This window comes from Equus quagga, chromosome 2 (genome assembly GCF_021613505.1).
Source record: "Equus quagga isolate Etosha38 chromosome 2, UCLA_HA_Equagga_1.0, whole genome shotgun sequence".
Classification (NCBI taxonomy): Eukaryota; Metazoa; Chordata; class Mammalia; order Perissodactyla; family Equidae; genus Equus; species Equus quagga.
Window position 1 is genome coordinate 105,488,136 of NC_060268.1, and position 72,089 is coordinate 105,560,224.

At 37.7% G+C, this 72,089-nt stretch overlaps 4 protein-coding genes across 4 annotated transcripts; 3 read left to right on the plus strand and 1 right to left on the minus strand.

The window, feature by feature from the left end:
• Positions 1-11,836: 11,836 nt before the first annotated feature.
• On the plus strand, positions 11,837-12,787 carry LOC124233637 (olfactory receptor 2AP1-like). The gene has a single exon (XM_046650781.1). The coding sequence runs from the start codon at positions 11,837-11,839 to the stop codon at positions 12,785-12,787; it is 951 nt and encodes a 316-aa protein (XP_046506737.1).
• A 20,671-nt stretch (positions 12,788-33,458) lies between these two features.
• Positions 33,459-34,415, plus strand: LOC124233674 (olfactory receptor 2AP1-like). Its single transcript, XM_046650801.1, has one exon. It carries the CDS (start codon positions 33,459-33,461, stop codon positions 34,413-34,415), a length of 957 nt encoding a protein of 318 aa, XP_046506757.1.
• Positions 34,416-42,573: 8,158 nt separating this feature from the next.
• Positions 42,574-43,509, plus strand: LOC124233685 (olfactory receptor 6C74-like). Its single transcript, XM_046650812.1, has one exon. It carries the CDS (start codon positions 42,577-42,579, stop codon positions 43,507-43,509), a length of 933 nt encoding a protein of 310 aa, XP_046506768.1. The 5' UTR covers positions 42,574-42,576.
• Positions 43,510-66,798: 23,289 nt separating this feature from the next.
• LOC124233720 (olfactory receptor 6C74-like) lies at positions 66,799-67,761 on the minus strand. The gene has a single exon (XM_046650852.1). The coding sequence runs from the start codon at positions 67,759-67,761 to the stop codon at positions 66,799-66,801; it is 963 nt and encodes a 320-aa protein (XP_046506808.1).
• Between the last annotated feature and the right edge of the window lie 4,328 nt (positions 67,762-72,089).

Consider the following 72,089-nt stretch of genomic DNA (forward strand, 5'->3'; position numbering starts at 1 on the left):
CCAAAACCCATCTATATGGTACCTACAAGAGACTCTCATCGATGTCGAGGAGACTAATAGACTGAAAGTGAAGGGATGGAAAAAGATGTTCCACACAAATGAAAACCAAAAGAAAGCAGGGGTAGCTATATTTATATCAGAAAAAATAGACTTTAAGCCAAAGACTCTAACAAAGAAGGCCATTATGTCATGATAAAGTAGTCTTCTATCAAAAGGATATAACATTTAAAAAAATCTATACACCCAAATAGGAATACCTAAATATATAAAGCAAATATTAGCAGATCTGAAAAGAGAAATAGACAACAATACAATAAGAGTGGGGGGATTCAATATACCATTTTCAACAATGAATAGATCATCCAGACAGAAAATCAATGAGGACTTAAACTACACATTTTACCAGATGGACCTAACAGACATATACCATACATTCCATCCAATGGGGGAAGAATACCCATTCTTCTTCAGCACACATGTAACATTCTTCAGGACAGATCATATGCTAGGTTGTAAACGAAGTCTTAATTATTTAAGAAGATTGAAGTCATATCAAGCATACTTTCTGACCACAACAGTATGCACTAGAAATCAATTACAAGAAGAAAAGTGGAAAATTGACAAATATGTGTATATTATAGGATACAGCAAGAGCAGACGTAGAGGGAAGTTTATAGTGATAAATGCTTATATTTAAAAAAGGAAAGATTTCAAATAGCCTAATTTTACACCTCAAAGAACTAGAAAACAAAGAATAAATTAAGACCAAAATTAGTAGAAGAAGGAAATAACAAAGATCAGAGAGGAAATAAATGAAATAGAAGTTAAAAAGACATTAGGACAGATCAATGAAAATGAGAGCCAGCTTTTTTGAAAGATAAATAGACAACATTTAGCTAGACTTACAAGAAAAAGAGAGGACTCAAATAAACTTATAAATGAAGGAGGTGACATTACAACTGTACTGTACAAATACAAAGGATCATAAGAGACTGCTATGAACAATTATATATGAAGGAATTGGACCACGTGGAAGAAATGGATAAATTCCCAGAAATGTACATCTTACCATGACTGAATCACGAATAAATAGAAAATCTGAACATACTAATTACTACTAGTAAGGAGATTGAATCAGTGTTCAAAAGCCTCCTAACAAAGAAAATCTCAGGATCAGATGGCTTCACGGGTGAATTCTAGCAAACATTTAAAGAAGAAATAATACTAATTCTTCTCAAACTCTTCCAAAAAATTAAAGAGAAGAGAATGCTACCAAACTCATGTTACAAGGCCAGAATTACCCTGATATGAAAACTAGACAAGGATACTACCAGAAGAGACAATTACAGGCCAATATCCTTGATGAACATAGATGTAAAAATACTCAACAAACTATTAGCAAACAGGATACAACAGCATCTTAAAGGGATCATACACCATGATCAAGTGAGACTTACCCTGGGGATGCAAGGATGTTTCAATATATGCAAATCAAACAATGTGATACACCACATTAACCAAATGAAAGATAAAAATTATTTGATCATATCCATATATGCAGAAAAAGCATTTGACAAAATTCACCATCCTTTCATTATAAAAATGGTCAACAAAGTGAGTGTAGAGGGAACATATGTCAACATAATAAAGACCAAATATGACAAGTGCACAGCTAACATTATACTCAGTGGTGAAAAGATGAAAGCTTTTCTTCTAAGATCAAGGACAAGACAAGGGTACCCACTCTCACCACTCCTAGTTGACATAGTATTGGAAGTCCTAGCGAAAGCCATTAGGCAAGAAAAAGAAATAAAATGTATCCAAATCAGAAAGAAAGAAGTAAAATGGTCTCTATTTGGAGATGACATGAAATTATACATAGAAGACGCTAAGGACTCCACCAAAAAACCGTTAGAACTAATAAATTTAATAAAATTGCAGGATACAAAATCGATATACAGATAAAAAATGATGGAAAAATGACCATCACCAACAGTTTTATGCAATGAGTATTGGAAGGCATATATTTGACTTATTTTCTTCCCTTACTCATTTTTTTTTTTTAAAGATTAACACCTAGGCTAACAACTGTTGCCAATCTTCCTTTTTTTGTTTAAGGATTGGCACCTGGGCTAACAACTGTTGCCAATTTTTTTTTTTCTCTGCTTTATTTCCCAACCCCCCACCCCCCCCAGTACGTAGTTGTATATCTTAGTTGCAGGTCATTCTAGTTGTGGGATGTGGGATGCAACCTCAACGTGGCCTGATGAGCGGTGCCATGTCCATGCCCAGGATCTGAACCCTGAGCAGCCACAGCGGAGCCCGCGAACTTAACCACTCGGCCATGGAGCTGGCCCCTCCCTTACTCATTTTGAAAATGTATCCCTGACCACTGCAAGCAAAGAGGAATGCTTGCATTTGCAGTTTATCAGGAAAGGAAATACTTCATTAATCATATTTATTTATGTTGATGGCAGTAGAGTCCAGTCTCTCTCTTACTGATGATCTCTTGGAGCTTTTACATGGTGGATACTCTTTGGCCTCTCAAATGTAAATGAATAAATAATGCTCCAAGAACTGGTGATCTCTTTCTTCTCTGTCTTTGTGTGTGTGTGTGTGTATCTATGGGGATATCATTTTACCATGGAAGTTATATTTCCTTTACCCATGGAGGATGAATATGTCCTGAAATAATCCATTAAATGAAATCAAATAAGGCCAGTTTGTAATGGTGTCTTCATAGCAACAGAGATTGGATTGGTGGTTACCACAGGGGAAGGGGTGGGGAGGGCAAAAGGGAGGATTAGGCACACATGTGTGATGATGGACTATAATTAGGTTTTGGGTGGTGAACATGATGTAATCTACACAGAATTCAAAATATGTTATGATGTACATCTGAAAGCTATATAATGTTATAATCCAACGTTACTGCAATAAAAAAGAAAAAGATGTGATGACGCCTTGTTCTGGTATTTGGATATGTGTTCTCTAATGAGAAAAGCACAGAATTTGAGTTGATTGTTACCACTATGTAAATAGAATTTGGTTTTCTATATGACTGAGGTCCTCATTCAATCTCTCACCCATGCAGTCCCATCATATATCCCTAAATTGGCCTGTGATCAGTTTGGACACTCATTCTGTATACCCATAGAAAGCAAAATGGAAATTTCCTGACTTTGTTGAGTTAAAGATGTAACAATGCCCAATTAAGCATTCAGCTAAGACTCACTAAGCATTCACATCATTGCCTGAATTCACCTGGAAGGATGTAACAAGAACCACAGCTAACTTGAAGAGCTGTATCAGGCATCCCTCTTCCGTGGGAGTTGACCTTGCAGTAGTCTACAAAGTCAATCTGGAGCTCTTATCTTTAGCTCCCCAGGTGACTTCTCAAGTGGATCCACATCTTGACACACACCTTCGCTTGAAAGTCCCAAGTCCCACAGAGGTCAATATTGCTTGAATAATGTTTTCTCAAAATTCATATTCATTTTGGAATCTCAAATGTGACCTTATTTGGAAATAGGGTTGTTGCAGATGTAATTCATTAAGATGAGATCATATCAGAGTAGGATGGGCCCTTAATCCAATACAACTGATATCCTTATAAGATGGTGACAAGACACACTGATATTGAGGCACACTGATTAGAAGGCCATATGAGGACAGAGGCAGCATTGGGGGGATGCTTCTATAAGCCAAGGATTGCCAGCACCTAGCACAAGCTATACAAGGCGAGGAAGAATCCTCCCCTAGAGCCTTCAGAGAGAGCATAGCTCTGATTTCATCTTGATTGCAAATTTCTAGCATCCAGAAGTATGAGAAAACAAATTTCTGTTGTTTTAAGCCATCTAATTTGTGGTAATTTGATATGTCAGCCCTAGAAAACTAATATAGATGACATCTAAGGTAAGGGAAGCCACAAATTAGGGTTTCTTATCAGTTGTTAATAGTTTTTCATATCTAGAAGTGGTCAACCACTCAGGGGTCACAATTGGCTTTCCACTTTTATCAGTTTTCCAGGGGAACAGAGCTAGAAAGTAAAAGAAGTTCAACTCATCATGCATAAAAGGAAAGGATTTTGATGACATTTTACCCACAAACATGGAAAAAATTGCTAATTTAAACACAAACTGTTCTCATCCTCTTTTGCATTTAGGGGAGTTAAAGGCCCGTAATTATCATGGTTTTTGGTAACTTTTTTCCTATGATAATGCTGCATACTAATTCCCAAATTCAGTAGCTTATGAGTACAGATATGACTTTTTCTCACTCACAGTTGGATGGATTGGCTGGGATCTGCTGGAATTGAATGGCTGTAGCTCTGGCTGAAGATTAGCTTCAGGTCTGTTCCACGTGTCTTCTCACTTAGGGGTCTGTGGCAAACTGGGGCATAACTTTCTCATGGCCAATTGCTGTAGAGTGAGAAACTAAGCCAAAGAACGCACATCCCTTTAAGGCTTCTGCTTGTATCATGTTTCCTGACATTCCATTGACAAAGCCCAACTGCAGTGGGGTGGGGATACCTATCAGCTTATTCTGGTGACAAGCACTACAATGGCACACGTCAAAGGGCATGGATATGTAATTATTACGTGGAAGGAGTAAACAACTGGGAAGAAAATCCCAGTCTGCCACGATAACCCTCTTTGGGTTCTGAAAGGTGAATGCTACCTCCTATTGACTCTGCCTTTGCCCCCAATGAATCTACAAAGAATAAGTGAAAAGAGAGAATTCTTTTTCTAAGAAAATGAGAGGAATTTGGTGGTTTGCTGGTGGACGGAAGAGGGAATCTTGAGGCGGGTGAGAAAAGGGCTGTGAAAAAGAAAGATAATCAAAGACAGAAAGAGAAAGAATAGAATATGGTGGAAGTGATGTGGCGTGACATCCAAGTCTAGGTGAAAAAAGGCAACATAGCTTCTGCCTGGTTCCCTCTCTTGCGACATTCACTCTGAGGCTACTCTGAAGCCACCATGGTGAGAGATCACCTAGAGGAACCGCACAGAGACAGAGAGAGATGCTGGAGGAGCCCCAGCTCTTTGAATCTGTTAGCTCAAGCACCAGACATGTGAGTGAGGAAACCTTCGAAAGACTCTAGACCCACATTGTCTTAATGGAACTACATGAGAGACCCTGAGTGGGAACCATCCTGTTGTGCCCAGTCAACTACCAGAACAATGAGAAATAAAATTAATTGTTTCTGTTTTGATACCGTTAAAATTTGGGCTGGTTTGTTAGCAGCCAAAGACGCAAAGTGATATAGAAAAATGATTCCTGGGCTTTTAGGAATATGTGCTAAGGTGAATGAACTTATTTTTATTTCAATATAAAAGAAAGGGTAGGAGGAACATACAGCAAAATATGTTGCAAATACATTAATTATCTGCAATTTTTAAATTAAAATTTTATTTTGTGGTAAAATCTTTATTTGTAGATTCACATGCAATCATAAGAAATAGTTCAGAGACGCCGTATACCCTTTATCTAGTATCCTCCAATAGTAAGAGCGTGAAAACTACAGTACAGTATCATGACCCAGATATTGACGTTGATACGGTCAAGAAATAGAACACTTAGAACCACGGGGATCCCTCATGTTGTCCTTTTATAGTCACTCCCATTTCTTTCTCAACCTACCCCCTCCTTAGCCCCTGTCAGCCACTAATCAGTTCTCCATTTTTACAATTTTATCATTTCAAGAATATTATATAAGTAGAATCAAATAATATGTAAGCTTTTGAGAATGGTTCTTTTTCACTAAGCACAATTCTCTGGGGACGTATGCAAGTTGTGTGTATATCAATAATTCATTCTTTTTCATTATTAAGTAGTATTTCACAGTGTGGATGTACCATAGTTTGTTTAACCATTCACCCATTGAAGGTGATCTGGGTTGTTTCCAGTGTTTAGTTATTACAAATAAAGCTACTGTAAACATTTGTGTGCAACTTTTTGTTGGAACATAGGTTTTCATTTCTCTGGAATAAATGCCCAGGAGAACAATTGCTGGGTTGTATAAGAGTTGCATGTTTAGTTTTTAAAGAAGCTGTCAAATGTTTTCTAGAGTGTCTGTACCATTTTACATCATCTTACATCCCTAGCTGCAATGTGTGAGAGATCCAGTGTGTCCAGATCCTCACCAGCAGTTGGGACTGTTGCTATTTTCTATTTTAGTCATTTTGATAAGTGTGTGGTTGTATCTCACTATGGTCTCAATTTCCATTTCCCTAATAGCTAGTGATGAACATCTTTTCTTGCGCTTACGTGATATACAAATATCCACTTCAGTGAATTTTCTCTTCATTTTTTATTCTTTAGTTTTGAGAGTGTTTAAAAATTTATTCTAGATGCTAATCCTTTGTCAGAGATGTTATTTCCAAACATTGTCTCCAATTCTGTAGCTTTTCTTTTAATGCACTTAAAAAGGTCTTTCATGGAGCAAAACTTAATAATTTTGATGAAGTTTAATGTGTCAGTTTTTCCTTTTGTAGATTTTGCTGTTGGTGTCCTCTAAGGACTCTTTGCCTAGTTCTAAATATTGAAGATTTTCTCATATTATTTATAAAAGTTTTATAGTTTTATGTTGTACATTTAAGTCCATGAATTATTTTGTGTTAATTTTTGTATCAAGTGTAAGACTTAGGTGGCAATTAATTTTTTTTAAAATTAGCATTTTAAAACAGCAGCATTTGTTGAAAAGGCTCTTTCCTCCATTGGGTTACTCTTGCATCTTTGTCAAAAATCACTTGAGCAGATTTGTGTGGGTCTGTTTCTGGGTTCTCTATTCTGTTCCATCGATCTATGTGGCCACATTGACCCATCAATCCACTAATATTGTGCAGTCTTTATTACTGTAGCTATATAATAAGTCTTGAAATGAAATCCTCCCATGTAATTCTTCTTTTTAAAAATTATTTTAGGTATTATGTATCTTATGCCTTTCCATATAAATTTTAGAATAAACCTCTCTATATTTATAAAAGATCTTCATGGAATTTTGATAAGAACTATGTTAAACTTGGACATTTATCTGGGAAGAATTGACACTTTTAGTATGTCGAATTTTCAAATATGTAAATGTGGTATGTCCCTCTATTATTTAGATCATCTTTGATTTTTTTTTTGGAGGAAGATTAGCCCTGAGCTAACATCTGCCACCAATCCTCTTCTTTTTGCTGAGGAAGACTGGCCCTGAGCTAACATCCGTGCCCATCTTCCTCTACTTTATATATAGGCTGCCTGCCACAGCATGGCTTGACAAGCCATGCATAGGTCCACACCGGGATCCAAATCAGCGAACTCTGAGCTGCCAAAGCAGAACATGTGAACTTAACCACTGCGCCACTGGGCCAGCCCCTTCTTTGATTTCTTTCACTAGTATTTTGTAGTTTTCAGTACATAAGTTCTGCACATGTTTTGTTAGATTCACACTGAAACATTTAAATTTTTCTTTGTTGAGGAAGATTAGCCCTGAGCTAACATCTGCCACCAATCCTCCTCTTTTTGCTGAGGAAGACTGGCCCTGAGCTAACATCCGTACCCATCCTCCTCCACCTCATATGTGGGATGCCTGCCACAGCATGGCTTGCCAAGAGGTGCCGTGTTGGCACCTGGGATCCGAACCTGTGAACTCCAGGCTGCCAAAGTGGAATGTGCAAACTTAACCACTGTGCCACCGGGCCAGCCTTTGAAGCATTTAATTTTTATTGAGTGATTTTAAACAGTATTGTACTTTTAGTTTCTATGTCCACATGTTCGTTCCTAGTATATAGAAATGCAGTTGATTTTTTGTATATTGATTTTGTATCCTGCAATCTCACTAAACTCACTTATTCGTCCCAGGAGCTTATAAACTTTTTTGTAAGTTCCTTGGGATTTTCCAGATAATCATGTCATCTGCAGATGGGGACAGTTTTATTTCTTCTTTTGGTCTGTATGTGGTTTCTTTTTTTTTCTTGTCTTATTGCACTGGTTAGACTTCCAGAACTCTATTGAATAAGGGTAGTGAGTGTATATCCTTGCCTTGTTCCTAGTCTCAGGGAAAAGCATTCAATGTTTTACTATTAAGTATAATGTTAGCTGTGGGTTTTTTATAGATGCTTCTTAGCAAGTTGAGTAAATTAGCTTGTATTCTTATTTTTCTGAGAGTTTTAACAGGTGTTGAATTTTGACAAATACTTTTCTGCGTACAATGATATGATCATGTGAATTTTCTTCTTTAGCCTCTTAATGTGATGGATTGCATAGATTGATTTTCAAATATTGAACCAGTTTTGCATGTCTGGAATAGCCTCACTTTTCTTTTTGGTGATTTTGTGCTAAGGATTTTTGCATCTGTATTCATGAGGGACATTCGCCTGTAATTTTCTTTATGTGCTGTCTTTGTCTTGTTTTTGTATCAGGGAAGGCTACGATCTAAGTTATGTCCCCCCAAATTCATATACTGAAGCCCTAACCCTTCACATATATCTATATATTGGATATAGGGCATCTAAGGAGGTGATTAAGGTTAAATGAGATCACAATGGTAGAGCTTTGATTAAATAGAACTGGTGACCATATAAGAAGAGGTAGAGAGCCAGCCCTGATGGCATAGCGGCTAAAGTTCAGTGTGCTCCACTTCAGGGACCTGCTTCACTTCCCAGGTGCGGAACCACACCATTTGTCTGTCAGGAGCCATGCTGTGGTGGCAGCTCACATAGAAGAACTGGAAGAATTTACAACTACACACACAACTATGTAGTGGGGCTTTGGTTGGGGGGAAGGTAGAAAAAGGAGGAAGATTGGCAACAGATGTTAGCTTAGAGGAAATCTTCCCCTACTCACAAAACGTAAGGTGCCTTTATTCTGAACTCTTAAAAGCAAACGTTGCCCTGCATTAAAAAAAAAAAAAAAAGGTAGAGACACCAGAGTTCTCTCTCTCTACCACATGAGGACATAGCAAGAAGATGGCCATTTACCAGCTAGGAAGGGAGCTCTCACCAGAACCTGAGCATAGATGATGTGATCAGTATATATTCTACAGGCACTTGAAAAGAATGTGAATTCTTTGTCCTTGGGTAGCATGTTCTATAACTGTTGGTTAGAGCCTGTTGGTTGATGGTGGTGTGGAGTTCTTCTATATTGTTATTGATTTTCTGTCTGCTTGTTCTATCAATTGTTGAGAGAGTGATGGTGAAGTCTCCAAATATAATTGTTGATTTGTCCTTTTTTTTCCTTTCAGTTCTATGAGTTTTTGCTTTACATATTTTGCAGCTCTGTTATTTGGTGCACATATTTAGCATTGTTTTGTCTTCCTGGTGGATTGATCCTTTCCTCATTGTATAATGTTCCTCTCTGACTTTGGCAATTTTCTTTCATCTATAGTCTACTTTGCCTGATATGACCACTCCTGCCCTCATCTGATAGATATTTGCATGAAAAATATTTTCCCATCCTTTTACTTTCAAATTGCCTATATTGGCGTATTGAAAGTGAGTGTTCATAAACATTGCATAGTTGGATCATAATTTTTAATCTACGTTATCAATATGTGTTTTAATTGGTGTATCTAAACCATTCACATTTAACCTAATAACGTAATTTTTGATGTCTTAGGGCTTAAGCTGGCCATTTTATGTTTTACTTTCTGTTTGTTTTTCATTTCCCTGTTTTTTTTTTTCCCCGTGCATTCATGTGGATTACTTGAACTTTTTTAGAATTCCATTTTGATTTACCTATAATGCTGGTGTTCTTTGGCACTGCTCTGGCAGAAAAGGGAGAACTTCACCTTATTACCACCAGGTGGGGGTCCAAATTCCCCAATTGACTTGTCAACTTCACTTTAGTAATCTAATCCAAATAGAGACTTCATAAACTCTGGTAGGATTATATGTGCTCCACTTTGAAGATTTTCAGGGAGGACAATGCAGACATTTAGGATTCCATATTATTAGATTTGCATACATAAAGATAGAGTAACTATGGTGTTTGTATTATAATTTTCCATTTCCAACAATGCCCACTTGGCAGCCACCAAGGCTCCGAGAGGGACATTGATCTCTAGATGGCCTTATTATATCTTTTAATGAGGCCTGATGTGTTTGGGGTCTGCTTACTGGTCCTAGTGGATCCTGATTGGTGTTAAGAGACAGTCCAATATGAAATATATGATGGGGAAAATTAACTTCACTTTCATCTCTGCTCCCAATGACGTGTGCATTCTCCCCAATGTGGAGAGGTGAGGGAGTTGTAATGCATTCTATCTGCCATGAAATGCATGTCAGAAAAATACTGTGTACAAGGGACCAGTGTGATTGAGGAAGGTATTGTCTCCCACCATTCCTTGTAGCATTTACCCAACAAGAAGGGTTTCCTGCTGGTGGTGGCTCCTGCAGGAGTAGACTGGGAGTCTGGGGACCCTGGGGCCTGCAAGCAGGGTATGAAAGCATTTTGAGATTCCAAGAGAAATCACTCCTAGAGTCCAGTAGAACTTTGTGGGCAGTATGTGCTCTTCTTTCTTTCCCAGGATTTCATCAGGCAAGATTGCCATGGCGCTATCACTTCAATTTATCTCAACTTTGGAAAGCTCTGCATTCTTATGAAGAAGGATGCTTAGTAGCCCCGGTGCATATGTTGAAATTTCTCTGAGACAAATCAGGGTCCTCTCTAATGCCATTGTTTCTTTCTTTTATTTTTTTACATTTCTAATTGCCTAGATGAGCATTTTGGTTTGTTCGAAGAGTGAAAAAGGAGAGGACAGTGTTCTGGTTACTGGGAGCTGCATCTGGGTGAGAACATGGCAATTTTGGGTAATTTTGCTGTTCATTTTATTGTAAACTGAATCAGAGTCTGTTCCTCTTCAAGCTAATCTTGCTTACTAAAAGAGTGGGGGTTTGGCTAAATCAACAGCCAATTCAGAGATGTGAGGTGAACTCTAGTTGACCAGAGTGACAAGGGCTCACATAAGAGAAGTTTGTGGATTTAAAGAGTGAAAGAGGATATTTTATTTAGGTGGACAAAGGGAGGAGAGAATGAATCAGAATATAATTTATGGGGTTAAGGCATGCAACCCCTCTTTCTATCCTCAGGCTGGTGTTCCTTAAATATAGGGACTGAAAGGGTCAAAAGACAGAGATTCCCCCCTAGACGGACCACTTGACACACAGGGGAGGGAAGATTCTCTTCTACTGAGTGGTCTCAAGCTCTGTGGCCAATGGCCTGGCCTGGGTCTCCCACAATCTGATTAGAGTCCATCTGCTACTCTTCTAACCTAACTCACTGTAGAGGGCTGTCGCTAGAGCCACAGGAAGTTCTGCCACAAGTGATTTTATGTCCTCAAATATGGGTGACAAATCTTAAAGATAACACAGAGGAATATTTTTCTTGTGAGATGACAGAATCCATTATCATAAGTTTGGTTTTAAGGCTACAGTTTTCTCTTTGCAATATTCACCTTGTGGATGCATGATAGAAGTGGTATCTTACCAGGAATGGGTTGCATGATCAGATATATAACTAAAAGAAGGACATTTTTTCCTGCTTGGCAATAGACTACATAGGAAAATGACTAACACTGTGAAAATTACATTATCCTTTATGAAAACCTGGAGCCATAGCACAGTTCTTATTTATCCAGGATTTTAGGCCGTATTTAACATAAACATAATCAAAGATAAATATCGCTTATTTTTATTTAATAATGGGCATAAACTACAATAAAATATAATGTTTAAAATAATAAAGTCCAGTCACCATGCCTATACTATTTTATAAGTTTAATAAAATAGAGTTCTCCGTTTTTTTAGTCATGACAGCCTGCAAAATAGCACAAAGAGAGTTGATTGAAGAAATGGAAAAGTCAATGATAGAGGATGCAAGAAACAGGACAGCAGTCCAAGAATTCACCCTGGAGGGCTTTCCATCTGTCCAGCCCCTTGGGAAGGTTCTCTTCCTGGTGCATCTGCTGGCATACCTGGCCTCCATCATGGGAAACACACTCATAATCACCATCACCTGGGCTGACCATCGCCTCCAGACACCCATGTACTTCTTCTTCAGCAGTTTCTCCTTTTGTGAATGCTGTTTCATAACCACTGTTATTCCTAAGTTGCTGGCCATGTATCTGTCAGGGAGGAAATCAATTTCCTTTGCTGCTTGCTTCACACAAGCCTTTGTCTTTCTTTTCGTGGGGGCAACCATTTTCTTCCTCATGGCTGTATTATCCCTGGATCCGTACCTGGCCATTTGCAAACCTCTGTATTACCCAACCGTCATGAACCCAAGGATGTGTTTCCTCCTGGTCACTGCCTGCTTGGCTTTGGGATTCTTCCTCATGGTGGTTCCAGTTATTTTGCTTTCCCAGTCATCCTTCTGTGGCCCCCATGTCATCCCTCACTTCTTCTGTGATTTTGGGCCCTTAACTAAGCTCTCCTGTTCTGATACCAGATCTATTGAAATGTTGGCCTTTGTCTTTGTTTCATTTACCATTTTAACACCCCTTATAATAACCATCATTGCATACAGCAACATAGCAGTCACAATCATGCGTCTTCCATCAGCCAAAGAGCGACAGAAAGCTTTCTTCACCTGTTCATCTCACCTCGTTGTCCTCTCTCTGATGTACAGCAGCTGTGTTCTGATATATATGAAACCAAAGCAAACAACCCAGCTGGACTCCAAAAGAGAGGCTGCACTTGTGGACATAGTGGTGACCCCGATGCTGAACCCTGTGGTCTACACTCTGCGGAACAAGCAGGTTCACCAGGCTCTCAGGGATGCTCTGTCCAGGGTTAGATTGTAGAGATAGAACGCAAACTCTCAGAGGGTGAATGCACCTTCTTCATGTAAGGAATCTCCCTCCTATTTCCAAAATCTACTATATGGACTTACAAATGTGTTTTTAAAGGTTCTGTTTGTTCATTCTTAGAATAGGGCCTAATTTATCTTTCAATCCAATATAGTCCACTATTTGAAAGCTCTAATGTTCTTTCTTATATTGGGATGAATTTTTCTGCCTTGATCTTCTTTTCACTACCTTTAGATCAAAAGCATTCAACACATTTTAATGAAGAGCCTCATATAAATGACTTTGTTTGACGCATGTGGAATCTCAAAGTTGGGAAGATGTGGTTTCAAGTATCTACTTGTGGGAATTGCAAGAGGATGGAGAATGGAATTCACAAGTATTAGGAATATCAAATTGGTTCATGGATAGATGTAACATGGTCACTATATTGAGTTTTGAAGGACACATCAATACATAACTGTCATGGTATTAATAATTAATAAAATTACTTGTAGCGACTCAATATAATTGTTTTCAATATGACTATTCTGTATATAAATAGAATAGGAATGTTTAAATTTAGTTCCCACTATGATGAAAACATATAAATGCCTCAGGTTCAATCTGAAATTTCCCATTGGTTTTCCTGGTTTTCCAGGTTGATTTTAGTACCGAAGACCAGAAGATGAAGCACCACAAGAAAGAAGCATTATAAGTTGTGGAAAAATGAATTAAATAGTTAAGATTGTTTCCCTACTACAAGAAAAATGTAAAGGAATTGGGGGAGGGAAATTTAATCAGAGTTGGAAAGAAGTCTTATTGTGAATGTAAAGTCTCTTCAAATGAAGCTACAAAGTGTCTTCATTTGCGGAATGAGAGGTTTGATGTGCTAACCGTTGGATGTCCTTTGTTAGTACTAATGACACTATTGCTACCTCATGTGACACATGAGGCACACTATAATGGAACTAAATTTAAGCCTGACAGAGAGAAGACGACGGGATGTTTTAATGGAAAAATTACAACTGTAACCTAGTTTTCCAAGATTTTGATAGGAAATGATAGATTTGGAGACAAAGTGCTGTGAGAAAATCCCTGGAGTGGGAGGTTGCTTGGCATGGTCGGTTAATGGCTATTAACATGTTTTGCTCTGACCACGTTATTCTGTGATTGCAGGAATGGTAAATGGCTGTGTTGTGAAGATTTGGGCACATAGTTATGTAAGAATTAGACTCGATTTTACTCAACTAACAGAACACATTTTGTCCACCCTATGTATGTATAACAATTTCCATGTATTTTTTGTGTAGGCTTGTCTCTTTTTCTGACGTTTGGGATACATTCTTTGCTTAAGGTATCACATTGTCAATGATTTTTTCCCCAGAATGACCTGTGAACTGTGTGGTTATTGGCAGCAGGGTCTCCCCATAGGAGTACACAGGGCAGTGGAGGTTGGTGAGAGCAGCTGGGCTCAGGGCATGCAGGCGCACACCTAGGGGGCTTGGGGGAAGGTGAGCCCACTTGTGCAGGTTAGTGACAGGAGCCAGGTCTGAATCTGGGCCCATACACACCTGTTAATATTCAAAATATATAAGAAACTAATGCAAATCAATTACAACAAAACCCCAAATAATCCAAATATAATAATGGGCAAAGAACCTGAATGGACATTTTTCCAAAGAAAACATTCAAATGAATGTTTTAAGAAAGTAGTGAATACAAAATGTTCAACATCATTAATCATCAGGGAAATGCAAATCAAAACCACAATGAGATATGAGTTCACACCTGTTAGAATGGCTCTTATGAAAAAATCAAGAGACAAGAAGTATTGGTGAGGATGTGGAGAAAAGGGAACCTTTGTAGCCTGTTGATGTGAATGTAAAATTGGAGCAGCTGCTATGGAAAATAGCATGGAGGGTCCTCAAAAAATAAAAAATAGAACTACCATATGATCCAACAATCCAACTTCTGGGTGTATATCCAAAGGAATTGAAGTCCAGATATTAAAGAGACATCTGCACTCTCTTGTTCACTGCAACATTGTTCATAATAGGCAAGATATAGGAACAATCTTTGTGTCTATCGATGAATGAATGGATAAAGGAAATGTAGTATATACATCCATGGAATATTATTGAGCATTAAAACACAAGGAAATTCTGAAATATATGACAACATGGATGGACGTGGAGGATGTTGTACCTAGTAAAATAAGCCAGACACAGAAAGACAAGTACTAAATGATCTCACTTTAATGAGGAATCTAAAATATTCAAACACATAGGACCAGAGTTAGAATAGTGGTTACTGGGGGTTGGGAGATGTGTAAATGGGGAGGTGTCAATCAAAGTATGCAAAGTTTCAGTACTGCCAGATGCATAAGTTCTGCAGGTCTGCTGTACAACATTCACCCTATTGCTATACTACTGTATTGTATAGTTAAGATTTTCTAAAAGATAGATCTTACATTATATGCTCTTACCACAAAACTTGATTGTGACGATGGTTTTGTGAGTGTGTACTCATCTCCAATCTCAACAAGTTGTATGCATTAAATCAGTACAGCTTTTTGTGTGTCAGTCATACCTCAATAAAGTGGCTTTAAAAAAGCAAATTTCACTTCTCTGAGTCAAAAACTACATGTCTCAGATGAAAATTTTATTGGATGGGGTGAATAGAATGTTAGACATTGCAGATGAAAGATGAGTAAATTTGAAGATATAGTTATAGAAACCTTTAAAAATAAAAGACACAAAGACAAAAATAATCCACTTAAAACTGAAAGGAGTGTCAGTGTAGTATGGGAGAAATCAAGCAACCAAACATGCATAGAGTTAGATTTTGGATGGAAAAGTGTATGTGTGTAGGGACGACGACAAAACCTACTTAAGGAAATAGTGGCCAAAATTTTTCTAGGTTTCATGACAACAGCATCAATAGCCTCAGCATAACGCAAACACTAGAAACATGAAAAGACTGATAGCAAAGCAAATAACAATCAACTTGCTTAAAGCCAGTGATAAAGAGAAAATCTTCAAAGCAGCCAGAAGAAACAAAGACACGTTTCATACAGAGGAAGAAAGATAAAGATAATAAAGATTTCTTTTTGAAAATAAGGAAGTGAGAATACAACGGCACAATTTCTAAAGGACTCTGAATAAAGATCTGCCAATCTAGAATTCTATACTCATGAAAATATCTTTAAAAAATGAAGGCATACCACAGTTAAAAGAATTAATCACCAGCAAGTCTACAGAATAATAATTGGTAAAGTCAGTCCTCCTAAGAGAAAAAAAATTATACCAGATGGAAATATGGAGCTATGCAAAGGAGTGAAGAGCAGGAGACACAGTAAGTAGCTGGGTCGGTGTATAAGATTTTTTAAAATTATTTAAGTTTCTTTGAAAGACAATTGACTCTGTCAAAAAAAATAGTAACAAGGCATTGTGGGGTTTATAACATATGTATAAGGAAAATCTACAACAAGAATAGCATAAAGGCTGACAAGGTGGAAATGGAAGTATTTTATTATAATTTTCTTATATTATATGTGAAGTGGTAAAATCTCACTGAAGGTGGGCGGTGACAAGTAAAATAGTTAGACTATAAGCCCTAAGGTAATCACTGAAATAAAAATCAGGGTTATAGCTAAGAAGCCCACGAAGGTGATAAAATGGAATCATCGCAATGCAGCAGTAGGAAACTTCTGGGCTGATGAATATTTTCATTATAATCGTTGTGGTGGTGATTTTACAACTGTTTAAATATGTCAAAACTTATCAAACTGTACACTTGAAATATGTCCATTTTATTGTATGTCAAAGATCCCTCAGTAAAGCTGTTTAAAAGACAATAAAGCTGATTACAGTGGAATATTAAAAATGCTTGATTAATTCAAAAGAAGAAAGGAGAAAATAAGGAATATATAATGCTGGGGACAAATAGAAGGAAACATCAAGACTGTAGAGTTAAACCTAACTTTACAATAATGAGATTAAATGTAAATGGACTAAGCACTCAAATTACAACAGAGAGAGAGATTCCAATATTAGGTAAAAAGGAAGACATTGCTATGAGCTGGTTATAAGAATAACGTTTAAATACACAGACCAAGTAGAAATTTCAAACAAACATCAACTTGTGTAACTATAGTAATATGCACAAAAATAGACTTCACAGACAAGTGTATTTTCAGAGATAGGTAAATCTATAGTGATAAAGAGATGAAACCATCAAGAAGACATAATGTACATATACATGCACACAATGATAGAGCTTAAAAATACAAGAAAGAACTAAAAGGAAAAATAAGAAACAAAATCCACAATGATAGTTGGAGGTTTTTTAAAATTTTATTTTATTTATTTTTTAATGAGGTTACAATAGTTTACAACACTGAAATTTCCGTTGTACATCATTTGTCAGTCATCTTGTAAGTGCACCCATTCACCTTTTGTGCCCACTCCCTATCCCCTTACCCCTGGTAACTACTAATCTGTTCTCTTTGTCCATGTGTTTGATTATCTTCCACATATTTGTGGAATCATATAGAGTTTGTCTTTCTCGATATGGCTTATTTTGCTTAACATAATCGCCTAAATATCCATCCATGTTGTTGTGAATGGGATGATTTTATCAGTTTTTGTGGCTGAGTAGTATTCCATTGTATATATATACACCACATCTTCTTTATCCAGTCATCAGTTGATGGGCATTTAGGTTGCTTCCATGTCTTGGCTATTGTGAATAATGCTGCAGTGAACATAGGGGTGTGTGAGTCTCTTTGAATTGCTGATTTCAAGTTCTTCGGATAGATACTCAGTAGTGGGATAGCTGGGTGGTATGGCAGTTCCATTATTAATTTTTTGAGAAATCTCCATACTGTTTTCCATAGTGGCTGCACCAGTTTGCATTCCCACAAGCAGTGTATGAGGGTTCCTTTTACTCCACACCCTCTCCAACATTTGTTATTATTTGTCTTGGTGATTATAACCATTCTAACTTGTGTAAGATGATATCTTAGTATAGTTTTGATTTGTATTTCCCTGATGATCACTGATGATGAGCATCTTTTCATGTGCCAATTTGCCATCTGTATATCTTCTTTGAAGAAATGTTTGTTCATATCCCCTGCCCATTTTTTATCAGGTTGTTTGATTTTTTTTTTTTTTTGTAGTTGGAGGTTTTAACACCATAATTTCAGTAAATAATAGAACAAAAAGGCCAAAAAAAATCAGTAATTATATAGAAGATTTGTATGATTCTATCAACTAAGTGGACTTAACTGATAATTTTAGATTATTACATTCAGCATCTACAGAGTGCACATTCTTGTCATGTGCTCATGGAAATTTCACCAAGATCGATTTTATGCTGAGTTGTAAAACAAATCTCAAAACATTTCAAAAGACTGAAAATATACAGAATATATTCTGCAACCACAATTGAATTAAATAAGAAAGCAATAACAATAATTTATCCAGAAAATTTCTCAATACTTGGATATAAGCAACACATTTCTAAATAACCCTTGGACTATAGAAAATACTACTAAGGAAATTGGAAAATATTTTGGATACAAAAAAATGAAAGCACAATGTATTAAAATTTGTGGAATGCAGGCTAAAGCCGTGCTTAGAGGGAAATTTATAGCATTAATGCTCATATTAGAAAAAAAGTTATAAAATGAATCATTTAAGTTTACAACTTTAAAATGTAGGAAAAGAAAAGGAAATTATACCCAAAGTATGCATAAAAATGTGAATTCATGTAAAAATGAAAGCACACAAATATGAATCAATGAAATCAAAAGCAAATAAAATAAAATATTAACAAAGCAAAAGTTTATTCTTTGAAATGACTCATAGCATTGTTACACTCAGCAAGACTGATCAAGAAAAAAGATATCATGCAATATTTGTCTTCTGACTTTTTCACTTCGCACACTTTCCCTTAGAACCATGGATGTTGATGTGAATAGCAAGATTTCCTTCTTTCTCATGGCTGAGTAGTATTCCATTGTAATATACATAGACAGAGAACATCTTCTATATCAATTCATCAGTTGATGGACACTTAGGTTGCTTCTCTAGCTTGACCATTGTGAGTGATAAACATGAAAGTGCGGGTACATCTTCCATATCTTGTTTTCATTTCCTTTGAGTATATACCCAGAAGTGAAATTCCTGGATCACATGGTAGTTCTATTTTTAACTGTCTGAGGAGGCTTCATATTATTTTCCACAGTGGCTGAACCAATTTACAGAGAATGCCTCCAATTAAATATGACTTACAAGACCAAGTGTTGGTGAGAAGGTGGAGCACTTTGAATTCTCATGCATTGCTGCTGAGAGCCTAAATCTAATTTTGGAAGCTGTTTTGCAATTTCTTATAGTGTTATGACCTATCCTATAATTAATTCAGTACTTTCACTCCAAGTTATATACTCAGGAGAAATGAATGCTATGTCTTCAAAAACACTTATACAAGAATATTTACAGTAGCTTTATTCATAGTAGCCCTAAACTGGAAAGGACACAAATGTCCTTCAATGTAACAATGGAAGACTGTGGTGTACATGTATAATGAACTAATACTGTGCAATGTAAAAGAATAAATCATTGACATCAGGATGTCAGCAACATGGCTGAGTGAGCTGTTCCCTTTGTCTCTCCCCCTTTTGAACTACAACTAAATGGACACTCGCTGACCAACGGAGGAAGCCCACACAGCACAACAGGATGTCTGAGGGACACGTGAAGCTATACATCTGAGGGTGGATGGTCTGGCCCCCTAGGAAGTGGTGGAGATAGATGAGCACACACTGAACTCCCCCAGTAGCCCCATGCATGCACACAAATGCTTTCCAACCTGGTGCAAGCACCCAGAAAGAGGGAACACACAGTGGGGTGACCATAAGAGGAGGATGGGGTAACACTTAGCCCACACTCATGGTCACTCTCCTGCTTAGAGAGGGAGCCAACTGTGCCCCTGTGCCATAAAGGAGCAGTCATAGCCAAGGTCCCAACAGGGAAGACCTGCCTGCCAGCTCAGTGGCCTGTTGACTGAGGATCATTAATAGGGACCTCAGCAGATTTCTGCACTGGGGCAAACACTTCCCAGGCCCCTGTGAATGTTCACAGTGGCACTTCCAAAGAGGGAACGTGTCCCGGGTGGCTTCAGGAATAGGCACGGTGGGTTTGAGCCCACTGGTAATCACTTTATGGCTGGGAGGGGTAGCCCAGAGCACCCCTGAGGCACCAAAATGTGGCCCTAGCCTAGCAAGGAAGATCCACCCAACAAGGACAGTCCACACAAGTGCCTGAACACATCCCAGGCTGAGGCAAGCACCATAATACCCCCACAGCTTCCAGCAGATGGAGTGGGACCAGAAACACTGCTCCTTCTCCCTCCTAGCAGTAACAGAGGGAATGTGCATCCTAAAAATACCACAAATGCCCCCCAACAAAAGAATAGTTCATCAAACACCATGAGAAATTGCAGCAACAATTCAGACCAGAAGGAAAATGACAATTCCCCAGAAACCAACACTGAAGACACAGAAACATACAACCTAAATGACAGAGAATTCAACATAGCCATCATAAGGAAATTCAACAACTTACCAGAAAACACGGAAAGACAATTCAAGGAGCTCAGCAATAAAATGAATCTCTTCACCAAAGAGTTTGAAACTATAAAAAAAAAATCAAGCAGAAATTCTGGATATGAAAAACACAATTAATGAACTAAATAATAATCTAGAATCATTAATAAATAGAGTTGATTTTATAGAGGAAAGAATTAGTCTTCCTGAGGATAAAAATGTAACAATTTTACAGGTGGAGGAGGAGACAGAACTAAGATTTTAAAAAAATGAAGGAATTCATTGAGAAATATCCAACTCAATTAGGAAAAGCAACATACGGATTATAGGTATCCCAAAGGGAGAAGAGAGGGAGAAAGGAGCAGAGAGCTTGTTCAAAGAAATACTTGCTGAGAACTTCCCAAACATGGCTATGGTTTCAGATTTACAGATAAATGAATTAATTGAATGCCCAACTTTATCAAAGTAAAAAGACCCTCTCCAAGGCATATAATAGTAAAAATGGCCATAAGTTTGGGATAAAGAAAGAATATTAGGAGCAGCAAGGCAGAAGAAACTAACCTATGAAGGAAACCCTATCAGGCTTTCAGCAGATTTCTCAGCAGAAACCCTACAAGCTAGGAGAGAATGGAATGACATATTCAAAATACTGAAAGACAGAAAGTTTCAGCCAAGAATACTCTATGCAGCAAAACTTTCCTTTAGATACAATGGAAAAATAAAAGCTCTCCCAGATAAACAAAAGCTAAGGGAATTCATCGCCACCAGACCTCCCCTGCAAGAAATAATTAAAGATGCCCTCATACTGGCAACAAAAAGGCAAAGGTCTACAAAGCTCCGAGGAAGGAGATAAATAGACAGACATGATCAGAAACCTGCAGCTCTCTACTAGAACAGGGAGGCAAAGGCTCAAATACAACTTAAAAGAGAAAGGGAAAGAAAGCATCAAAAGTAATGTTAGACACTTCAATCTAGCCACAAACTCACAAAATTAAAAACAGAACAATATGTAACAGGAGTTACTCAGAAGGGGAGAAGAAAGGGAAGGAACCTGCTTAGGTTAACGGAGATAAGAGGCTATAAGAAAATAGACTATCACATCCCCAATATCTTTCATACAATCCTCATGGTAACCACTAAACAAAGAATCAGAGCGGAACCACAATTCACAAAAAGAGAGAGAACTGAGAAAATCTCCTCAGAAAACCACCAAAATGAAATGGCAGTCAAAAATACAAAGGAAGAGAAACAGTGGAAACAGAACAACCAGAAAACAAGAGATAAAATGGCAGCATTAAACCCTCATATAATGATAATCTCTCTAAATGTAAATGGACTGAACTCTCCAATCAAAAGACACAGAGTAGCTGGAGGGATTAAAAAACAAGACCCAACAATATACGGCCTCCAGGAAATGGACCTCAGCTACAAAGACAAACATAGGCTTAGAATGAAGGGATGGAAGACAATACTCCAAGCTAATAGCCAAGAAAAGAAAGCAGGTGTTGCCATACTTTTATCAGACAAAGCAGACTTCAAGCTGAAAAACACAGTGAGTGATAAAGTGGGGCCGTATTTAATGATAAAAGTGACATTCCATCAAGAGGACATAACACTTATTAATATATATTCACCTAACACAAGTGCACCAAAATACGTAGAGCAATTATTAACAGATCTACAGGGAGAAGTTAACAGCAACAAAATAATAGTAGGGGACCTCAACACCTCACTTACTTCAATGGACAGATCATCCAGACACCTAGTCAACAAAGAAATAGTAAATTTAAATGAAACACTTGACCAGATAGACTTAATAGCCATATATAGAGCCTTCCATCCAAAACCAGCACAATATACATTCTTCTCAAGTGTCCGTGGAACATTCTCAAAGATAGACCATATGTCCGGTAACAAGGCAAGCCTCAATAAATTCAAGAAGATTGAAATCATCCCAACCATCTTTTCTGACCACAATGCTATGAAGCTAGAAATCAACTACAAGAACAAAACTGGGAAAGTCAGAAATATGTGGAGACATGCTATTGAACAACCATTGGATCATTGAAGAAATCAAAGAGGAAATTAAAAAATACCTGGAGACAAACAAAAATGAAAATACAACATACCAACTCTTATGGGATGCAGCAAAAGCAGTCAAAAGAGGAAAATTCATAGCAATACAGGCCCACTTCAACAAGCAAGAAAAATCTCAAATAAGTAATCTTAAAGTGCACCTAACAGAGCTAGAAAAAGAACAGACAAAGCCCAAAGTCAGCAGGAGGGCAATAATAAAAATCAGAGCAGAAATAAATGATATAGAGACCAAAAACCAGTAAAAAGGATCAAGGAAACTAAGAGCTGTTTCTTTGAGAAGATAGATAAAATTGACAAACCCTTAGCCAGACTAACCAAGAAAAAAGAGAGAAGGCTCAAATAAATAAAATTAGAAATGAAAGAGGAGAAATTACTGCCAAAATACAAAGGATTATAAGGGAATACTATGAAAAACTATATGCCTGAAAATTTGATAACCTAGAAGAAATGATGAATTCCTAGACTGATACAACCTCCCAAAACTGAATCAAGAAGAAACAGAGAATCTAAACAGAGCAATCACAAGTACAGAGATTGAAACAGCAATCAAAAACCTGCCAAAAAACAAAAGTCCAGAACCAGATGGCTTCTCTGGAGAATTCTACTAAACATTCAAAGAAGATTTAGTACCTATTCTTCTCAAACTATTCTGAAAAACTGAAGAAAATGGAACACTTCCTAACACATTCTATGAGGCCACATTACCCTGTACCAAAACCAGACAAGGACAACACAAAGAAGGAAAACTACAGGCCAATGCCACTGATGGACTTAGCTGTAAAAATCCTAGCAAAATATTGGAAAACCAAATACAGCAATACATTAAAAGAATCATACACCACAGTCAAGTGGGATTAATTCCAGGATGCAGGGATGGTTCAACATCTGCAAATCAATGTGATACACCACATTAACAAAATGAGAAATAAAAATCACATGATCATCTCAATAGATGCAGACAAAGCATTTGACAAGATCCAACATCTATTTATGATAAAAACTCTCAATAAAATGGGTATTGAAGGAAAGTACTTCAACATAATAAAGGCCGTATACGACAAACCCACTGCATCATACTTAATGGTGAAAAACTGAAAGCCATCCCTCTGAGAACAGGAACAAGGCAAGGGTGCCCACTCTCACCACTCGTATTCAACATAGTCCTGGAGGTATTGACCAGAGAAATTAGGCTAGAAAAAGAAATAAAAGGAATCCAAATTGGAAAGGAAGAAATGAAACTTTTTCTATTTGCAGATGATATGATTCTATATATAGAAAACCCTAAAGAATCCACCAGAAAACTGCTAGAAATAATCAACAACTACAGCAAAGTTGCAGGGTACAAAATCAATTGCATTCCTATACACTAACAATGAACTAGCAGAAAAAGAAATCAAGAATACAATCCCAGTTACAATTACAACAAAAAGAATAAAATACCTAGGAATAAATGTAACCAAAGAGGTGAAAGACCTGTACACTGAAAACTATAAGTCATTACTGAAAGAAATTGAAGAAGACATAAAGAAATGGAAAGATATTCCGTGTTCACGGGCCAGAAGAATAAACGTAATAAAAATGTCCATACTACGTAAAGCAATCTACAGATAAAATGCCATCCCAATCAGTATTCCAATGACATTCTTCACAGAAATAGAACAAAGAATCCAAATATTTATATTGAACAACAAAAGACTCCGAATAGCCAAGGAAGTCCTGAGAAAAAAGAACAAAGCTGGAGGCATCACAATTCCTGACTTCAAAACATGCTACAAAGCTATAGTTATCAAAACAGCATGGTACTGGTACAAAAACAGACAAACAGATCAATGGATTAGAATTGAAAGCCCAGAAATAAAACTACACATCTATGGACAGTTAAGCTTTGACAAAGGAACCAAGAACATACAATGGAGAAAGGAAAGTCCCTTCAATAAATGGTGCTGGGAAAACTGGACAGCTACCTGCAAAACTGTGAAAGTAGACCATTATCTTGAAGCATATGGAAAAATTTACTCCAAATAGATTAGAGATTTGCATGTAAGAACTGAAACCATAAAAATCCTAGAAGAAAATATAGGCAGTACACTCTTTGACATTGGTCTTAGCCACATCTTTTTGAATCCATGTCTACTTGGGTAAGGGAAACAAAAGAAAAAGTTAACAAATGGGACTACATTGGACTAAAAAGCTTCTACAAAGCAAAGGAAACCATCAACAAAATGGAAAGACAACCCACCAACGGGGAGAAAATTATTGCAAATCATTTATCAGATAAGGGGTTGATTTCCAAAGTATATAAAGAACTCTCACAACTCAACAAAAAAAACCCACAAACAACTCGATCAAAAAATGGGCAGAGAATATGAACAGACTTTTTTCAAAGGAAGATATACAGATGGCCAACAGGCACATGAAAAGATGCTCAACGTCACTAATCACTAGGGAAATGCAAATCAAAACTTCAATGAGATATCACCTTACACCAGTCAGGATGGCTGTAATTACCAAGACCAAAAACTAATGTTGGAGAGGATGTGGAGAAAAGGAAACACTCATACACTGCTGGTGGGAATGCAAACTTGTGCAGCCACTATAGAAAACAGTATGGATATTCTTCAAAAAATTAAAAATTGAAATACCATATGACCCAGCTATCCCACTACTGGGTATCTACCCAGACAACTTGAAATCAACAAACCAAAGTTACATATGTACCCCTATGTTCATTGCAGCACTATTCACCATAGCCAAGACATGGGAACAATCCAAGTGCCCATCAACTGATTATGGGATAAAGAAGATGTGGTATATATATACAATGGAATACTACTCAGCCATAAAAAAAAGACAAAATCATCCCATTTGCAACAACGTGGATGGACATGGAGGGTATTAAGCTAAGCGAAATAAGCCACACTGAGAAAGACAAACACCAGATTATTTCACTTATATGTGGAATATAAACAAACACATGGACAAAGAAAATAGTCCCACGGTTAGTAGGGGAAGAGGGGTGGAGGGTCGGCACAGAGGGTGAAGGGGAGCACCTATGTGGTGACAGACAAGAAATAATGTACAACTGAAATTTCACAATGATATAAAGTATTATGAATCTCAATTAAAGAAATTTTAAAAAAGAATAAATCATTGCTACATGAAACAGCATGGATAACTCTGTGAAAAATGTTGAGGGAAAGGAAGCCAGAGAAAAAGAATTTCTAGAGCTGGCAAAAGTACGTTTCGATGATCAAATTCAAAATAGTTGTTATCTCTTGGTGTGGGCTATTGACTGGGAAGGGGCACAAGGAAACTTATGATGAGATGAAAATATTTTATAGTTTAGTTCGTGTAGTGGTTACATGGCTATTTATATGTGGAAAACATTATTGATCTGTACAATTAAAATTTGTGCATTTTACAGTATGGAAATTATATCTCAGTAAAGAAAATACCAGGTTAAAACAAAAAATAAGAGCAAAGAATTTCATTGTAAAATGTCTTTCTGTTGCTTAAGGCTGTCTTTCTGGCATATATAATTCGGGCTTTTACAACTGTAGGGCAGTCACACCAAATCTACCTTTGGAGACTTTCACAGAAGACAGTGTAAACTATTGAGAATGATAGTAGTTTGTTACTATATGCAGTGAAACTGTAATTACGATATATTTCTGCTGGAATTTCCTATTTCCAAATATGTACAATTAAATGTCCCCTGGGACTCTGTAGTCATTTTAATTCCTGCTCCTTTTTTTTCATAGTCCTCTAGTGAATTCTGAATGTTCCAGAGGTTTGTCCTTTTGGACCTGTGTGTCCTCATTGGTGAGGGTACATACGCCTGTGGTAAATATATCATAAAGGCATTTGAATGTATTCTCATTTGTGACTGTGATGGTCCTCACCTACTCTGAAAGGTGGGGAGCAACTGGTTGACGGGAAAGTGACTAACAATAAGGTCCATGAGCAAAAAAATTGAGCTTTGTTGTCTCTTCTTTCTGACTCTTCTGGGATAGATACACAACCAACCAAGTTTGATGTTCACGATGGACATTGTGAACAATGGTGGTGTCATTGTGTCCCACAGAATGGATATAAACATGTTCAGGAATTCTATATAGTAACATCAGAAACAGTAGTGCATATTTGGGACAGTTTGTATTTTCTTAAAAGTCTAGGATTTACCAGTCAGATTGTCAGGGGGGAAAACTATGAGTGTTAATCCTAGAGAGTTGGGACATCTCTGTCTTCCTTGAAAAAAATAACTTTAATAATTTCCTATTAACTTAAGACATAGGCATCCATTGATTTTTTAATAGGTGAAAGAAAGGTACATCTCAGTTAAAAGTGTTTCCTTTTCCTTTAGCCTGGGAGAAGGATCCCGATTAGTTGGAAGAAAAGCAAAGCACATTATCAAAGAAGCTGTTTCCTGTGAGCTGCTTCTGGGTGAGGACTTGATCATGAGGATGACTTGTAATTAACCAGGCAAATATTTAAACCAGAGACTGGTTATGTCTAAGCTTGTGTTGTGGATCATGCCTAGTGAAAATAATAGCTTTGGTCAATCAAAGAATTAAGTAAAATGCAGGTTAATTATGGTGACATTCACTAGAGCACTGATGTCTGCAATGTCACATGGCAAAGGGCACAGCTATGTAGTTATTACAGGGAAGGACTAAAGAACTGTAAAAGAAATTCCAATCTGCCATGCCAACCCTCTTTGGGATGTGATAGGTGACAGCTGCCTTATGTCTCCTCTGCTTTTGCCCCAAGTGAAATCCACAAAGAATAAGTGAAAAAAGAGAATTCTTTATCTAAGAAAGTGGGAGGAATTTGGTGGTTTTCTAGTGGATGGAAGAGGGAATCTTGAGGGGGGTGAGAAAAGGGATATGAAAAAGAAAGATAATCAAAGACAGGGAAAGAGAAAGAATATGGTGGAAGTGATGCGGCGTGACATCCAAGTCTATGTAAAAAAGGCAACCTAGCTTCTGCCTGGTTCCCTCTCTTGGGACATTCACTCTGAAGCTACTCTGAAGCCACCATGGTGAGAGATCACCTAGAGGAACTGCATAGAGACAGAGAGAGATGCTGGAGGATTCCCAGCTCTTTGAATCTTTTAGCTCAAGTACCAGACGTGAGTGAGGAAAGCTTTGAAAGATGCTAGCCCTGAATAGTCTGAATGGAACTGCAGGTGAACCTGAGTGGGAACCACCCAGCTGAGCCCTGTCAACTCCCAGGACAATGAGAAACAAAAGTAATAAGTAATTGTTTTTGTTTTGATACCACTAAAATTTGGGCTGGTTTGTTGGCACCAAAGATTCAAGGTGATATTTTACAGAAGAATGATTCTTGGACTTTTAAGAACATGTGCTAAGGGGAATGAATTTATTTTTATTTCAATCTAAAAGAAAGCGCAGGAGGAATATACAGTAAAATATATTCCAAATACATTCATTATCTGCAATTTTTAATTAAAATTTTATTTTGGGCTCAAATTTTTATTTGTATATTCACATACAATTGTAAGAAATAGTACAGAGAGATGCCGTATACCCTTTATCTAGTTTCCCCAATAGTAAGAGCTTGAAAATTACAGTATAATATCACAACCAAGATATTGACATTGACACAGTCAAGATACAGAACATTTCCAACCATAGGGATCCCTCATGTTGCTGTTTTAACATGTTTTAATCCCTCTCCTTACCACCGTCAACCACTAATCTGTTCTCCATTTCAATGATTTTATCCTTTCAAGAATGTTACATAACTAGAATCAAACAATATATAAGCTTTTGGGAATTTTTTTTTCACTCAGCATAATTCTCTGGGGACTTATGCAAGTTGTGTGTGTATCAAGAATTCATTTCTCTTTACTGCTAAATAGTATTCCATGGTATGGATGTACCATAGTTTGGTTAACCCTTCACCCATTGAAGGTGATCTGGGTTGTTTCCTGTTTTTAGTTATTAAAAACAAAGCTGCTGTAAACATTTATGCACAACTTTTTGTTGGAACATAGGTTTTCATTTCTCTGGAATAAATGCCCAGGAGAACAATTGCTGGGTTGTTTGAGAGTTGCATGTTTAATTTTTGGAGAAGCTGTCAAAATGTTTTCTAGAGTGTCTGTACCATTTTGCGTTCTTTTACATCCCTAGCTATAATGTAGGACAGACCCAGTGTCTCCAAATCCTCACCAGTATTTGTTTTTTTTTTTTTGCTATTTTCCGTTTTAGTCATTTGTATAAATATGTAGTTGTATATCATTGTAGTCTTTTTCTTGGTAAATTCCTTGGGATTTTCCCGATATTCATGTCATCTGCAAATAGGGACAGTTTCACTTTTTCTTTTGATCTGTGTGTCTTTTATTTCCTTTCCTTGTCGTATTGCACTGGCTAGACTTCCAGTACACTACTGAATAAGAATAGTGAGTGTATATCCTTGCCTTGTCCCTAATCTCAGGGGGAAAGCATTCAGTGTGTCTCTATTAAGTAGAATGTTAGCTGTGGGTTTTTGTAGGTGCTTTTTAGCAAGTTGAGTGAGTTAGCTTGTATTTGTATTTTTCAGAGAGTTTTAACAGGTGTTGAATTTTTACAAATACATTTCTGCATACAATGACGTATCTGAATTTTCTTCTTTAGCCGCTTAATGTGGTGGATTGCATAGACTGATTTTCAAATATTGAATGAGCCTTGCATCTCTGGAATAACCTTCGATTTGTCATGGTGTATAACTCTTTGTATATATTACTGAACTCTTTTGCTAATTTTTGTTGAGGATTTTTGCATCTACGTTCATGAAGGACATTGGCCTGTAAATTTCTTTATGTACTGTCTTTGTCTGGTTTTGGTATCAGGGCACGCTATGAACTAAATTCTGTCCCCCCAAAATTTGTATGTTGAAGCCCTAACCCCCCACAAGTCTATCTTGGATATAGGGCACTTATGGAGGTGATTAAGGTTAAATGAGGTCATAAGAGTAGGGCTTTGTTTAAATAGAACTAGTACCCATATAAGAAGAGGTGGGGTCACCAGAGTTATCTCTCTCTGCCACATGGGGACATTGCGAGAGGGTAGCCATCTGCAAGCCAGTAAGGGAGCTCTTGCCAGAACCTAAGCATAGTCGATGTGATCAGTTTATATTTTACAGGTACTTGAAAAGAATGTGAATTCTTTGTCGTTGAGTGGAGTGTTCTACAGTTGTTGGTTAGAGCCTGTTGGTTGATGGTGTTTTTGAGTTCTTCTATATCCTTACTGATTTTCTGTCTACTTGTTCTATCAATTGTTGAGAGAGTGATGGTGAAGTCTGCAAATATGTGTGTTGATTTGTCTTTTTCTCCTTTCAGTTCTATCGGTTTTCACTTTACATATTCTGCAGCTCTGTTATTTGGTGCACACATTTCAAATTGCTATGTCTTTCTGATGGACTGATCCTTTTATCATTGTGTTATGGCCCTCTCTGACTGATATTTTCTTTGCTCTGTAGTCTACTTTTTCCGATATTACCATAACCACTCATGCCCTCATCTGATAGATATTTGCATTAAAAATATTTTCCTGTCCTTTTATTTTCAAACTGCCTATATTGTTATATTGAAAGTGAGTGTTTGTAGACATCGCATGGTTGGATTATATTTTTTAATCCACTTTATCAATATGTCTTTTAATTGGCTTATCTAGACTATTCACATTTAATCTAATAATGGTAATTTTTGATTCCTTAGGGCTTAAGTCTACCATTTTATGTATTGTTTTCTGTTTATTTTCATTTCCCTGTTTTTTTCCCCTGAATTCATGTGGGTTACTCGAAATGTTTTTATAATTCCATTTTATCTATAATTCTTTTGAGCGTATCTCTTTGCCTAGCATTTTTAGTGGTTGTTGAAGATACAATTTTCTTTCTATTTAGAGAACTTCCTTTGGCCATTCTTTTAGGATAGGTTTGCTGGTGACAAATTCTCTTTGTTTTCCTTCATGTGAGGATGTTTTTATTTCCCCTTCATTCCTGAAAGATATTTTCACTCGATATAGGATTCTAGATATAGGGCTCTATATATTGACAGTTTTTTCTTTTCAGCACTTAAAAATATTATACTATTTCTTTCTGGCCGCCATGGTTTCTGATGAGAAATCTACTGTCATTGAGTTGTTCTTTCCCATGGGTAATGTATTGTTTCTTTCTTGTTGCTTTCAAAATTTTTCTTGTCTTTAATTACCAGAAGTTTGAATATGATGTTTCTTGGTGTGCACCTCTTTGGATTTTTCTTATTTGGAATTGTCTCTGTTTCTTGAATCTGTGTGTTACATTGTTTGACAAATTTGAGCAGTTTTCAGCCTTGTTTCTCCAAGTCCTTTTTCAACCTCACTCTGTTTCTTCTCTTTTTCAGACTCCAGTGGCATGAATGTTAGCTCTTTTGTTGTAGTTCCACAGGTCCATGAGGCTGTATCTGTTGTTTTTAGTCTACTTTCTTTTTTTTGTTCAGTCTGGGTACTTTCTATTGTTCTATCTTCCAGTTCATTGATTTTTCCCTCTACCCCCCTCATTCTGCTTTTGAGAGCTCATCCATTGACTTTTTAAAAAATCTCATTATTGTATTTTTCAGCTGCAAAATTTCCATTTCGTTCTTCTTTATGTCTTCTATTTTTGGGGTGAAAATTTCTATCTTTAAAATTTATTTCAAGCACATTTGTTATTGCTCATTGGAGCATTTTTAAGAGGGCGCTTTAAACTGTCATATTATTCTAATATCTGTCATTTTGATTTTGGTGATTGATTGATAGTTTTTTTTTCATTCAAGTTGAAGTTTCCTTGTTCTGGGTATGACAGGTTATTGTCCAGTGAAACCTGAACATTTTGGGTGTTATTTTATAAGAATAACTCTTATTTAAAGTTTGTGCTTTATCTGGTGTTCTTTGGCACTGCTCTGGCAGAATAAATGAGAGCTTCACCTTATTACCACGAGATGTGGGTTAAGGTTCCCAACTTGACCTGTCAACCACACCTTAGTAACATAATGTAATTTGAGACTTCATAAACTCTGGGAGGGTTGTATGTACTGCACTTTGAAGATTTTCGTGGAGGACAATACAGATATTTTGGAGTCCATATTATTATAATCATAATGAAAGAATAACCATAATGATTGTATTATAATTTTCTATTTCCAACAATACCCAATTGGCAGCCACCAGGGGTCCTAGAGGGACATTGATCTCTGGATGGCTTTGTTCTATCTTCTAATGAGGTCTGGTGTGTCTGGGGTCTGCCTACTGGTCCTAGTGGATCCTGATTGGTGTCAAGAGACAGTCCAATATGAAATATATGATGGGGAAAGTTAATTTCACTTTCATCTCTGCTCCCAATGACATCTGAATTCTCCCCAATCTGGAGAGGTAAGGGAGTGGTAATGCATTCTACTTGCCCTGCAATGCATGTCAGTAAAATACTGTGTCAAAGGGACCAGTTTGATTGAGGAGGCTATTGTCTCCGACCATGTCCTGAAGAATTTTCCCTGCTGGTGGTGTGGCTCATGCGGAAGTAGGCTGGGAGTCTGGGGACCCTGGGGCCTGCAAAGAGGGTATGAAAGCTTTTTGAGATTCCAAGTGAAATCACTCTCAGACACCAGTAGAACTTTGTGGGCAGTATGTGCTCTCCTTTCTTTCCCAGGATTTCATCAGGCAAGATTGCCATGGAACCATAACTTCAGTTTATCTCAATTGTGTAAAGCTCTGCATTATTATGAAGAAGGATGCTTAGCAGCCACGGTGCACATGTTGAACTTTTTTCTGGGACCAATCAGGGTCATCTCAAATGCAAGCATTTCTTTCTTTCCTTTTTTTTTGTTTTACATTTGTAACTGCCTAGACCAGCATCTTGGTTCGTTGGAAGAGTGAAAAAGAAGAGGACAGAGCTCTGGTTGCTGCATCTGGGTGAGTGCGTAGCCTTAGTGTGATTGGATATTTTTGCTATTAATTTATTGTAAACTGAAGAAGAGTCTGTTCCTCTTCAAGCTGGTGTCACATTCTAAAAGAGTGGGCGTTTGGCCAAATCAGACAGCAAATTCAGAGATCAGAGACAGAAACACTAGTTAACCAGAGTGACAAAGGCTCACATAAGATAAGTCTATGGATTTAAAGGGTGAAAGAGAATATTTAGTTTAGGTAGCAAATAAGAGAGAGAGTGAATTAGAAAATAATTGCTGGAGCCAAGGCATGCAATCCCTCTTTCTATCCTCAGGCTGGTGTTCCTTATGTATAGGGACTGAAAGGGTCACAAGACAGAGATTCTCCCTTAGACGGACCACTTAGTACAGATTGGAAGCAAGATTCTCCTCTCCTGCTGACTGGTCTCAAGCTCAGTAGGAAAATGGCCTGGGCTGGGAGTCCTTCTGCTATTCTTCTAATCTAACTCACTTTAGAAGGCTGTCGCTGGAGCCACAGGAAATTCTCCCACAAGTGATTTTTTGACCTCAAATATAAATGACAAATCCTAAAGATATCACGTGGGAATATTTTTTGTGAGACGATAGGCTCCATGACCATAAGTTGTTTTTTAAGGCTACAGTCGTCCCTTTGCAATATGCACCTTGTGATGTATGATTCAAGTGGTATCTTACCGGAAATATGTTGCATGATCAGATTATAAATAGAAGAAGGAATTTTTTCTCTGCTTGGCAATAGACTACATAGGAAAATGACTAACACTGTTAAAATTATATTATCTTTTATGAAAACTTGGAGTCATATGCACCGTTCTTATTTATCTAGGATTTGAGGCTACATTTAACATAAACATATTCAAAGATAAAAATCACTTATTTTTACTTAATCCTGGGCAAAAACTACACATAAAATATAATATTTAAAATAATAAACTAATGTAGTCACCATGCCTACACTATTTTATAGGTTTAATAAAATAAGAGTTTTTCATTTTTCAGTCATGAGATTCTGCAAAATAGCTCAAAGAGAGTTGATTGAAGAAATGGAAAAGTCAATGATGGGAGATGCAAGAAACAGGACAGCAGTCCAAGAATTCACCCTGGAGGGCTTTCCATCTGTCCAGCCCCTTGGGAAGGTTCTCTTCCTGGTGTATCTGCTGGCGTACCTGGCCTCCATCATGGGAAACACACTCATAATCACCATCACTTGGGCTGACCATCGCCTCCAGACACCTATGTATTTCTTCCTCAGCAGTTTCTCCTTTTGTGAATGCTGTTTCATAACCACTGTTATTCCTAAGTTGCTGGCTATGTATCTGTCAAGGAGGAAATCAATTTCCTTTGCTGCCTGCTTCACACAAGCCTTTGTCTTTCTTTTCGTGGGGGCAACCATTTTCTTCCTCATGGCTGTATTATCCCTGGATCGGTACCTGGCCATTTGCAAACCTCTGTATTACCCAACCGTCATGAACCCAAGGATGTGTTTCCTCCTGGTCATTATCTGCTTGGCTTTGGGATTCTTCCTCATGGTGGTTCCAGTTATTTTGCTTTCCCAGTCATCCTTCTGTGGCCCCCATGTCATCCCTCACTTCTTCTGTGATTTTGGGCCCTTAACTAAGCTCTCCTGTTCTGATACCAGATCTATTGAAATGTTAGCCTTTGCCATGGATTCATTTGTCCTTTTGACATCACTTATCATAACCATCATTGCATACAGCAACATAGTATTCACAATCGTGTGTCTCCCATCAGCCAAAGAGCGACAGAAAGCTTTCTTCACCTGTTCATCTCACCTCATTGTCCTCTCTCTGATGTACAGCAGCTGTGTTCTGATATATATGAAACCAAAGCAAACAACCTCGCTGGATTCCAACAGAGAGGCTGCACTTGTGAACACAGTGGTGACCCCGCTGCTGAACCCTGTCGTCTATACTCTGCGGAACAAGCAGGTTCACCAGGCTCTGAGGGATGCTTTGTCCAGGATTAGATTGCAGAGATAGAACACAGACTCTCAGAAGGAGAATGCGTCTTCTTCATATGAAGCAATCTCCCTCCTATTTATGGAATCCCCTATATGGACTTACAAATGTGGTTTTAAAGATTCTGCTTGTTTATTCTTCAAATAGGGGCTAATTTATCTTACAATCCAATATAGTCCACTATTTGAAAGCTCTAATATTCTTCTTTAGATTGAGATGCAAATGTCTTCCTGGATGTTCTATTCACTGGTTTAGATCAATAGCATTCAACACGTTTAATGAAGAACCTCATGTACACGAATTTGTTTGACGCATGTGGAATCTCAAAGTTGAGAAGTTGTGGTTTCAAGTATCTACTTGTGGTAAGTGCAAGAGGATGGGGGATGAAATTCACAAGTATTAGGAATGTCAAATTGGTTCAAGGATAGATGTAACATGGTTGGTACACTGAGTTTTGGAGCGCACATATATACATAACTGTCATGATGTTAATAAAATTACTTACAGTGACTCAATACAATTGTTTACAATGACTATTCTGTATATAATTGAATATAAATCTTTAAATCTAGTTCCCACTATGATGAAAACATGTAAATGTCTGTAGTTTAAATTGAATGTTCCCATTGGTTTTACTGGTATACAGGTTGATTTCTGTACCGAAGACCTAAAAGCAAAGTACCTAAGGTAGAGAAGCATTATAAGTTCTGGAAGAAGGAATTGAATAGTTAAGATTGTTTCCATAGTACAAAAAAAAATTTAAAGGAATTCCAGGGGGAATCTAATCATGGTGAAAAGAAGTCTGAGTGTGAATGTACAGTTTCCAATGAGTGTGTAATCAACTGTCTCCATTTGTGGAATGAGAGGTTTGATGCGCTAATCTCTGGGTGTCCATTGTTGATACTAATGACACTATTGCTACCTCATATGACACATGAGGCCCACTTTAGTGGAACTACAATTTGTCTGGCAAGGAGAAGATGATGGGATGTTTTAATGGAAAAATTACAACTGTAACCTAGTTTTTCAAGATTTTGATAGGAAATGATAGATTTGGAGACAAAGTGCTGTGAGAAAATCCCTGGAGTGGGAGGTTGCTTGGCATGGTTGGTTAATGGCTATTATCATGCTTTGCTCTGACCACATTATTCTGTGATTGCAGGAATGATAAATGGCCATGTTGTGAAGATTTTGGGTGCACAATTATGTGAGAATTAGACTCAATTCGACTCAACTAACAGAACACATTTTGTCCATCTTATGCATACATAACAATTTCCGTATATTTTTTGTGTAGGCTTGTCTCTTTTCCTGACATTTGGGATACTTTCTTTGCTTAAGGTATCACATTGTCAATATATCTTTCCCCAGAATGACCTATGAACTGTGCGGTTATTGGCAGCAGGGTCTCCCCATAGGAGTACACAGGGCAGTGGAGGCTGATGACAGCAGCTGGGCTAGGGGCGTGCAGGCGCACACCTAGGGGGTTTTGGGGAAGGTGAGCCCGGTTATGCAGGCTAGTGACAGGAGCCAGGTCTGAATCTGGGCCCATATGCAGCTGTTAATATTCAAAATATATAAGGAACCAATGCAAATCAATTACAACAAAACCCCAAATAATCCAAATATAATAATGGGCAAAGAACCTGAATGGACATTTTTCCAAAGAAAACATTCAAATGAATGTTTTAAGAAAATAGTGAATACAAAATGTTCAACATCATTAATCATCAGGGAAATGCAAATCAAAACCACAATGAGATATGAGTTCACACCTGTTAGAATGGCTCTTATGAAAAAATCAAGAGACAAGAAGTATTGGTGAGGATGTGGAGAAAAGGGAACCTTTGTAGCCTGTTGATGTGAATGTAAATTGGAGCAGCCACTGTGGAAAGTAGAATGGAGGGTTCTCAAAAAATAGAACTACCATATGATCCAACAATCCAATTTCTGGGTGTATATCCAAAGGAATTGAAGTCCAGATGTTGAAGAGATCTGCACTCTCATGTTCATTGCAGCATTGTTCATAATAGGCAAGATATACAAACAATCTAAGTGTCTATTGATGGATGAATGGGTAAAGAAACTGTGGTATATTACTGAGTTTTAAAAAGGAAGGAAATCCTGAAATATGTGACAACATGGATGTACGTGGAGGACATTGTACTAAGTCAAATAGGCCAGATGCAGAAAGACAAATAGTACATGATCTCACTTTCATGAGGAATCTAAAATATTCAAACACACAGGACCAGAGTTAGAATAGTGGTTACCAAGGGTTGGGAGGAGACAGAAAGGGGGAGGTGTCAATCAAAGTATGCAAAGTTTCAGTACTGCAGCATCAATAACTCTGCAGGTCTGCTGTACAACACAGGCCCTATTGTTACACCACTGTATTGTATAGTTAAGATTTTGCTAAAAGGGTAGATCCTACATTACGTGCTCTTACCACAAATCTTGATTGTGACGATGGTTTTGTGAGTGTGTACACATTTCCAATCTCATCAAGTTGTATGCATTAAATAAGTACAGCCTTTTGAATGTCAACCATACTTCAGTAAAGTGACTTTAAAAAAGCAAATTGCACTTCTCTGAGTCTACTTATGTCTCAGACGAAAGTTTTATTGGATGGGATGAATAGGATGTTAGACATTGCAGATGAAAGATGAGTAAATTTGAAGATATGGTTATAGAAACCTTTAAAAATAAAACGCACAATGAAAAAAATAATCCACCTGAAACTGAAAGAAGCATCAGTGTAGTGTGGGACAAATCAAGCAAGCCAGTACGCATAGAGTTAGATTTATGATGGAAAAGTGCATGTGTGGAGGGGGGATGACAAAAAGGACTTAAGGAAATAGTGGCCAAAATTTTTCCAGATTTCATGAAAACAGCATCAAAAACTTCAGCATAACCCAAGCACTAGAAACATGAAAAAATCATGACATCAAGGCATATAACAATCAAATTGCTCAAAGCCAGTGACAAAGAGAAAATCTTCAAAGTAGCCAGAAGAAAAAAAAACACGTTTCATACAGAGGAACAAAGATGAAGATAACAAAGATTTCTCTTTGAAAATAAGTAAGTGAGAATACAATGGCACAATTCTTAAAGGACTGTGAATAAAAATCTGCCAACCTAGAATTCTATATTCATGAAAATATCTTTAAAAAAGGAAGGCATACAAAAGAAAAAAGAGTCAATCACCAGCAAATCCACAGAATAATAGTTGGTAAAGTCAGTCATCCCAAAAGAAAGAAAATTAGACCAGATGGAAATATGGATCTATGCAAAGGAATGAAGAGCAACAGACAGTAACTAGCTTGGTAGGCATATAAGATATTTTTGAAGTTATTTGAATTTCTTTGAAAGATAATTGACTCTGTCAACAACAATAGTAACAAGACACTGTGGGGCTTATAACATATGTATAAGGAAAACGTATGACAAGATTTGCATGAAGGCTGACGGGCTAGAAATGGAAGTATTTTATTATAGTTTTCTTATATGTGAAGTGGTAAAATATCACTGAAGGTAGACAAGTAAAACAGTTATACTATAAACTCTGAGGCAATCACTGAAATAAAAATCAGAGTTATAGCTAAGAAGCCCACAAAGGTGATAAAATAGAATTATCACAATAGGACAGTAGGAAACATCTGGGCTGATGAATATTTTCACTATAATCATTGTGGTGGTGATTTTACAACTGTTTAAATATGTCAAAACTTATCAGATTGTACGCTTGAAATATATTCATTTTATTGGATATTAATGATCCCTCAGTAAAGCTGTTTAAAAGACAATAAAGCTGATTACAGTGGAATATTAAAAATGCTTGATTAATTCAAAAGAAGAAAGGAGAAAATAAGGAATATATAATGCTGGGGACAAATAGAAGGAAACATCAAGACTGTAGAGTTAAACCTAACTTTACAATAATGAGATTAAATGTAAATGGACTAAGCACTCAAATTACAACAGAGAGAGAGATTACAATATTAGGTAAAAAGGAAGACATTGCTATGAGCTGGTTATAAGAATAACGTTTAAATACAAAGACAGAGTAGAAATTTCACACAAACATCAAGCTTGTGTAACTATAGTAATATATACAAAAATAGACTTCACAGCCAAGTGTATTTTCAGAGAAAGAGGTAAATTTACAGTGATAAAGGGATGAAACTATCAAGAAGACATAATCTACATATACGTGCATACAATGAAAGAGCTTAAGAATACTTGAAAGAACTAAAAGGAGAAATAATAAAAAATCCACAATGATAGTTGGAGCTTTTAACACCATAATTTCAGTAAATAATAGAACAAAAAGGCCCCCCAAAATCAGTAATTGTATAGAAGATTTGTACGATTCTATCAACTAAGTGGACATAACTGATAATTTTAGATCATTACATTAAGCATCTACAGAGTGAACATTCTTGTCAGGTGCACGTGGAAATTTCACCAAGATCGATTTTATGCTGAGTTGTAAAACAAACCTCAAAACATTTCAAAAGACCAAAAATATACAGAATATGTTCTGCAACCATGATTGAATTAAATAAGAAAGCAATAATTTATCTAGAAAATTTCTCAATACTTGGATATAAGCCATACATTTCTAAATAGAGCATGGATTATAGAAACTATTGCTAAGGAAATCTGAAGATATCTTGGCCACACAAAAATGAAAACACAACATATTAAAATTTGTGGAATGCAACCTAAAGCCATGCTTAGAGGGAAATTTATAGCATTAATGCACATATTAGAACAAACAAAGGTTTATAAAATGAATCATTTAAGTTTCCAAATTTAAAATGTAGGAGATGAAAAGGAAATAATACCCAAAGTATGCGTAAATATACAAATTCACATAAAAATGAAAGCACATAGATATGAATCAATGAAGTCAAAAGCAAATAATATATTGACAAAACAAATTTGATTCTTCGAAATGACTCATAAAATTGTTAAACTCTTAGCAGGACTGATCAAGAAAAAAGATATCATACAGTATTTGTCTTTCTCTAACTTTTTCCTCTTAGCATATTGTCCTTTAGAACCATGGATGTTGTTGCAAATGGCAAGATTTCCTTCTTTCTCATGGCTGAATAATATTCCATTTTAATATATATAGACAGAGAACATCTTTATCAATTAATCGGTTGACAGACACTTAAGTTACTTCTCTATTTTGACTATTGTGAGTAATGCTGTGATAAACATGAAAGTGCAGATACATCTTCCATATCCTGTTTCACTTCCTTTGAGTACATACCCAGAAGTGAAATTGCTGGATCATATGGTAGTTCTATTTTTAACTTTTTGAGGAACCTCCATATTGTTTTCTGTAGAGGTTAAACCAATTTACAGAGAATGCCTCTGATTAAAAACGACTTACAAGAGCAAATGTTGGTGAGAATGCAGAGCACATTGAATCCCCATGCACTGCTGCTGACAGTCTAAATGCAATTTTGGAAGCTGTTTTGCAATTTCTTATAGTGTTAAGACCTATGCTACAATTAATTCAGTACTTTCACACCAAGTTATATACTCAGGAGAAATGAATGCTATGTCTTAAAAAACACTTATACCAGAATATTCACAGTAGCTTTATTAATGGTAGCCCTGAGCTGGAAAGGATATGAATGTCCTTCAATAGAAGAATGGAAACCTGTGGTGTACATGTATAATGGACTACTACTATGCAGTATAAAATAATAAATCATTGACAGATGAAACAGCATGGATAACTCTGGGAAACATGTTGAGGGGGAAAGAAAAGCCAGAGAAAAGGAATTTCCAGAACTGGCAAAAGTAAATTTTGACAATCAAATTCAAAATAGTTGTTTTCACTTGGTGTGGGCAATTAACTGGAAAGGGGCACAAGGAAACATGATGAGATGAAAATGTTTTCCAGTTTGATTCGTGTAGTGGTTGCATGGCTATTTATATGTGCAAAAAATTATTGATCTGTACAATTAAAATTTGCATTTTACAGCATTGAAATTATACCTCAATAAAGAAAATACCAGGTTAAAACGAAAAATAAGAGCAAAGAATTTCATTGTAAAATGTCTTTCTGTTGCCTAAGGCTGTCTTTCTCACATATGTAATTCGGGCTTTTACAACTGTAGGGCAGTCACTCCAAATCTACCTTTGACGACTTTCGCAGAAGACTGTGTAGATTATCGAGAATGATGATAGTTTGTTAGCATATGCAGGGAAATGGTAATTACGATATATTTCTGGCGGAATTCCCTATTTCCAAACGTGAGCAATTGAATGTCCCCTGGGACTCTGTTGTGATTTTAGTTCCTGCTCCCTCTTTCCATAGTCCTCTAATGAATTCTGAATGTTCCAGAGGTTTGTCCTATTGGAGCTTGTGTGTCTTCAGTGGTGATGGTAAATAAGCCTGTGGTAAATATATCATAAGGGCATTTGAATGTATTCTCATTTATGACTCCAATAATCCTCACCTACTCTGAAAGGTGGGGAGCAACTGGTTGATGGGAAAGTGGCTCACAACAAGGTCCATGAACAAAGAAACTGACCTTTGTTGTCTCTTCTTTCTGATGATCTTCTGGGACAGATACACAACCAACCAAGTCTGATGTTCATGATAGACGGTGTCATTGTGTCCCATAGAATGGATTTAAATACATTCAGGAATTCTAAATAGTAACATCAGCAGAACCTAGTGCATATTTGGGTTAGTTTGTATTTTCTTAATGGTCTAGGATTTATCAGTCGGATTGTCATGGGGGAAACTATGAGTCTTAATCCTAGAGAGTTTGTATATCTCTGTCTTCCTTGAAAAAAAATAGCCTTGATAATTTCCTATTAATTTAAGACATAAGGCATCCATTGGTTTTTTAACAGGTCAAAGAAAGGTACACCTCAACTAAAAGTGTTCTTTCTTTCCTTTTCCTATAGCCTGGGAGAAACATCCTGGTCTATTGGAAGAAAAGAAAAGCTTGTTATCAAAGAAGCTCTGTTTCCTGTGAGCTGCTTCTGGGTGAGGACTTGATCATGGGGACGACTTGTGGTCTAACCAGTCAAATATTTAAACCGGAGACTGGTTATGTGTAAGCTTGTGTTGTGGATCATGCATAGGTAAAGTAATAGCTTTGGTCAATCAAACAATTAAGTAAAATGCAAGTTTATCATGGAGACTTATTCACTAGAGCACTGATATCCAACAGATGCCCAAACCCCTTCCAGAGATTGTGAATCAGTTCATCTGGTTTCTAGTAAGACATTGGCATTTTTTTTTTTTTGAGTGAATGTTCCTCTAGTGATTGCAATGGGAATACAGGTGTAATTCTACCACACCAAAATCTTCCCATATAGCAAGAATATTCCCAGAAAAAAGAATGTTGAAGGATAATTTATGACTAACAGCAGAAGGACACACTTCCATCCTGCTAGGCTGGTAGAGTGAGAGCGAGACTGATTCACCCATTAAAAGTTTATTCATTGAGTCTGAACAACCAAGTCACGTGACCATTTTTTCCCCATCTTTAGACGTGGTTTCTCTTAAACTCATGGACTGGGTAGTTATGAGATACTATGAAATACCTTTCCTGTTCACTCTAGGGTTTTGGCTGAATAACTCAGGCTGAATGGACTTCAGGAAAATAACTGGTTTGGAACATGATAATAGCAAATGGCTACTTCACAGCTTTTTCATGTTTTCTATTTCCAGAGGGCTAAGGTCAGTGCTTATGAGGACTGCATACATTGCATGTCATACCTGAAGTATAGAAATTAACACTGTGACCCTTTGAAGAAATATTTTCTGTGGGATGACAGCCTCCATTGTTATCTGTTAGCTGAATCAGTGGTCTGCAAACAATAATTTTCATTTTGCATCGTTTAGCTCATGGATTAGTATTCAAAGATACCATTTTCCAAAAAAGTTAAGTTACACATTAAAACTTATTTTCAAAAGCAAAAAATAAACCTTCACTCTTTACAGCATAATAATAGGAAAAATTCAAAATCATTTATTATAAAATATTTTAAAAATATAAAATGGTTCCTCATTCAGAATTGTAGCTGCAAGTAGTGTTTTTTAAAAGAATTCTTCAATTAAATTCTTTATTCTTTGGTGATAGTATTTTCTGCCTCACAGATCAAACAGTTGATGACAGACAGAGAGACAGAAGTAACTATGGAGGTGAAGAATGAGACAACAATTCAGGAATTCGTTCTGGAGGGGTTTCCTGCCATCCAGCACCTGGGGAAGGTTCTCTTCCTGGTGCACCTGCTGGCGTACCTGGCCTCCATCACGGGAAACATGGTGATAATCACCATCACCTGGGTTGACCATCGCCTCCAGACGCCAATGTATATTTTCCTCAGCACTTTCTCTTTCTGTGAAAGCTGTTTTATCACCACAGTTATTCCTACCCTGCTGTCCATCTTTCTTTCAGGAAGGCAGACAATTCCCTTTACTGCTTGTCTCACACAAGCCTTTGCTTTTCTATTTCTTGGGTCAATAATTTTCTTCCTCATGGCTGTGATGTCCTTGGATCGACACCTGGCCATCTGCAAGCCTCTGCGCTACCCAACCGTCATGAACTTGAGGGTTAGTTTCCTCCTGGTTTTCTTTTGCTATAGTTTGTCCTTTATCTTCATCACTGGACTGCTGGTCCAGGTTTCCCAGTTATCCTTCTGTGGCCCCAATGTCATCTCTCATTTCTTCTGTGACCTTGGCTCCTTAATTCACCTCTCCTGTTCTGACACCAGGTCTGTTGAAATATATATCTTCTTCCTTGCTTTACTTGTGATTCTGATATCCCTCATTTTAACCTTCATTGCATACAGCAACATAATAGTCACAATCGTGCATCTCCCGTCAGCCAAGGAGCGACAGAAAGCTTTTTCCACCTGCTTATCTCACCTCATTGTCCTCTCTCTGATGTATGGCAGCTGTGTCTTTACATATGTGAAACCAAAGCAAACGAACCGGCTGGATTCGAACAGGGAGGCTGCCCTTGTGAACACGGTGGTGACCCCGCTGCTGAACCCTGTCATCTACACTCTGCGAAACAAGCAGGTCCACCAGGCTCTGAGGGACACTCTGTCCAGGGTGAGACTGTAGGAATAGAGTCATAGAGCTTTGGAGGGTAAATGGATCTTCTTGCTCTTCTAGTTCAGTTTCCTCTATAGAATCTCTGTGTATGGTGATCTACTTTATGCTCATTTTCAGCTAGATGGGGACTATCTCATTTTGCAATTCAATACCTTCTACAATTTGAAAACTCAGATGAGTTATCTACATTGTGATGAGCAATATCTTCTTTGCTTTTTCTATTCATTTATCTTATATGAATTCAATTCAAACAATATTTATGGAGAGCCTAGTATACAAGTCTTTAAGCTAAGAATAAAAAAGTTGCCAACCAGATTTAATAATTGCTGTTCACAATACATTCTTATGCTCAGTTTTCTGATACATAAGAAAAGTAGATAGAAACCCTTATTTACCATTTTATTTATTCAAGGTTTGACATTTCAGAAACAAGTTGTTTCTGAAAACTACATAAAATCATCATACAATAGCCTTGTGAAGATTAATGGTATTTCATTAATTGTATCTGTTTATATAAATGAATCAGCAGTGAGCTCGCTAAGTTCTCCCTTTGAGTCTTGATTTTAGAGGTATGAAGAGCTCAGTGTAACTCCAGGAGGTTAAGATGGTCCTTTCACTTTATCCTCTTCCAGCTGTACCAAATGTTACTAATAAAATTGCCTTTAACTCTTTCTTGAAACATCAATAAAATGCAGAACTTTTAAATTTATGCTTTTTTTTCTGTAATTGATATTGCCAAGTCTTGGGTCCAACAGGTGTCTGAAGTTTAGGTGGTCCCAGTACCAAATTCTCTCCTTCCACATTAGAGATTTTTTTTCTCCTTTACGTGACTTTAGGTGTAGGAGTTGCCAGTGTCTTCCAGGTTAAGCTAAATTTTAGTTGACATTTTATGTAGCCAAAACTAACAGAAGTCATAATCAGAAAAGTTTAAAAGGAAAATGAGTGTATTAATAATAAAAAAGTGGCTTAGAATTGAGTCAGTTATGGTGTCTACAGGCTCATTAAGGAAGTGGCTCCCACCTGATGACAATCAGCCCTGGGGGAAGTATGTCCTGTCACGTCTGACACAGGGTGTGCACGGTGTGTATTTGATTTTTAGTACGTCTGATTCGAGTGCGTATTTTCCTTTCCTGTTTGTTTTGAGAATTAATTATATTTAAGGCATAATCTGATTAGGAAGAATTTGACACTGTCCAAAGAGTGTTGAGTGATTTAGATTTTTATGTCTGGAAATGGTTTGATTAAACACTGTTGTAGGAGTTATGTCTTCCAAGCACAGCTATATCTATGTCTCTCCTTTCTCCAGAAAAGAGGTTAGATAAATAATTTCTGAGCCTAATCTAAAGGTAGGGAAGTCCTGAGGGTTCTCTGTGTTGGTTTCTGTGCATTAGATAAAACAGCCACCACTGCCAGTCTTCACAGCCTGACCTCGTGGACCCGACTAGTGCAGGAGTTGGACCTCACCAATCAGCCCAGCCAGAGATTCTGGGTACCTCTCATCCCTTTTTGCTTGTCCAAACTGCTGTCTTTGTTGTAGTGTGCCCAGGAGACTAAGGTGTGCCAAGTCCTGTTAGTGCTCTGAGACAGGTGAGATAGAAGCCAGTCCCTCTAGCAGCTAGAAAAGCTGAGGTGCTACATGCATGGTCCAATTCCTTATCTCCTCTGGGAGAAGCTGAGAGCTGGAGTTTATCACCTTCTCCCTCTGCACTGAGGTGGAAGAGGATCTGTGGCAAATGCCCACACTCTCCTTCAGACCACACACTCATTTAAACTTTTGCTTTACTCTCTGTTGCCCCCAACCGCCTCATGAATGTTGCGGCATATTGGCTTTCAGAGACAGGCTGGTTAGTGGAGGCTTGGTTCTGAGGAGCTGCAGAAGTGCCCACTCACTCATTCAGACTCCCAGGAGAGTAGTGTTTCCAGTCTGGCAGCTCCCAGATGCAGGCTACCTACAAGCCAGACCCTCAGGCAGCAGCTGGAGAAGTTAGGACTTCAGATGTGCAGTCTAACCCTCTCCAGGGAGAAGCTGAGAGCTGGTGTTTTTCCATGCACAGTCTAGGCTGATACAGGGGGAATAGCTGTGGGAGGTGGTCGGGTTCCCATTAATACTGGTTTTTTTATTTTAGTGGACTAGCAAGTGCTGGGCCTTCTCAGCTCCTAGAAATAGGCAAGATAGGAGACACTTCCTCCAGTGACAAGCCTATAAATGGGCTGATGTGTGGTCCAAATGCTGTGCTCCTCAGGGAAAAACTGGGAGTTCCCACTTGATTGTAAGGTGCTGTGCTGGCAGCAGGGTATACGGTGAGACTGCGTCTCAACTTTTCCTACCCATTTTGATGTGGCTATTTTCTCATTTGCCTGATGTGTAGGAATCTCTCAGCTAGTTTCTGGGTTTCTTTGAGAGGGGGTTCATCTGTGTGTAGCTGTTTATTCAATGTGTCTGCGGGAGGAGCGAGAGTCAGGAGTCTCCTATTCTGCCATCTGGCTGACATCCTGTATCCAGTTTTCATCTATTGCAAATAAAGCTTCTCTAAACACTCATGTACAGATTTTTGTATGAAGACAAGCTTTCATTTCTCTGGGATAAATAGCTAAGAATGCAATTACTGGGATGTATGGTAGTTGCATGTTTAGTTTTATAAGAATCTGACAAACTGTTTTCCAGAGTGGCTGTACCATTTTACATTCCCACTAGCAGGGCATTAGTGACCAAGTTTCTTTGCATTCTCATTAGCACTTGGCATTACTGGTTTTCTTTCACTACAGCTAGAAATTAAACATCCATTTTTTAAAGATCAGGAATGTACTTCATTTTATGAAACATCATCACTTGAACCTTGCAAACTATTTTTTCAATCGAAATTTTTATAGAAATAATTGTAGGTTCACCTACAATTGTAATAAATAGGGAGATATGTGTACACTTTGTCCATTTTCCACCAATGAGAACATTTTGCAGAACTATAGTTTAATATCACAATCAGGATATTCACTAATACAATCCATCGATCATTTTCAGACTCCTCCAGTGTTACTTGTCCTCATATGTGTGTGTTTACCTCTATATGGTTTTATCACATGTCTAGGTTCATCTATCTACCACCACAGTCAAGATGCTGGACAGTTCCAACACCTCCAAGATCCATCCTGTGCCTTGTACAGCTACATTCACTTCACCCTCCCAACCTCCCACCTCAGAGCAACTATTTTGTTTCAGAAATGGATGACTATTTTGTCATCCATTTCTAAAATGTTCTCATTTCAAAACTGTTATACAAATGGAATCATATGATGTGTAACCTTTGAGATTTTTTTTTTTGTTTTACTTAGCATGGTTCCCTAGAGATTCATCTAAACCATTGCACATATGAATATTTCATTCTTTTTTATTGCTGAGTAGTATGCAGTGGTGGGGATGGTATGGTGTGTTTAACCATTCACCTGGTAAAGGACGTGTGGGCTGATTCCTGTTTTTGGCTATTACAAATAAAGCTGCTGTGAACTTTCATGCTTGTGTACAGGCTTCTGTGTGAACATAGGTTTTCATTTCTTTGGGATAAATACCCAAGAGTGCAGTTATTTGGTTGTATTGTAGTTGCATGATTAGTTTTATGAGAAACTGTCAAACGGTTTTTGAGCGTGCCTGTACCATTTTATATACCCACCAGCAATTTATGGGGAATCCAGTTTCTCTGCAACTTTAAAAATATTTGGTGTTATCACTATGTTTTTTGCCATTCTGTTAAGTGTGTAGTGATGTGTCTCTGTTGTTTAATTTGCATTTCCCTGGTGACTAATGATGTTGAACATCTTCCATTTGCTTATGTGGCATTTGTATATCCTTTTACATGAAATGTCTGTCCATGTCTTTTGCCCATATTCCAATTGGATTTGCTTTTCTGTTGAGTTTTGAGGGTTCTTTCTGTATTCTAGATATTATTCTTTTGTCAAAAATCTGAGTTGCAAATACTTTTTCCCAGCCTACAGCTGGTCTTATCCTCTTCACACGGACTTTTACAGAGCAAAAGTTTTCAATTTTGATTAAGTCTAATTTACCAATTTTTCCTTTTATGGACCATACTTTTTGGTGCCTAGTGTAAGAAACCTTGGCCCAGCCCTAGTCCTGAAGATTTCCTCTTATCGTTTTTTGAAAAATTTTTATAGCTTGTGTTTGATGTTTAATTCTGTGATCCATTTTGAGTTAGTTTTTGTATAAGTTGTCAGACTTAGGCTGAGATTTTCTTTTCTTTTCTTTTCCTTTTTTGCCTATGGACGTGTAGCCCCATTTATTGAAAAAGTTTTTTTTCCTCCACGGAATTACTTTTGCAACTTTGTCAAAAATCAGTTGGGCATAATTGTATAGGTCTATTTCTGGTTTATCTATTCTGTTCCACTGATCTATGTGTTTATCCTTCCACCAGTGCCACGTTGTCTTGATTACTGTAACTAAATAATAAGACGATAGTGAGCAGTAATTGTCATTACTCCTACCTTCTTCCTTTTTCAAGATTTTAAAATTCTCTCATACAGCCTGTGCTTTCTATATAAATTTTAGGATAAGTTTGTCTATGTCGATAAAAACTTTGCTGGCATTTTGTTAGAAACTGCATGAAACCTGTTGATCAATTTGGAGAGAACTGACGTCTTTACTGTGTTGAGTCTTCCAATTCATGAACACTGTATGTTTCCCCATTTACTCAGACTTTGATTTTTTTCCTTACAATTGTACAGTTTTCCACACATAGTTTTGGTACGTACTTTGTTAGATTTATGCCTAAGTATTTAATTTCCTTTGGAGTTACTGTAAATAGTAACGTGTTTTTAATTTAGGTTTCCATAAGTTTATTGTTAGTATATAAAAATGTGATTGGTTTTTTGTGTTGATTTTGCAACCTGTGACATTGTCGAAATCACTTATTACTTCTAGGAGATTTTTGTAGGTTGCTTGGGGTTTTCTATGTAGATGTTCATATCATCTGCTAATAGGGACAGTTTATTTCTTTCTTTCCAATCTGTATACATTTTATTTCCTTTTCTTGCCTTACCACAGTGGCTAGAACTTGCAGAGTCGTCTTGTTCCCTATCTTAGAGGGAAGCTCTTAACATTAAGTATGATGTTACCTCTACGTTTTTGTAGATGCTCTTTAGCAAAGTGAAGTTGTTACCCTCTACTCCTAGCTAGCTGAAAGTTTACTTTTGTTTTTTTTATCAAGAGTGGGTGAAGAAGATCAAATCCCTGCTCAATTCTGATGAAGCCACTAGAAGTGTGGGTTTTCTGTTGGTGTTTAGCTGGAAGAAGGTTGGTACTGACAAAAATTCTTCTGACATTCAGACACTCTTCTCCTGGTCCTTTGGCTGGGTGGAGGAGGATTTATTTTTGGAGGGATTTTTAAAAATCTGTACCTACTGCCAGTTCTGAGTTAGAGGCTTCCACATCATCCTGTCTGGGATATATAAAAGGCAGTAAAGAAACTGAGGGAAATGCCTGCCATGCTGCTCCTCAAGTCCCATGGTCCCTAGGCAGTCCACCGTCTTCTTTCTATCTCTCAGAATCTTCCTATGTTATTTGTTGTGTTATGTCCAAGGTATTTTAATTTAAGGAAGGAAGACATGGGGGAAATGGGGTTACTCCACCTAGGTGGAAAAAGAAGTCCTTGATGAACTCCTTTGAAGTCAAAGTTATTTTGGAGTGAAAGACATTTCTTTGTGAAAGGGATTCTTCATATGGAAGCCCACGTAAATTGAGGTAAAGGATTAATTCACATAAGAAATGTCATATTATTACTATGTATATAATATGGACAAAAGTTATGAATATCTGGAGAAATAAACTAAGTAGTAAAAGAAAATTCAGCGTATTGGTTTGAATTACCCCATAAGGAGACCCAGAAGCAAGGATTTGAAGAAAGTAGTTGATTTGAGAGTTGATTTCATGAAACACCAGTGGGATGGAGGGAAAGTGATGTAGTGAAAAGAATTGTGTATTATCAAGACTGTTACCATTCTGGGATTCTGGAGCCCAGTCTCACTGTGGAATTTTGGGTGGTAGTGTGGAACACACTTTAGAGTTATTCAAACCAAGAAGAAAAGAAGATTGGTGTGTATATAGAAATTCTTCACCATCGTTGATTGAGGATTACTTGTGGGAGCTTTCATTCTCCAGCACTTCTGCCTTGTCTCATGCGTGGAAAAACATACTCTCACAGCCAGAAGATACTGCTCTGGCAGAGTTTGCAATAGTTTGCAGTAAAAACCTACAGGTTGCCTGTATAGTTGCATACCAAGGTAATATGGGTGGGGTTCTAGCAGCGTCTTCTTCAATCCACCCATTCCACTAATTAGATTTACTTGGCCACCACCTTAAGTTCGCCCTGTCCTATTACTTATTCTTCAATGTAGTGGTTGGTCACATTTTTTAAAGTGAAAAACCTGACTTAAACAAAAGGGTAAATGGGTAATCTACAAGTCCCTCCTGCTCCCATTGGTCCCAAGCTCAAATAAATATTCCATCATGTCCTTCCATCATCATCCATCCTAGATTTTTCCTTCACCCTTGGCCAGCATGACTGCTGGCTTAGTTATCTTTCCATCTAGGGTAATATAGACTTTCATACCTGAGGGATTTGGGGCCCTGATTATCATGCCTTTAATAGATCATGGTCATGGGTGCTGTAATTTAATTTCTAAATTTATTACCATGGAAATAACAAGAGGCATTGTAATGAATCCTGTTAGTTCCAGATGTATTTCTTCCTCTGTTATAGTGTAGAAACCCTATCTAATGTTAATCAGGGTCAATTATCGTTGCCTATATATACTAACACCTTTCAACTCTTTTTCCCTGCTAGCCTATTGTCATAAGGTGTCCAAAATGAATAGGTTTAGTGGATTCCTTACTGGGTTCCCTTGTAGAAGCGTTCCATTACCACCCCCATCTAGAGAAATAGGATCTCTATTGCAGCAGAGCCTAAAATTGTGATGACTTGAAACAAAATCCCAAAATGAGTCAATCGATGAAATGGTAAGAGTAGCCACTCTTTCTTCCACCCCTTTGGTTTCAGATTAATACATTGTAGCTGTCAGGAACCAGAACCTCATAATTTCCAATGGTTCAAATATAGCTATATGTACAAGGACAGGGTGTCATCCTCAAGCTGGCAAATAGTATAGCCTCATTTCAGAACCCTAAGGGTGTATGCTGTATCTCTCTTACTGGGACTAACTGATATTCCACATGGGGTCTTTATCTACCATTGACATATCTAGTGCCATGGGATCTGCTGAGTCATCTGCCACAAACAGATTTGCAGCCTGAGCATTCTGCAGAGCTTTCTCTTACTTTGGTCCCACTGCAAGACAACAGCCTCTGAGTCACCTGCTAGATGGGTTAGGGCAGTATTTCCAATTGTGGTGTATATTTCTTCCCAAATCTTAAGAGTCTTACCAAATATTATGTATCCTTCCTAGTGGGAGATGGTACAAGTGCAATATCTTGTCTTTTACCTTGGAAGGGATGTCACAGCATGCTCCAAAACACTCAATTTCACAAATGTTGCAGACTTCTTAATCTTTCTACATTTATATCCCACTCTCTGGTATGCGTTTATCTTGGTAGGACATCCAGAATAATTGCTACCTCCTGCTCACAAGATCCAGTTGATATGTCAGCAATATTGTGAACCTATGTGATATTCTGAAGGATAGTAAGATGATAAAATTCTTTGAACTTTGTTTTGCCAGAGGGCAAGAGAGTTAAGACAGTCCCGGATTAAGAATGTGAATATGTACTGCTGCCTGTCCCAGCGTATTTAAGTGCTCTTTTGATCTCCTTTCCTGATGGGAATTGAAAAAAATACATTTGCCAGATCAATGACCTCATACCAAATGCCGTAGGCTATGTTATCTATTCTAGAAGAGGACCACACAGTAGCTGCAATTGCAACTAAAAACTGATTAAGTTTATGGAAGTCAGCTCTCACATACCATGCCATAGCTGGCTTTTGTGGGATAAAAGTTGGTGAATTAAACAGGGAAACTGGAGATCTTGCATTCTTTAAATACTTGAAATTGGCATTAATTCTGAAATTCCACACAGAATATGGTATTGCTTCTGGTTTACTCTCTTGACTGGTGACTGAGGGTAGGGTTAAGTGATTCCTGTTAGCCTTGAACATAAGTTTTGTTTTACAAACCAAGAACTATTATGAAGGTTCCATCAGTTGCTAAGTATATTCATTCCAACCAGGCACAATGGCAGAAGAATGACCACACGGTAGGTCTGCACATCCACCAGCGTCCTGTGAAACAGACTTAGGGTATGACTCCATTTATCACCACTTTCATTGGGGAGTGGAGGAGTAGAGGATACTCTGAAGGAATTTTGGATACTATATTCAACAGTTCTCAAAAGATGTGGATGTTTGCTCTTTCCCAAGTTTATAGCCACTCATATAAATGGTTATAGGTTTCTTTAAGGAAATATTGGGGGATTAATAAGTGTATATACTTGCCGGGGCATTGTAGGGTCTTTCTTCAGGGGAAACTGGCTTCTCTCTCAATCAATGGGTTCTAGGTCTGAGGACTAAATTAGACTTGGGAAATGGTGACACATTATGCTTCTTCATTATGGCAGCTGAAACAGGGTTTTGCTAATTTCTTCTTGTATTTCAGTTAGATAAGTCAAGTAATACCCTCACTGGTTGCCCATCTATCTTGTTCTTAGGAACACAGTCATTTACCGGGCACAGCCACAGATCCCTTCAGGTAAAGAATTCTTGGCTTCTATTTATGCCTTGATATCCATTATGGTAATTACATCTATCTTGCCTGTGATGGTTATGTGCTCCCAGTTGGCCATGGCTCTAATGGAATCCTCTAGATTCATCGATATTAATGAGCCCAGTGCCATAGCAGCATCTTAATGTTGACCCTGGCCTATGAAGAACAGCCACACTCGTGGGAGAGGGGCACTGTTTTACATTTTGCAAATTATTATCTGACTTACGACAGCTGGATTCTAGTATCTGCTTCTGAATTCCATCTGTTGCAATATCACACAGCATGGAGCATCTGGGAAAACCAGCTGTACACTTCTGAGAGAATGAGAGTGAAAAGACAGATTACATCTTAGTATCTGTTCTGAAAATAGTTTTCACCTTGTGGACCCCCTAGATGAGTCTCAGGAGCTTCCAGGGATACTCAGACCACACTCGTGAACCAGTGTTCTAACCAAATACACAGAGCCTAGCTGTGCCATGTCTCCACAATGGATCTTAGCTGTTCTGGGATTGCCTTCTATGTTCATGGCTTCAGGTGGATGGTAAGGGCTTTGTTGCAATGAATGCCTCCATCCACTCCTGCTATGCCAGACAGACAGCTGCTATAACCATCCATATTGGCCATGTGTCCAGTTCCCCAGTGAACAAAAGCTTTGTCACATTGAGACTCATGATCTGTCTTCTCCACAGTCCAGATCTGTCCACAAGGACACTGGGGATATGCTCTCTTAAAGATGTCATTTTAGGACATTACAGACCAGAATGCTAAGACGTAGGACATTAAAAAAAATAAAAACCTCAAAAACTGATGTTGGCTCTTCAAAAATAGTGGTTGTTCCTCATCTCCCACTTTAATAATTCATCTTTTGTTCTTTCATTAATCCCGGGAATTACTTCAAGTTGAATAGTGGAAGATAGATGCAATTGAAAAGTGGGGTTTTCCCTAAGTTACAGAAAAGGGATAAATACTGTCAAAGTAAAGATAATTACAATATAGAAGATAAGCTAGAGATAAGAAAGGAATTCCAGAAGAGACTGAAGATTTGAAGAAGAAGAAAAAAAATGGAGTCAGAAACGGAGAAGTGACTAGAGTAAAACATGCTCTGAAAATGATGGTGTGAATGGATAAATTGCAATAATGCCAGAAGACTGGGTTTGAATTAGTAACTACAGCCTGTTCCTCACTAATTACTACATTCCTGATTTAAATCATAAGAAGACTACCTGCAGATGTTAGAGTTTAGATCAAACACAAGGTTCATAAGAAAATAATTTATCTGTACTTTTACCTATATAGTATTATGTGGTATTTTGTAGACCCTAGGGTAATTATGACTAATCACCTTTGAAGATGTCACAAGGACAATATAGACTTTTAAAAAAATTGTAGTAGGGGCTGGCCCCGTGGCTGAGTGGTTAAGTTCGCGTGCTCCGCTGTAGGCGGCCCAGTGTTTCGTTGGTTCGAATCCTGGGTGCGGACATGGCACTGCTCATGAAACCACGCTGAGGCAGCGTCCCACATGCCACAACTAGAAGGACCCACAATGAAGAATATACAACTATGTACCAGGGGGCTTTGGGGAGAAAAAGGAAAAAATAAAATCTTTAAAAAAAAAATTGTAGTATACTTGACATACAATGTTATATTAGTTTCAAGAGTACAACATGGTGATTTGACATTTATATACATTATGAAGTGATCACCATGACAATTCTAGTAACAATCTTTACCATACAAAGTTATTACAATATTGTTGACTATATTCCCTATGCAGTATATTACATCCCTGTGACTTATTTATTTTATAACTGGAAGTTTGCACCCCTTAATCACCTATTTTGCCCATCCTCCCACCTCCCTCTCCTCTGGAGACCACCAGTTTGTTCTTTGCATCTATGAGTGTGTTTCTGTTTTGTTTGTTCATTTGCTTTGATTTTTACATTCCCCATACAGGTGAAATCATACGATATGTGTCTTTCTCTGTTTGATGTATTTCACTTAGCAGAATACCCTCCAGGTCCATCCATGTTCTTACAGATGGCAAGATTTCATTCTTTTTCATGGGTGAGTAATATTCCATTGTATATATGTACCACATCTTTTTCATCTGTTGATGGACACTTAGGTTGCTTTCATATCTTGGCTATTGTAAATAATGCTGCAATGAACATAGGAGTGCATATATCTTTTTGAATTAGTGGTTTTATTTTCTCCAGATAAACACCCAGAAGTGGAATGACTGGATCATATGGTAGTTTTATTTTTAATTTTTTGAGGAACTTCTATACTGTCTTCTATAGTGGCTGCACCAATTTACATTCCACCAACAGTGAACAAGTGTTCTCTTTTCTCCACATCCTCGCTAGCACTTATTTGTTGTGTTTTTGATAATACCCATTCTGACAAGTGCCAGGTATATCTCATTGTGGTTTTGATTTCCATTTCCTTGATGGCTGGTGATGTTGAGCATCTTGTCATGTGCCTTCATCTGTATGTCTTCTTTAGAATGATGTCTATTCAGATCCTCTGTCCATTTTTTAGTCAGATTCCTTTTTTGATATTGAATTGTGTGATTTCTTTGTATATTTTATATATTAACCCCTTATTATATATATCATTCGCAAATATCTTCTTTCATTCAGTAGGTTGCCTTTTCATTTTGTTGATGATTTCCTTTGCTGTGCAAAAGCTTTTTAATTTCATCTAGTCCCATTTGTTTATTTTTGCTTTTGTGCCTTTGCCTTTGGAGACAGACTCAAAAAAATATTGCTAAAACTGATGTCAAAAAGCTGACTACCTATGTTTTCTTCTAGGAGTTTTATAGTTTTGGGTCTTGGTTTAAGTCTTTAATCCATTTGAGTTTATTTTTGTATATGGTATATGAAAGTGGACCAGTTTCATTCTTTTGCATGTGTCTGTCCAACACCATTGGACAGATGTTGTTTCCTAACACCATTTATTGAAGAAACCGTCTTTCCCCATTGTATATTCTTTCCTCCTTTGTCATAGATTAACTGACAATATAAGCACGGGTTTATTTCTGGCCTCTCTATTCTGTTACATTGACCTAGGTGTCTACTTTTGTGCCAGTACCATACAGTTTTGATTACTATAGCTGTGTAGTATAGTTTGAAGTCAGGGAGCGTGAGACAACACAGACCTTTGAAAGCACATATTATACAATTTCATTCATTCACATTTCCTACAATTCATTCACTGATTGTTATGACAATTTTATGTTTCCGACAATAACCAATTAAATTCCTCAGAGACATGTAGTATATTTGGCCCCTATTCAATTATATTCTAAGTTCTCCTAATGAGTTCTAGTTATCTTTGAGGTTTGCTCATAGTTCTGTTGCATCAATTATTAATGAATTCCAAGAAGCATTTAAAGAAAAATTAACATCAATTCTTCACAAACTTTCAAAAATATAAGAGGAAAGAACACTTCCCAACTCTTTCTATGAGGTCAATATTACCTTGATATCAAGACCCAACAAAAATATCACAAGAAAAGAAAACTCCACACCAATATCCCTTATGAATGGAGAGAGAGAAATTCTCAATAAAATGCCAGTAAACCAAATTCAGCAACAAATTAAAAAAGATGGTATAAAACGACCAAGTGAGGTTTATTCAAGTAATGCAAGGTTGGTTCAACATATAAAAAATCAATCAATGTAATACAACATATTAGTCAGCCCTGGTGGTAGTGGTTAATATTCAGCAGTCTGACCGCTGCGGTCCAGGTTCATTTCCAGGTCAGGGAACCACACCACCAGTCTGTTTTTTGTCATACTGTGGTGGCTGCATGTTGCTGTGATGCCAAAAACTATGCCACCAGTATTTCAAATACCAGTAGTGTCATCCCTGGACATGTTTGAGTGGAACTTCCAGATTAATAAAGTCTAACAAGAAGGACCTGGCCACCCACTTCCAAAAATTTGCCCATGAAAACACTATGAATAGCAGCAGAGCATTGTCTGATATAGCACCAGAAGGTGAGAGCACTGCGCAAAAAGACCTGGCACCCTTCCCCTCTGCTGTGTGTGTCGCTATGCTATATACAGTCACTGTGAGTCAGAATCCACTCAATGGCACTAGCAACAAAAATACACCCAATAGAATAAAGGACAGAAAGCACATGATGATCTCAATAGATGCAGAAAGAGCATTTAACAAAATCTAACCTTGTCATGATAAAAATATTTGAAAAACTTAGAAGGGAAATTCCCCAACTTGATAAAGGGTGTCTATTAAAAGTGACTAGATAATATTATACTTAATAAGGAAGGGCTGCATACTTCTTCCCTAAGATCAGAAACAAGACAGGATGTTGGCTCTAGCCACTTTTATTTAACATCATACTAGAAGTTCTAACAAGGACAATTAGGCAAGAAAAAGAAATACGAGACATTCAGATTGGAAAAGAAGAGTAAAACTATGTCTTTTTGCAGATTCATGATCTTGTACATAGAAAATTTTAAGGAATCCACAAGAAACCTATGAAAGCTAATAAATGAGTTCCACTAGGTTTCCAAATAAAGGATCAAGATACAAAAATAAGTTGTATTTCTATACACTAGCAATAAAGAATACAAAATTGAAATTAAGAAAAAAATTCCATTGACAACAGCATCAAAAAGAATAAGATACTTAGGAATAAATTTAACCAGGGAAGTGAAAGGCTTGAACACTGGAAAAGATAAAACATCATTGAAAGAAATTAAAGAAGACCTAAATAAATTGAAAGACATCCCATATTCATGGATTAGAAGACTTAATATTGTTACTCTAGCATCACTCCCCAAAGCAATCTACAGATACAATGCAATCCCTCTCAAAATTCCGGCTACCTTGTTTTGCATAAATGGACAATGATATGTAAATGCAACGTAGCCAGAATATCCAAAACAGAGTTGGAAGACGAAGTTCCTGATATCAGAACTTACTATAACGTGACAGTAATCAAGCCTGTATGGTTCTGGAATAAGGATAGACATATAAATCAATGGAATATAAACGAAATTCCAGAAAGAAGCCTTTAAATTTATGGTCAATTAATCTTTGGTAGGGTACCAAGATAATTCAGTGGGAAAGTATAGTCTTTTCCATACATGCTGCTGGGGCAATGGATATCTACTTGCAAAGAAATGAATTTGGACCCCCACATCACACCATATACAAAAATTAACTCAAAATGGATTAAAGACCTAAATTAAGATCCAAAATTATAAAATTCTCAGAAGAAAATATTGGTGTAAATCTGCGTGACCTTGGATTAGGCAAAGATTTCTTAGATATGACACCAATAGAGCAAGTAACAAAAGAAAAACAGATACACTGAAATTCACCAAAATTAAAAATTTTGTGCTTCAAAGGACACGGCCAAGAAAGTGAAGAGGCAATGCACAAAGTGAGAGAAAATATTTGCAAATTGTAAATCTGATGAGACTTGTATCTATAATATTTAAATGACTCTTACAACTCAGTAATAAAACCACAAATAACTCAACTAAAAATGAGCAGAGAAGCTGAATAGACATTTTTCTAAAGAACGTCTGCAAATGGCCAATAGTCACTGGAAAAGGTGCTCAACATTTTTAGTCAGTAGAGAAATGCAAATCCAAACCACAATCAGTTGCCACTTCACACCTACTAGCACAACTATGACTTAAAAATATCAAAAATGGCAAGCACTGGCAAGGATATGGAGAAACTGGAATCCTCCTACACTGCTGGTGGATATGTAAAATGGTGCAGCTTCTTTGGAAAACAGTTTGCAGTACCTAATAGAATTAACAAAATTAACATCAATTCAGCTTTTAGATTTATACTGATGAAAAATGAAAACATATGTCTGCACAAAAACTTGTACACAGATACTCATAGCAGCACCATGCAAAGTAGTCAAAGAATGGAAACAACCCAAATGTCTATCAATGGATGAATGGAAAAACAAACTGTGGTACGTGAGGGGTAAGGATATACTGGTGTAGGTGAGGAATGCAGCAACTGTGCAGGAATTCACCCTGGAGGGATCTCCTGCTGTCTGGCACTTGGAGAAGTTCCACTGCTTGGTGCATCTGCTCAAGCAGCTGGCCTCCATCACTGAAAATGCATGCATAATCACTATCGCCTAGGCTAACCACTACCCCTTTGTTGAGGCGTAATTATAGCACACATTTTTGTGTACCGTTTGAGGGCTTTTGACAACTATATACACCTTATGTAACCACGACCCCATTCAAGATACACAACGTTCTCATCACCAGGAAAAGTTCTTTGGTTCCCGTTGTTCGCCAACCCCTACCCCAATGCTCAGCCCCTGGCAATCAATGATTAGTTTTGCCTTTACTAGAATTTCAAATAAATGAAATAGAGTGTGCATGCATTCATGCCTATTTTGTTTGTTTTTTTAAAGATTGACATGTGAGCTAACAACTGTTGCCAATCTTTTTTTTTCTTTTTTGCTTTTTATCCCCAAATCCCCCCAGTACGTAGTTGTATATTTTAGTTGTGGGTCCTTCTAGTTGTGGTATGTGGGACGCCGCCTCAGCTTGGCCTGATGAGTGGTGCCATGTCCGCCCCCAGGATCCGAAACAGCGAAACCCTGGGCAGCCATAGTGGAACACGTGAACTTAACCACTCGGCCACAGGGCCGGCCCCCTGCCTATTTTGTTTCACTCAATGTAATGTTTTTGAGATTCATCCATTTCATTGTGTCAGTAGTTCATTTTATTTTTTATGACTAAATAGAATTTCATTATCTGGTTAGGCCACCATTCATCTTTTGATGGACAATTGAGTTGTTTTTGTTTCTGGCTATTACAGATAAACCTGTTATAAACACCGTATACAACTGTGGACATACATTTTCATTGCTCTTATGTCAATACCTAGATATGGGATTGATAAGTCATATGGAAAATGTATGTTCAATTTTATCAGAAACTGCCAAACTGTTTTCCAAGCGATTTCATTATTTTATATTCCCACCTGCAATTTGTTGGAATTCCAGTTGCTCCATACCTTTGCTAATCCTGGGTCTTAGCTATATTTTTAATTTTGGCAATTCCAGCAGTTTATTACAATTTTTAAATTTATAAGCTAAGAAAAACAATTTTTCCTTATATATAGCAGATTATACTTTAGAATCTCTCAGAAAAATCATTAGAAAGTGACAGTAAAATTGAGATTTCCTGTATTTGTTTCTGACTGCCTGCTGCATACAGAAGGAAGCATTAACTTTGACTCTCAGAATGGTATGCTCGTGCTTTTATATGTGCTGTCTTCAAATTCCCAGGCCGCTGAGGATGGACTGGGTCAACAACAAAATGAAGGAGAAATTGTAGGATATATTTTAGGAGGCTGAAGAATTTGGTAGCAAAGCATAAATTTCAAATAATTTTGAACAGTCCAGTTACTATTTTATCTCCAATTATTTATTTTCTGATTCTCACTTTTGGTCTAGTTAAAACCTAACCTTTATTTACCTTTCCGAATCCTCCATAGTAATTGATCTGTTTGCCCTTCAATGCTGATAGAACTCATTTGGTCAATGGGTTGTAACGATGCTGATGAACTGACAATGATGATGACAATGATGGAGTAGCAGGGCATGAGAGCTCCCTCTACAGGCCTTCTGGTTTCCAAATTTAGTTGAGGTTTCCTTTATTAATTTTAACATGTAATTGATTTCCCCCTTAAAACATAAATGGATAGTAAGGCATAGAATAACTATTTACCGGAGTTGTATGTGGTCACTCAGAACTCTACTTTCTATGCAACATCTGTATTTAATTATTCCTTCAATGAATGTTTGGCTTAGGTTTTCATAATGTTGAGAATTAGTATTAGAGTGAATATTACCCAGACATCCTGTTGGTATCTCCTGTTGGTACCTTTTCTATTTACCATAATGGGACAACTATAACAGGATCCCTGTTTTCCTTTTCACTAACCATATATGATTCTCAGAAATTGATGACTGACGTTAAACATGAGTTGTGTATGTATTCCTGAGATCTGCAGTGGGTATATACTGGATCCATCAAGGATTTACTGTCTTAAAATACTGCACTCTAATATAGGACCTTTGACTTTTGAAGCATTTCTACCCATTTATTATTCTGTAATTTTAGTTCCGTAAGGTGTTAAATAATATGGGAAGCAGTGTTTGCTATGAGACACATTCCTCTCTAGTTAGAGAGCGTTGGTGAGGGTCTTCCAGGATCTTCTTTTATTCACTGTAATATGACAACCAGTCAGAGAGGAGAGGGCAGGGCGAGATTTGGGCCCAGGTTAACTTTATAAAATTTTCTCTTCAGCTTTTGTCTTTTCTTAATAGGATATCTTAAGCATTTCTCATTATTACTATGGTATTAAATGCTTGCATAACACCTTGTCATGTTTAGGCAATTATTCAGCTAAATATTCTACAGCTGTAACTTGCTACAGGCCATGGCTAAGTTGCCATGTGATGAAGATATTTTTTGATGTCATTAGGGCAGGGAACAGACCACTACCTTGGCCAGGACACATTCTCCTTTCAGTTAACTTCTTGGGGAATATCTGCATAAAGTCTGGGTAAAACAAGATTACTGACTAAATTCTCTGCTGCTCATTTAACGCCTGTTAAAGCCAGACAGACCTTTAAAATAATGAGAAAACTATAATCTATATTCAATTATCACAATCCCCAACCAGTCTTCTATAAGCACAGTAAAAATGGTTCTGTATAAATAATAATGTTAGGGTATAAAATACTTAAAACTTTGCTCCATGATTCCAAAACACTAACGTGATTCTTGACAAACTGTTTCTTTCTCTGCATTAACATGGCCTTTAAGAAAGAAAATTCTAAAAACCATACCACTCTCTTGTCATCCTGTGGCTTTTCAAACATTCATATTCATATTTGAATTGGAGCCTCTCCTTACATATACTTTTGTTTTAATGTTGTATTGAGTTTTGCAGTTACAAATATTAATATTTCCCACATAAATATCAGTTGGCAAGTTTTTTAATGGATATGTTCTGTGAAGTTTAATTACTAACACCAAGGGTTTTTCTACCAGCAAGAAGTTCTGCAGGGCGTGCCTATAAAGGCTGAAGTTGGTTTAATAGGTACATGTCCACATACCAGGGCACCACAAACCCTGCATGTGTCAGACTGTGTCCTCTGCTGTCCTTCATATTCTTCTACATCGGTGTCTATCCATCAGAGACTGCTGTAATGACATTCAACAAGCAACATGGAAGAAGATGTTCAGGAAAATATGGAGGAAAACTCAAATTTATGCAGAGACTAATGAGATGCAACCACAGAGACTTTCTATAACAAGAATTCTTTACACTACAAAGAGCAAAAAACTGTTTCCTTGCACGTGCCCACTGTCCATATTAAAGAATGAAGAAGACAATAATTTAAAAATAATTTTAAAATCAGATATTGTACAGTTCACATTCTCTATTCAAAACATACAAAGACTAGAAATTAGTAAGTTTTATAAATAATACTTTACTTTCCAACTAAAATCCCTTCCTATACAACTTCAGTCAAAGAGGGATTTGAAATTGCCCCTATAGAAAATTAAACATTTTATTCTTCTGGGATTTACCCTCCTGGGAGTTCTAATTGCACCTCTCCTTTCATCTTACCTTTGGTTTTATGCTTTATTTGCTTTTAAAAAAATCTAACCTTGATTTGCTCACTAAGATTCTTGGAATTCTTTTCCTGCTTTGAATCTAGGGATGTCTGAGCCCATCATCATCATCACCATCATCATCATCATCATCATTGCAAACAAGCACATTGCTCTGCTAAATCCCATTGTTTAAATTGCATTACTTGTATTAATTATTCAGTCCTCATTTTATTTCACAGATGAGGAAACAAAGGCACACTTTGTTTAGGATGGAGGATCGTTTTGATTATTTCGTGGGAACCAATGTTAAGAATTTAACGAAGAGATGGTGTATGTGAATGAAACTTTATAATTCCTAGCCCTCATAAATGTTTATAATTGATTTTCACATTTGTTAAAAGCTGAATGGCTACAGAATTCTACATTGAAAATCATTCACCCAAGTTTAAATGCCTCATTGCGTTTCCTTCCAATATCAAAAGCTGCTAAAGAAGTTGATACATAGATTTCTGTAGTCTTTTGTAGTGATTTTACTTATTTTTTATCTGAAAAAATTTAAGATCTCTTTATATTTGGTGTCTGTAAATTGTATAATGCCATGCCTCGATGCAAGTCTTTTTTATTTATTGAGCTGTCCCTATAGACAATTTAGAAATTGTATTGTGTTTGTGCACTTAATGATTTCTTCCCTTCTTTTTTCTATGTTCTTTCTTCCTTAGTCCCTAATAGGCAGAATTTGGACATTCTGGACCTATGATTTATGTCCTCTGTCTATTCCCACATATTTTCTATCTCTTTTTGTATTTGACTTTCTGAATCCTCTCCATTTGCTTATCTGCCAACAATTCTAATGAACTATTTCTTTCAGCGATTATATTTTAATTTATAAAATCATTCCTTTTTTGGATTGTTTATTTTTTATCATAGTTCAATGATGTTTTTAGGATGCAATATTATCTTTAAGCCCACCATGCTGGACCTTGATTGCTTTTCACTTTCTTTTTCCAGGGAGAGAGAGGCAGCAGCATTTGTTTCCACTCCCTTCTATCCTCTAGATCACTCCAGCTGGAATCCTTGGAACTACATCTTAGAGAATCCCTTACCAGCAGTGTTCCAGATTCAACCCACTAATGAAGAGCATTGTGTGATAGCTGGAAGGTGGAAGGAAAACAGAGCCGTTATTATTCCCCTAGAAATGTTTGGTGTGTGGGCAGCAAGGAAAATAGTATCGAAGGATTGAAGGCTGGAGAACACCATGGGCTTGTGGCAAAACATTTATTAAAACTATAGACTCCAGTTACTCAGAATGCCTCCCACATCCCCACTGCAGCCACAGTGATCTTGTGTAAACCTGGCCATGCTGTTTCAGTGTTTTAACACTAATAAGTGTCCCCTGTTGCCCTCAGGATAAATTTAAAATAGCATCCACATATCTTCCTATTTTGGCCCCTGAAAGTCTATCTACTTCCCTTCAAGTACCGAAAAACTCTCCTCCTGCACATGGTATATGACATCACTTATAACTTAGACTCTGGTTACGTCTTCAGTTCCACTTTTTCTAATTCTTTTCCATCCCACCTTCACCTGTAAGCATGAAAGGATGCTGCAGGGTGTTATAATGCCATGCTTCACAAATGCTGTTGACCAACATGAAATTCCCCCCATTTTCATTGTCCAAATGGAAAATTCCTGTGTTTTCCCAAATCACCTTTTCTATAAAGTCTCCAAAATCTATAAAGAACTCATATAACTCAATAACAAAAAAAACACAATCCAATTAAAAAATTGGCAGAGGAACTGAATAGACATTTTCCCAAAGAAGACGTATACATGGCCAATAGGTACATGAAAAGATGCTCAACATCACTAAAGGAAATGCAAACATCACTAAGGGAAGTGCAAATCAAAACCACAATGAGATATCATCTCACACTTCTTTGGATGGGTAATCCAAAAAAACCCACAAAGGATAAGAAGTGTGGACAAGAATGTGGAGAAAAGAGAACCCTGTATGCTGTTGATGAGAGTGTAAATTGGTGTGGCCACTATGGAAAACAACATAGAATTTCCTCAAAAAATTCACAATAGGCTTACCATTTGATGCAGCAATCCCATTTCTGAGTATATATCCAAAGGAATTGAACTATGGATCTCAAAGAGATATCTTCACTGCCATGTTTCTTGCAGCATTATTCACAATATCTAGGCTATGGAAATAATCTAAATTCCATCTATAGAAGAATGCATAAGGAAAATGTAAATAAATATAAAGGAATATTATTCAGCCTTAAAAAAGGAATCCTTCTATTTGTGACAACGAGGATGTACATGGAGGACATCATTCTTAATAAAATAAGCCAGATGGAGAAAGACAAACATTACGTGAGCTCACTTATGTGTGGAATCTAATCAAACACATAGAAGCAGAGAGTAGAACGGTAGTTGTCAGGGGCTGGGGAGGGGGAAAAAGGGAAGTGTTGATCAAGGGTAACATTTCAGTCATACAACGTAAGTTCTGGAGATCTGTACAACTTAGGGCATATGGTTAACAATACTCTATTGTCTACTTAAAAATTTGCTAAGAGGGTAGACCTTATATTCTGTGCTCTTACCATATAAGAAAAAAAAACAACACAAAGGAGGCAGGAAGAAACTTTTGAGGTGATAGATAGGTTTATGGCATCGATGGTGATGATAGTTTCATGGGTGTATACTTAGCTCCAAACATATCAAGTTGTTTACATTAAATATCTACAACTTTTTGTATATCAATCATATTTCAATAAAGTGGTTTAATAAAATAATGATTGGAAGTATCTTCAACATAGAAACATCTCAGGGGATTAGCCTCAATAAAATGTTTTACAGCACCAGAATCTAGTGCATTTATCTCCACATCTGGGTTTGTCTTTCACTGGGTACCATCTATGGCTGGCAATGACCAGCCTAGATTCATGGATTCAGTTTTAAATTTGTGGTCTTCATTATTCTATTTGTCAAGCTCATCCTCCAGTCATAGTCTATCTTAAAGTCATATAGAGTGCATTTGATTAATTCTTGTGTGATCAATTATTATCAAATCTTGATTAAAACCTTGAAGAGGCTCACACTTTTTTCAGTAGTTTGACCATCATGCCTTGATTTGTTCCTACAGTTGCTGAACCTTAATCACTTCAGTACACTTTTCAGCAGTTCATCTCTCAGGAAAGCCCATTATTTCCACATTTCTGCAGCATCAGGATGTTACAGGATGCTATCCCATGAATCACTTTCAAGAGGACCCTAGGGTTTATCTGGCTCAATCTCCACATTTTATGGGTAAAGTGACTTAAGTGTTTTGGCAAGTTGGTCAGTTAGTTGCAGGCAGCACCAGATTTAGAACTTGGGCTTGTCCGATGCAAAATGGTTCAGAGTCTACTACTGGCCACTTTGAGTTCCATTCCCACTGCCACTTCCCTAAACCATCATTAAGTCTCTCTCTCAATTTATATAACAGTGTCTTTATCCACTTTCCTACTGTGATATTGGCTTTCCCAATAGTTTTCATACAAAGTCCACAGCTACGTTCGATAATATGTAGCTAATCATAACATGTCTGTGACTTTTTAAAGCACATTGATACTTCTTCATTGTCAGTAAGATGAAATCTGAACTGTGGAATAAGACCTTCAAGGTCAAGTATGATCCAATCATGGTGTGGCACCCGTTTCACAAGGTGTATTTGTGGTTAATTAACCTCAGAGTTTGGGTTAAAAAACAAACACAAGAAAAACTGTGTTAATCTTTTTAGAAAAAAAAAAGACAGATTTCTACCCTGGAAATAGAATATCAAAGTGTACAAGAGCTAAGGATTGAGATAATTGAAATTTCAGGTTTAAAGTAGATTAGATTATCAATCAGAAGATAATCTTGTAGTTGATAACACAAGTCCACCACGAAAATATGTTTGATTTGCTTAATTTATTTTCATTAGTAATATGAAGTAGACAAGCAAATAACTTAGATTCCATCACCCTGAATCTTTGGAAGAAATCATACTTATTCCATATCTATATGACTTCTTCCAAAGATTCACAGTCCCTTCCCGTGATAGACACACACATTCAGTAGTAACAGCTTTAGAATAAAGGCGAACTATAAAAATGCACCATGCATCTGAGGGGCTGGAGCTAGAATAAATAATTTAGAAAAATAGGAGTATTGGTCAGCTCTGGGTTGCTGTAGGTATTACCGCTCCATAGAGAATGGTTCAAGATCGAAACAGTTCTATTTCTCTCCAGCAGAGGAGTGATGCATAAATGTGTAGCTAAGCCACGGGCCAAGAACAGCAATTAAGAGCCCATCTGATGCAAACCATATATATCCCAGGTGAAGAGTGCTATGACTATTATTTCCTTGGGCTAGGTGTGGAGAGAATGTGGACCTGAGCATTGCTACTATTTCCATCGGTTCCTTCATTAGCACAAGCTAATATAAAATCTTTCATCATTTAAATTGTTTAAATGCCTTTTGGTCAATACTTATTAGTTCTCTTGAACCATGTGTATGACTAGAGAGAAGTGAAATAAAAAGAGAAGAAATTACTAAATTTTAAAAATTTCAACACATTGTTTAAATCAGAGGGAAGAATATAAATTCATTAAAAGATTTTGCAATTAAAGTCAATTATGATAAATATGTGGAATGTTCAGGGAGAGGATAGTTATCCATAGCAAGGCATAATGTGGCCTTGAAAAAAATAGAGATTTCCATTTTGCTTAGGATGTGCCAACAGAGGTCAAATGAGGTCTGCCAGAGACTCTCCACTGCCGGAATAAAGATATATGGTTCTCTGAAGCCTTCCACTCCAAGGTCATGTGACTTTCTTTTATCTTGATATTTTGATTCTGCAAATAGTCTCCCTCAGAGCTTGGTGGACCTGCTTGTTCCGCAGAGTGTAGATGACAGGGTTCAGCAGCGGGGTCACCACTGTGTTCACAAGGGCAGCTCCCCTGTTGGATTCCAACCTGTTTGTTTGCTTTGGTTTCACATATATGAAGACACAGCTGCCATACATCAGAGAGAGGACAATGAGGTGAGAGGAGCAGGTGGAGAAAGCTTTCCGTCGCTCCTTGGCTGATGGGAGACAGACGATTGTGACTACTATGTTGCTGTACACAATGATGGTTATGATGAGGGATGCCAAAAGGATACAGGAAGTGAGGACAAAAACCAACATTTCAACAGATCTAGTGTCAGAACAGGAAAGATGGATTAGGGGGCCGAGGTCACAGAAGAAGTGAGGGATGACATGGGGACCACAGAAGGATAACTGGGAAACCTTCACCACCAGAACAGTGATGAGAGTCAAGCCCAAAGCAATGCAGGCAGCGACCAGGAGGAGGCTAGTCCTCAGGTTCATGATGGTCGGGTAATGCAGAGGCTTGCAAATGGCCACGTACGGATCCACAGACATCACTGCCATGAGGAGGAAACCTGCTGCTCCCAGAAATATGAAGACAAACGCTTGTATGAAACAAGCAGGAAAGGAAATTGTTTGCCGGCCTAAAAGAAAGATGACCAGCAACTTAGGAATAACAGAACTTGTGAAACAACACTCACCAATTGAGAAAATGCTGAGGAAAAAGTACATAGGTGTCTGGAGCCGGGAGTCCGCACAGGTGATGGTGACTATGACAACATTGCCTGTGAGAGATGCCAGGTACGCCAGCAGGTGCACCATGAAGAGGACCTTTCCCACGTGCTGGACAACAGGAAACCCCTCCAAGGTGAATTCTTGGACACTTGTCCCATTCTCCGTTTCCATAGGCATCTCTTTCCACAGCAGCATCACCTGCTGGTCTTAACCTACAATAAAGAGATGACAGCCAGCACAGAAGTTTAGGCAAGCACAAGATCAAGTTACTTTCTACCTGACAAAAGGGGCTAAGCAGATAGGAAAGTGGTCCAGTAAGTTGATTCTTGAATTAGAAGGACCTGAGTTCAATCCTGAGTTCTAACTCCTGAAAAGTTAGTTAACCTTTGTAAACTTCACTTTCACTCTCTGTAAAATGAAGATGACAGGGTCTACCTGTTCATGTTCTTGTGAGAAATGAGTAAGATAAAGCATGTAACTCACTTGGCACATGATACCAATGTTTCCTATGTGTTCCTCAAAGTCTAATTGGAATATTATGAACATTAATATAGTCTTAAATATAGCTTGAGCAGCAAAGAGTGTTATTAAAGTTTTTATAATGATAAAACTTTCTATTTTGCTTTACAATATTATTCATTTGTAAATAAACATAACAGTAATATCAGTAACATTCTCTTTTAATATTCTTTTAAAAACATGGAAGAAATTCTATGGTGCAAATCATCACCAACATTATCATCATCTGTTGAAGACAGTACTAACATTTCGTACCATGCTGGTCACTGAAAATCGGTATTCCTACTCCTCCCCACAATAATCATGAGTGCTAGATTGCCTCTATACCTCCCTTTACTGAAGCAGAAGTTGAGGCATAGGAAGGTAGGGTCACAAGGCTGGGACTTTAGCTAGATCTGCCCAAACTCAAAGCCCATGCTGTTTCCAAATGCTGTGGCAAAGTATTTAAAAATGGGAACAAATTTATTGTTGATGATCTCTCAACCTTAAGTGAAAGTTTAGTTTGTTTATCTTATTTTTTTCTGTCCTTCAGTTAATATCATTGATGAATTACTGACCTACGGAATGACACAGGCCTTAGAGCTGATCGGCTTTAGCACAACCATTTTGTAGAAGAGGCTGGAGACCAGAGACCTTGGAGAGCTCAATAATAAGCTGTAAATCCAGGATTTACTTCACTTTCCTGAGGCTCCAGGCTGCCATGCATGAGAGATGGGGAATGACAGGAGTTCACAGATTAGCTCACTTAGGAAGGATATTCTGCGAACATGGCACCCGTGAAATCACTCTTACGTCAAAGCTCAGTGAACATTCTCCTGTTTTTGGTCCCCTCAATAAATCACTTCTCCAATGTATTTGGCTCAAGCATCTCAACACCAAGCTGCAGGTCTGCAGGGTGGGATGTATCTCTCTTACTAACCTGCCATGGGCCAAGTTCTCTGAAGTGCTGCTCATGCAACCAAACTGCTCACCCCTGCGTGGCACTGCCCACAGGGCAGCCTGAAGGAGCCTCTGCTTCTGTTCCAGTAGACAGCAGTGGGCCCACCAAGCTACCCCAGTCCCTGATGCCAGGCACACGCACGAGTCCCCTCATGGGGAGCAGGACTTCCTCCTCTTACAGCTAGCATCTTCCAGGAAATAGAGCTTACTTTGTGCACAGGGGAAAGGAGAGGAAAAGGAAATATTTGTCACACTCTATTTTCCCAGAGTGGGGTGAATATGCACCCCATGTTCCCAGTGTCCCTGGGTGCAAAGCCATGTTTTAAAGCCCAGAAAGTTTCATACCGCAACAAGGCTACATGGCAGTTTGGCCACTGAATCCCCAAAAGCAGCAGATAGATAGAATAAAACAACCACATTTCACTGCCCCCAATTCTGGGCTACAGCTTGACTCCAGGACTACTCAGGGTTTTGATGAAATGTCTGGCTCTGCATCCCACAGTGGGTAAATACCCACCTAACATGAAATGTTGCTGCCGACCTACTCTACCTGCTCACAGGAGCAGGCAGCTTCTCCTGAGTGCAGCCCTCGATCTGCTGAGAAAAAGCTCCTTCTGCTGGAGTTCTCCACTGTCATGGGCGCATCTGCTCCAAGATACGCTTTATTGCACTATGCTCCTCCATCATATCCTCACCTTCCCATGTGGAGAAGCATGCTTGTTCCACTGAATCACTGTCGAGTAGCTCCCGACATGCAGGTCTCAGGCTTCTGTGGTAGTCTTCCCACAAGACTGTGTTTGGTACCAAGCAGGATGTACCCAGCCAGTGAGCAGAGAGGGCAGGCTCCCCAACCTCATTAAGAGCTGAGGAGACAGGCACAAAGTAAAGGCAGCGCTGGTGCCCTGGGGGGCAGTTAATTGGTCACTGTTGAGAACAAGAGTTACTGACACAACCTTTATATTTGTCCTTTAATTGTCTGTGGTGGAAATTGGCTCCCACATGTCCAGGCTGTCCTCTGCTAAGATTTTTCAAAGAAATTATGCGACTTAATTTCCCAAGTGTTTCTAAAATCCCAATTTGAATGTTGCTACTGATTCGAGGGAAAAGCCAGACCAAAAGTTTCTACATGTGATGTGTGCACTGAGGCCAGAGCATAGAGGTTAAGAGAACAGATTTCATTGTGAGAAAGAGCTGGATTACACCATGGCTGTTGTCACCTTTTGGGAAACACACTGGTTTTTGAGGAATGAGATGAGGAAATCCATCTTCCTCTCTCAAACATTCTTCATGCCTCCACCAACATTATGATTCTTTTCATTGAATATTTTTGTCTGAAGAATATCTTTGTTTCCCTTCCCAATCTCCTTGAAAAAGAGAAGCATGCATTTCCCCCTCTTCAGGGAAGGATAGGTAATAATTAGGTGGTCTCTGTGACATCTCTAACCTGGCCCGCCCCTCTGTTTTTAAAAGAATGTGGGGAGCAGCTACCCAAAAATCCTTCTAGATGCAGAAGAGGAAGGAAGAGAAGTGGGCACCAGGGTGGAGAAGCTGTTACCCTAGCAACCACTGGCTTGGAAGACTGCTTGTCCTCCTGGGTACCTCAGCTGGGCTGAGCGGCAGGAGTGATCCCTGTTTCTATGGCCTCTGGCTTCTCGTTGAAAGCCAAGGAAGGAGACAAAATTCCCAAAATATATTTTCAGGCAACCTTGGATATGTGGCAGCTGAATGGAGATCTGTTCTGCCTCAATATGTCCTCACCAGTGATGATCGCACAAAGTCAGGCAAATATCACAAAATTTCCCGAGTATTCATGTGGCTCCCACCGTCCTACAAACAAAATCATTTCTGTAACATCAGTCCATCGACACACTCTGCTTTCAATCCAGGCCAAACCTGGACCACATGCTCATATTCTCAGTTGGAAGTTAGGGAAAACATGGGAGATGAGTTACAGAAACTGGAGCAAAGTGAGACCATAAAGACTACTGCCCAGATAAAGGCTCATTTGCATAGGATTGTTTTAAATTTATTCAGTGCCAGCTTCATGATGCAGAAATACCTGTGCCACCTGAGCAAGTCCCAACGCCAACACTGGGAGCAGAGTGGGCTGGCATATATTTTGGGGAAAGGCTTATAAAGGGGAAACTCAGATGGGGTGAACTAACTATACCATGCATCCAGCCTAAGGGGTGCTGACCAGGTACCAAGAAATATTTCAAAGCTTCCTTTGTCTATAGTTACTTTTTCTGCATGGTGCCTTCACAGCTCTCCAATACCCAGTATTTCTTTGTGCTGTTCAATGAGACCTTGAGATTTCATTTATTTGTGAAATTTTTCAGTATTCCTTGTGCTTTGAGGATTTATTAGCTTGTTAATGAAAGAGATAGCTCTTAAAGTTGTGTTTCTGATTATCTAGCCATGGAGACAAAAAGCAAACATCAGCTTGTGGCTTTTCCTCTGTGGCAGAATTTTACGTTTACCACTCTGTCCCTGTGCCACTCTTGAAAAATTAGACTACACCAATATTCAGAATTTGGATAATAAGCATATTTTGGTTTAAAATGTACCTGGTTAATATGATCTGTTCATAGAAAGGTTTGGATGTCTTGTATTATTTCCCTAAGTAAGAAGGCTAAGTAGGGCCTAAGGAAAGGGCAATCCTGTCACCCATGATATTGTGGGAGAGAGACTAGGGGATGCTAAGTTGAACAGGAAATGGGGATTGGGATGGGGAGAAGCAGTGTCAGCAGCCCGAACACCAGTCTGACGGTGGAGTTGCTATAATACTGATAATACTTTGAGAACTAAACTGTTTCTTCATGAAATTTCCATAAAAAGAAGCCAACAATCCCAAAGGGGGCCCAGAACACATGAGTTCTGATCCAGAGGGCTCGTTAATATCATACCCAATACCATCCACCATGTGAGGGAAAGCATATTAGTGTAAGTATCTTCCAACCTGGAACCAGGAGGGAAAGCTGAAGGTATCAGATAATTATGAGACCTGAATTTCTTATTTTGTTTTTTATTCAAGCAAGGGAAAAAGAAATCTTTTCTTTTTTAAT

What these genes read in the sequence shown, in the direction of transcription:
- LOC124233674 (XM_046650801.1), top strand. Translation starts at nt 33,459, where the DNA reads ATGGAAAAGTCAATGATGGGAGATGCAAGAAACAGGACAGCAGTCCAA.
- LOC124233685 (XM_046650812.1), top strand. Translation starts at nt 42,577, where the DNA reads ATGGAGGTGAAGAATGAGACAACAATTCAGGAATTCGTTCTGGAGGGG.
- LOC124233637 (XM_046650781.1), top strand. Translation starts at nt 11,837, where the DNA reads ATGGAAAAGTCAATGATAGAGGATGCAAGAAACAGGACAGCAGTCCAA.
- LOC124233720 (XM_046650852.1), bottom strand. Translation starts at nt 67,761, where the DNA reads ATGCTGCTGTGGAAAGAGATGCCTATGGAAACGGAGAATGGGACAAGT.